Genomic DNA, 72,089 nt, shown 5'->3' with positions numbered 1-72,089 from the left:
ATTTGTAAATAGACAGTTATACCCCATGTTGCATAATTGACTAACAGATAGCAAATTATAACCAAGAGACTCTACTAAAAACACATTAGAGATAGAGTGCTCATTAGAAATTGCAATTTTACCTAACCCTTTTACCTTGCCTTGATTCCCATCACCGAATACAATTGAATCTTGGGAATCCTTACTCTTGACGTAGGAGGTGAACATCTTCTTCTCCACCGTCATATGGTTTGTGCATCCGCTGTCAATAATCCAGCTTGAACCCCCGGATGCATAAACCTGCAAGGCAAATTTAGGCTTGGGTTTTAGGTACCCAACTCATGTTGGGTCCTACAAGGTTAGTGCAAATATCCTTAGGGACCCAAATGCAAGTTTTGTCACCCTTGCATTTTGCCCCTAACTTCCTAGCAACAATTTTCTTATCCTTTCTACGAATAGCAAAGGAAGCATTTAAGGCACAATAAATTGTAGAAGGTTCGTTTACTACTTTCCTAGGAGCATGATTAATATTCTTTCTAGGCATAGCATTTTTCTTAGACATATTTCCATTATGCATAAAGGAAGAACTAGAAGCAAACATGGCATGAGAGTTAAAATCATCATATGCATTATAACTCCTATAAGCATTTCTAGTTTGTCTCCTATCATGATATATAAAAGCATGATTCCTTTTAGTACTACTTGCCATAGGGGCCTTCCCTTTCTCCTTGGCGCTAATGGGAGCCTTATGGCTTGTTAAGTTCTTGGCTTCCCTCTTGAAGCCAAGCCCATCCTTAATTGAGGGGTGTCTACCAATCGTGTAGGCATCCCTAGCAAATTTTAGTTTCTCAAAATCACTTTTGCTAGTCTTAAGTTGGGCATTAAGACTAGCTAATTCATCATTCAATTTTGAAATGGAAACTAAGTGTTCACTACAAGCATTAATATCCACATCCTTACACCTAGTGCAAATTTCAACATGTTCAACACAAGAGTTGGATTTTTGTGCTTCTACTAGGTTAGCATTTAAGTCATCATTAATGCTCTTTAATTTAGAAATTGAATCATGGCATGTAGACAATTCATAAGCAAGCATTTCATTCCTCTTAATTTCTAATGCAAGGGATTTTTGAGCCTCTACAAACTTATCATGTTCTTCATACAACAAATCCTCTTGCTTTTCTAAAAGTATATTCTTTTCATTCAAGGCATCAATTAATTCATTAATTTTGTCTATCTTAGATCTATCTAAGCCCTTGAATAAACATGAATAATCTACTTCATCCTCATCACTAGATTCGTCCTCACTTGAAGAAGCATAGGTAGAGTTGCGAGTACATACCTTCTTCTCCCTTGCCATAAGGCATGTGTGACGCTCGTTTGGGAAGAGGGTTGATTTGTTGAAGGCGGTGGCGGCGAGTCCTTCATTGTCGGAGTCGGAAGAGGAGCAATCCGAGTCCCACTCCTTGCCTAGATGCGCCTCGCCCTTTGCCTTCTTGTAATGCTTCTTCTTTTCCCTCTTGTTTCCCTTTTCCTGGTCACTATCATTATCGGGACAGTTAGCAATAAAATGACCAAGCTTACCGCATTTGAAGCATGATCGCTTTCCCTTGGTCTTAGTCTTGCTCGGCTGTCCATTGCGACTTTTTAGCACCGTCTTGAATCTTTTGATGATGAGGGCCATCTCTTCATCATTAAGACCGGCCGCCTCAATTTGCGCCACCTTGCTGGGTAGCGCCTCCTTGCTCCTTGTGGCTTTGAGAGCAAGAGGTTGCGGCTCGTTGATCGGTCCATTCAAGGCGTCGTCCACATACCTTGCCTCCTTGATCATCATTCGCCCGCTGACGAATTTTCCTAGGACTTCTTGAAAGGGAAATGTGCCCTTGGGCCATTTCTAAGTATTTTGGTGATTGTGTGCCAACACAAGGGCTTAAATGTGTATTTATGCTTCTGGAGGAACAAAGTGCAAATCAAGATAAAAGGTATGTTTCTAAGACTTAGTACATTGGTTTTGTGTACTAATATACTTGTCTAAGTGTGGGAAACAGAAAGAAGAAGAAAAGAAAAGCGGTGCAAATAGCTTGGCTGTGTACAGCCAAGACCTAGCTCGGTCTGGAGCACCGGACTGTCCGGTGCGCACCGGACAGTGTCCGGTGCGCCAGACTCACTCGGCGCGAACTGCCCGCTCTCGGGAATTTGCCGACGGCGTACGGCTTTAATTCACCGGACTGTCCGGTGTGCACCGGACTGTCCGGTGAGCCAACGGTCGGCTGTGCCAACGGTCGGCCGCGCAATCCGCGCGAGACACGTGGCCGAGCCAACGGTCAGAAGGGGGGCACCGGACTGTCCGGTGTGCACCGGACTGTCCGGTGCACCCGACGACAGAAGGCAAGGATGGCCTTCTAGATTTGTTCTCAACGGCTCCTAGCTGCCTTGGGGCTATAAAAGGGACCCCTAGGCGCATGGAGGAGAAAACCAAGCATTCCTACAACTCTTCTAAGCACCAAGACATCGATCTCACGCATTCGTTTCATTGTGATAGCATATAGAGCTCTTGTGGAGTTGTGAACTCTTTGTGTTGCGTTGCGAGCTCTTGTTGCGACTTGTGTGCGTGTTGTTGCTCTGATTTTCGAGTCTTGTGTGCGTTGCTCATTCCCACCTTACTCCGTGCTTCTTTGTGAAACTCAATTGTAAGGGCGAGAGACTCCAAGTTGTGGAGATTCCTCGCAAACGGGAAAAGATCAAAGGAAAGGAAAACACCGTGGTATTCAAGTTGATCATTGGATCACTTGAGAGGAGTTGAGTGCAACTCTCGTCCGTTGGGACGCCACAACGTGGAGTAGGCAAGTTTTGTACTTGGCCGAACCACGGGATAACCACCGTGTCATCTCTGTGATTGTTTTCTTGTGGTTATCGTGTTTTGGCTCCTCTCTAGCCACTTGGAAATTATTGTGCTAACACTTAATTAGTTTTTGTGGCTTAAGTTTTGAAGTTTTACAGGATCACTTATTCACCCCCCCTCTAGGTGCTCTCAATTGGTATCAGAGCCGTTCTCTTCAAGAAAGGGACTAACCGCCCGAAGAGATGGATCCTAAAGGGAAGGGAATTGTGATCAACGACAAGGAGAAGGAGTCCTTTGTCAACGAGCCAAGGGATGACAAGTCCAACGACTCGGGCTCAGGCCACAAGCGAAAAGATGGGAAGAAGAAGAAGACAAGACGCATCAAGGAGATCGTCTACTACGACAGCGACGAGTCCTCTTCTTCCCAAAAGGACAACGACGACTACGACAAACAAAAGACGGTTAACTCAAACTTCTCTTTTGATTATTCGCGCATTCCACATAGCTCAAATACTCATTTGCTCCCCATTCCACTTGGCAAGCCTCCTCACTTTGATGGAGAGGACTACGGATTTTGGAGTCACAAAATGCGTACTCACCTATTTTCTCTCCATCCAAGCATTTGGGAGATTGTGGAAAGTGGAATGAAATTTGATAGCTCGGATAGCCCTTCATTTATTAATGAACAGATCCATAAAAATGCACAAGCTACTACTGTGTTGCTAGCCTCTTTGTGCAGGGACGAGTATCACAAGGTAAGCGGCTTGGACAATGCCAAGCAGATTTGGGACACCCTCAAGATCTCTCATGAGGGGAATGATGTCACCTTACTCACCAAGATGGAGTTGGTGGAGGGCGAGCTCGGACGATTTGCGATGATAAGGGGCGAGGAGCCGACACAAACATACAACCGGCTCAAGATCCTTATCAACAAAATAAGGAGCTACGGAAGCACGCGATGGACGGATCACGACGTCGTCCGCCTAATGCTAAGGTCATTTACCGTTCTTGATCCTCACTTGGTGAACAATATTCGTGAAAATCCTAGGTACATCAAGATGTCGCCCGAAGAAATTCTTGGGAAATTTGTGAGTGGGCGAATGATGATCAAGGAGGCGAGGTACGTGGATGACGCGTTGAATGGCCCAATCCATGAGCCTCAACCCATTGCTCTCAAGGCAACAAGGAGCAAGGAGGCGCTACCCAGCAAGGTGGCGCAATTTGAGGCGGCCGGTCTCAATGATGAAGAGATGGCCCTCATCATCAAAAGATTCAAGACGGTGCTCAAGAGTCGAAATGGACAGCCAAGCAAGACTAAGACCAAGGGAAAGCGATCATGCTTCAAATGCGGTAAGCTTGGTCATTTTATTGCTAACTGTCCAGATAATGAAAGTGACCAGGAAAAAGGGAACAAGAGGGAAAAGAAGAAGCACTACAAGAAGGCAAAGGGCGAGGCGCATCTAGGCAAGGAATGGGACTCGGATTGCTCCTCTTCCGACTCCGACAATGAAGGACTCGCCGCCACCGCCTTCAACAAATCAACCCTCTTCCCCAACGAGCGTCACACATGCCTTATGGCAAGGGAGAAGAAGGTATGTACTCGGAACTCTACCTATGCTTCTTCAAGTGAGGACGAATCTAGTGATGAAGATGAAGTAGATTACTCATGTTTGTTTAAGGGTCTAGATAGAACCAAGGTAGACAAAATTAATGAATTGATTGATGCTCTAAATGAGAAGAACATGCTTTTAGAGAAACAAGAGGATTTATTGTATGAAGAACATGATAAATTTATAGAAGCTCAAAAATCCTATGCTTTAGAAGTTAAAAGAAATGAAATGCTTTCTTTTGAACTATCTACTTGTCATGAAACCATCTCTACTTTAAAAGGTGTCAACAATGATTTAAATGCTAAATTAGAAGTAGCAAATAAATCCAATTCTTGTGTAGAACATGTCGCAATTTGTTCTAGGTGTAAAGATTTTGATATTAATGCTTGTAGTGAACACTTAGTTTCTATTTCAAAATTAAATGATGAATTAGCTAGTCTTAATGCACAACTTAAGACTAGCAAGAGTGATTTTGATAAACTGAAATTTGCTAGGGATGCCTACACTGTTGGTAGACACCCCTCCATTAAGGATGGACTTGGCTTCAAAAGGGAAGCCAAGAACTTAACAAGCCATAAGGCTCCCATTCCCGCAAAGGAGAAAGGGAAGGCCCCTATGGCTACTAGCACTAAAAAGAACCATGCTTTTTTATATCATGATAGAAGACAATCTAGAAATGCTTATAGGGGTTATAATGCTTATGATGATTTTGATTCTCATCACATGATTGCTTCTAGCTCTTCTTATATGCATGGTAGAAATATGTCTAGGAGAAATGCTATTCATCATGTGCCTAGAAAGAATGTTAGTCATGCTCCTAGGAAAGTAGTAAATGAATTTTCTACAGTATATCATGCTTTGAATGCTTCCTTTGCAATTTGTAGAAAGGATAGAAAAGTAATTGCTAGGAAGTTAGGGGCTAAATGCAAGGGAGATAAAACTTGCATTTGGGTCCCTAAGGATATATGTGCTAACCTTGTAGGACCCAACATGAGTTGGGTACCTAAAACCCAAGCCTAAATTTGCCTTGCAGGTTTATGCATCCGGGGGTTCAAGCTGGATTATCGACAGCGGATGCACAAACCATATGACGGGGGAGAAGAAAATGTTCACCTCCTACGTCAAGAATAAAGATTCCCAAGATTCAATCATATTCGGTGATGGGAATCAAGGCAAGGTAAAAGGGTTAGGTAAGATTGCAATTTCCAATGAGCATTCTATTTCCAATGTGTTTTTAGTAGAGTCTCTTGGTTACAATTTACTATCTGTTAGTCAATTGTGCAACATGGGGTATAACTGTCTATTTACTAATGTAGATGTGTCTATCTTTAGAAGAAGTGATGGTTCACTAGCTTTTAAGGGTGTATTAGACGGCAAGCTTTACTTAGTTGATTTTGCAAAAGAAGAGGCCGGTCTAGATGCATGCTTAATAGCTAAGACTTGCATGGGCTGGCTGTGGCATCGCCGCTTGGCACATGTGGGGATGAAGAATCTTCACAAACTTCTAAAGGGAGAACACGTGATAGGATTGACTAATGTAAAATTCGAAAAAGATAGACCTTGTGCAGCTTGTTAGGCAGGTAAACAAGTGGGAGGAGCACATCACAGCAAGAATGTGATGACCACATCAAGACCCCTGGAGCTGCTGCATATGGACCTCTTCGGACCCGTCGCCTATCTGAGTATAGGAGGGAGTAAGTATGGTCTAGTTATTGTAGATGATTTTTCCCGCTTCACTTGGGTGTTCTTTTTGCAGGATAAGTCTGAAACCCAAGGGACCCTCAAGCGCTTCCTCAGGAGAGCTCAAAATGAGTTTGAGCTCAAGGTGAAGAAGATAAGGAGCGACAACGGGTCCGAATTCAAGAACCTTCAAGTGGAAGAGTTTCTTGAAGAGGAAGGGATCAAGCACGAGTTCTCCGCTCCCTACACACCACAGCAAAATGGTGTGGTAGAGAGGAAGAACAGGACGCTCATCGACATGGCGAGGACGATGCTAGGAGAGTTCAAGACCCCCGAGTGCTTTTGGACAGAAGCCGTGAACACGGCTTGCCACGCCATCAACAGGGTCTACCTCCACCGACTCCTCAAGAAGACGTCGTATGAACTACTAACCGATAACAAACCCAATGTATCTTACTTTCGTGTATTTGGGAGCAAGTGCTACATTCTAGTGAAGAAAGGTAGAAATTCTAAGTTTGCTCCCAAAGCAGTAGAAGGGTTTTTATTAGGTTATGACTCAAATACAAAGGCGTATAGAGTCTTCAACAAATCATCGGGTTTGATTGAAGTCTCTAGCGACGTTGTATTTGATGAGACTAATGGCTCTTCAAGAGAGCAAGTTGTTGATCTTGATGATGTAGATGAAGAAGATGTTCCAACGGCCGCTATGCGTACCATGGCAATTGGTGATGTGCGACCACAGGAACACTTAGAGCAAGATCAGCCTTCTTCCTCAACCATGGTGCATCCCCCAACCCATGATGACGAACAGGTACCTCAAGTGGAGGCGTGTGATCAAGGGGGAGCACAAGATGATCATGTGATGGAGGAAGAAGCGCAACCGGCACCTCCAACCCAAGTTCGAGCGATGATTCAAAGGGATCATCCCGTCGACCAAATTCTGGGTGACATTAGCAAGGGAGTAACTACTCGATCTCGATTAGTTAATTTTTGTGAGCATTACTCCTTTGTCTCTTCTATTGAGCCTTTCAGGGTAGAAGAAGCCTTGCTAGATCCGGACTGGGTGTTGGCCATGCAAGAGGAGTTAAACAACTTCAAGCGCAATGAAGTTTGGACACTGGTGCCTCGTCCCAAGCAAAATGTTGTGGGAACCAAGTGGGTATTCCGCAACAAACAGGACGAGCACGGGGTGGTGACAAGGAACAAGGCTCGACTTGTGGCAAAAGGTTATGCCCAAGTCGCAGGTTTGGACTTTGAGGAGACTTTTGCTCCTGTGGCTAGGCTAGAGTCAATTCGTATCTTGCTAGCATATGCCGCTCACCATTCTTTCAGGTTGTTCCAAATGGATGTGAAGAGCGCGTTCCTCAACGGGCCAATAAAGGAGGAGGTGTACGTGGAGCAACCCCCTGGCTTCGAGGATGAACGGTACCCCGACCACGTGTGTAAGCTCTCTAAGGCGCTCTATGGACTTAAGCAAGCCCCAAGAGCATGGTATGAATGCCTTAGAGATTTCTTAATTGCTAATGCCTTCAAGGTCGGGAAAGCCGATCCAACTCTTTTTACAAAGACATGCGATGGTGATTTATTCGTATGCCAAATTTATGTCGATGACATAATATTTGGTTCTACTAATAAAAAATCTTGTGAAGAGTTTAGCAGGGTGATGACGCAGAAATTCGAGATGTCGATGATGGGCGAGTTGAACTACTTCCTTGGGTTCCAAGTGAAGCAACTCAAGGACGGCACCTTCATCTCCCAAACGAAGTACACGCAGGACCTGCTAAAGCGGTTTGGGATGAAGGACGCCAAGCCCGCAAAGACGCCGATGGGAACCGACGGACACACCGACCTCAACAAAGGAGGTAAGTCCGTTGATCAAAAAGCATACCGGTCAATGATAGGGTCATTACTTTACTTATGTGCTAGTAGACCGGATATTATGCTTAGCGTATGCATGTGTGCTAGATTTCAATCCGATCCTAAGGAGTGTCACTTAGTGGCGGTGAAGCGAATCCTTAGATATTTAGTTGCTACGCCTTGCCTCGGGCTCTGGTATCCAAAGGGGTCTACCTTTGACTTGATTGGATATTCAGACTCCGATTATGCTGGATGTAAGGTCGATAGGAAGAGTACATCGGGGACGTGCCAATTCTTAGGAAGGTCCTTGGTGTCATGGAAATCTAAGAAACAAACCTCCGTTGCCCTATCCACCGCTGAGGCCGAGTATGTTGCCGCAGGACAGTGTTGCGCGCAACTACTTTGGATGAGGCAAACCCTCAGGGACTTTGGCTACAATCTGAGCAAAGTCCCACTCCTATGTGATAATGAGAGTGCTATCCGCATGGCGGAAAATCCTGTTGAACACAGCCGCACAAAGCACATAGACATCCGGCATCACTTTTTGAGAGACCACCAGCAAAAGGGGGATATCGAGGTGTTTCATGTTAGCACCGAGAACCAGCTAGCCGATATCTTTACCAAGCCTCTAGATGAGAAGACCTTTTGCAGGCTGCGTAGTGAGCTAAATGTCTTAGATTCGCGGAACTTGAATTGAATTGTAGCATACATGTGTTTATGCCTTTGATCATGTTCATTCTGTATTTTGTTGCTTATTGTGGTGCTCAAGTTGTACAAACACTCCCTGGACCTCACAAGTCCATTGCAAGGTGATGCACATGTTTAGGGGGAGATGTGTTACAACTTGACCCTTTGAGACTAACCATATGCTTGAGTTTGCTTGATTTAGTCTCGAAGGAGAATTGAAAGGGAAAAGGTGGACTTGGACCATGAAAGACTTCCACTGCACTCCGATGAGAGGGTAACTCATTTCAAGTCCATCTCATGAACTCTTATTGCTATTTGATCTTAATTGAAGATTTTGGTGAGGCAATGGGGTTAAAGGGGCCACGATTTATCCCGTTTTGGTGCTTGATGCCAAAGGGGGAGAAAATAAAGGCCAAAGTGAAAAATGGATCAGCTACCACTTGAGAGATTTTGAAAATAGTAGGATAGAGCTTTTGAATTGTCAAAACTCTTTTATTGCATCTCTTGTCAATAGTTGGCTTCTTGTGGGGAGAAGTAGTGATTATAGGAATTTTTGAAATCTTTGATCAATCTCTTTTGGAATGACTCTCTTTATGCTTCAACATGTGTGTTTGACTTAGAGATAGAGATTTGAGTTTGATTTACAAAAACAAACCAAGTGGTGGCAAAGGATGATCCATATATGCCAAATTCGATTCAAAATAAAACTCATTTTGAAGTGATATTGCACTTGTTCTTGTTGCTTTATGTTGTGTTGGCATAAATCACCAAAAAGGGGGAGATTGAAAGGGAAATGTGCCCTTGGGCCATTTCTAAGTATTTTGGTGATTGTGTGCCAACACAAGGGCTTAAATGTGTATTTATGCTTCTGGAGGAACAAAGTGCAAATCAAGATAAAAGGTATGTTTCTAAGACTTAGTACATTGGTTTTGTGTACTAATATACTTGTCTAAGTGTGGGAAACAGAAAGAAGAAGAAAAGAAAAGCGGTGCAAATAGCTTGGCTGTGTACAGCCAAGACCTAGCTCGGTCTGGAGCACCGGACTGTCCGGTGCGCACCGGACAGTGTCCGGTGCGCCAGACTCACTCGGCGCGAACTGCCCGCTCTCGGGAATTTGCCGACGGCGTACGGCTTTAATTCACCGGACTGTCCGGTGTGCACCGGACTGTCCGGTGAGCCAACGGTCGGCTGTGCCAACGGTCGGCCGCGCAATCCGCGCGAGACACGTGGCCGAGCCAACGGTCAGAAGGGGGGCACCGGACTGTCCGGTGTGCACCGGACTGTCTGGTGCGCCAACGGCTCCCAGATCTGCAACAGTCAGCAACGGTCGGCTGCGCTGTTTATGGAAACAAATCGGGCACCGGACAGTGTCCGGTGTGCACCGGACTGTCCGGTGCACCCGACGACAGAAGGCAAGGATGGCCTTCTAGATTTGTTCTCAACGGCTCCTAGCTGCCTTGGGGCTATAAAAGGGACCCCTAGGCGCATGGAGGAGAAAACCAAGCATTCCTACAACTCTTCTAAGCACCAAGACATCGATCTCACGCATTCGTTTCATTGTGATAGCATATAGAGCTCTTGTGGAGTTGTGAACTCTTTGTGTTGCGTTGCGAGCTCTTGTTGCGACTTGTGTGCGTGTTGTTGCTCTGATTTTTGAGTCTTGTGTGCGTTGCTCATTCCCACCTTACTCCGTGCTTCTTTGTGAAACTCAATTGTAAGGGCGAGAGACTCCAAGTTGTGGAGATTCCTCGCAAACGGGAAAAGATCAAAGGAAAGGAAAACACCGTGGTATTCAAGTTGATCATTGGATCACTTGAGAGGAGTTGAGTGCAACTCTCGTCCGTTGGGACGCCACAACGTGGAGTAGGCAAGTTTTGTACTTGGCCGAACCACGGGATAACCACCGTGTCATCTCTGTGATTGTTTTCTTGTGGTTATCGTGTTTTGGCTCCTCTCTAGCCACTTGGAAATTATTGTGCTAACACTTAATTAGTTTTTGTGGCTTAAGTTTTGAAGTTTTACAGGATCACCTATTCACCCCCCCCCTCTAGGTGCTCTCACTTCTTCGGGCGACATTTTGGTGTACCTAGGATTCTCACGAATATTATTCACCAAATGAGGATCAAGAACGGTAAAGGACCTGAGCATTAGTCGGACGACGTCGTGGTCCGTCCATCGCGTGCTCCCGTAGCTCCTTATTTTGTTGATAAGGGTCTTGAGCCGGTTGTATGTCTGAGTTGGCTCCTCGCCCCTTATCATCGCGAACCGTCCAAGCTCGCCTTCCACCAACTCCATTTTGGTGAGCAAGGTAACGTCATTCCCCTCATGAGAAATCTTGAGGGTGTCCCAGATCTGCTTGGCGTTATCCAAGCCGCTCACTTTGTTATATTCATCCCTGCACAATGAAGCTAGAAGAACAGTGGTAGCTTGTGCATTCTTATGGATTTGCTCATTAATGAATGAAGGGCTATCCGAGCTATCAAATTTCATTCCACTTTCAACAGTCTCCCAAATGCTTGGATGGAGAGAAAATAGGTGAGTACGCATTTTGTGACTCCAAAATCCGTAGTCCTCTCCATCAAAGTGAGGAGGCTTGCCAAGTGGAATGGGGAGCAAATGAGTATTTGAGCTATGTGGAATACGCGAATAATCAAAAGAAAAGTTTGAGTTAACCGTCTTTTGTTTGTCATGGTCGTCGTCCTTTTGGGAAGAAGAGGATTCGTCGCTGTCGTAGTAGACGATCTCCTTGATGCGCCTTGTCTTCTTCTTCTTCCCATCTTTGCGCCTGTGGCCCGAGCCCGAGTCGTTTGACTTGTCATCCCTTGGCTCGTTGACGAAGGACTCCTTCTCCTTGTCGTTGATCACAATTTCTTTCCCCTTAGGATCCATCTCTTTGGGCGGTTAGTCCCTTTCTTGAAGAGAACGGCTCTGATACCAATTGAGAGCACCTAGAGGGGGGGGGGGTGAATAGGTGATCCTGTAAAACTTCAAAACTTAAGCCACAAAAAACTTGTTAAGAGTTAGCACAATTATGGCCAAGTGGCTAGAGAGGAGTCAAAACACAATAACCACAAGAAATCAATCACAGAGATGACACGGTGGTTATCCCGTGGTTCGGCCAAGTACAAAACTTGCCTACTCCACGTTGTGGCGTCCCAACGGACGAGAGTTGCACTCAACTCCTCTCAAGTGATCCAATGATCAACTTGAATACCACGGTGTTCTTCTTTTCTTTTCTCAATCCCGTTTGCGAGGAATCTCCACACTTTGGAGCCTCTCGCCCTTACAAAAGATGTTCACAGAGAATCACGGAGCAAGGGAGGGCTTAGCAACTCACACACAACACAAAGATCACAGCGAATACGCACACACAAGACCCAGACTTGAGCTCAAGAGACTAGCACACTAGAATGGAGCTCAAATCACTAGAATGTCGAACAAGTGCGCAAGATTGATGTGTGAGTGATCAAGAGTGCTCAAGGAATGCTTGGGTCTTCCCTCCATGCGCCTAGGGGTCCCTTTTATAGCCCCAAGGCAGCTAGGAGCCGTTGAGAGCAAATCTGGAAGGCCATCCTTGCCTTCTGTCGTCGGGCGCACCGGACAGTCCGGTGCACACCGGACACTGTCCGGTGCCCGATTTCTTTCCATAATAGTCACAGCCGACCGTTGCCAACCGTTGCAGATCTGGCGCACCGGACAGTCCGGTGCACACCGGACAGTCCGGTGCCTCCTTCCGACCGTTGACCAGACCACGTGTCGCGCGCAGATTCCGCGGCCGACCGTTGGCTCGGCCGACCGTTGGCTCACCGGACAGTCCGGTGCACACCGGACAGTCCGGTGAATTTTAGCCGTACGCCGTCGGCAAAATTCCCGAGAGCGGCGTCTTCGGGTCGAGGCAGCCTGGCGCACCGGACACTGTCCGGTGCACCACCGGACAGTCCGGTGCCCCAGACCGAAACAGCCTGTTGGCTGTACACAGCCAACATTCTCCTTTTCTTCTTCTCTCTGTTTCTAACACTTAGACAAATATATTAGTACACAAAACCAATGTACTAAGTCTTAGAAACATACCTTTACTTGTGATTTGCAACTTGTCCATCCATGGGCATAGATTCACATTTAGGCACTTTGTGTTGGCACTCAATCACCAAAATACTTAGAAATGGCCCAAGGGCACATTTCCCTTTCAGACGCGCTTCCCGGGAATGATCCCATGGAAGGGCGCAGCGCCTGCTCGGACAGAGGACAGATCAACACGCAGGAGCCTGAGGATCTCAGCGTAGATGATGTTGAGGCTGCTGCCTCCGTCCATAAGGACCTTGGTGAGCCTGACGTCGCCGATGACGGGGTCAACGACGAGCGGGTATTTTCCCGGGCTCGGCACGTGGTCGGGGTGGTCGGCTTGGTCGAAGGTGATGGGCTTGTCGGACCAGTCCAGGTAGACTGGCGCCGCCACCTTCACCGAGCAGACCTCCCGGCGCTCTTGCTTGCGGTGCCGAGCCGAGGCATTCGCCGCTTGCCCACCGTAGATCATGAAGTAGTCGCGGACCTCGAGGAACTCTCCTGCTCGGTGATCTTCCTTCTTGTCGTCGTCGCGGGCTCTGCCACCCTCCACGGGTGGCCCAGCCCTGTGGAAGTGGCGCCGAAGCATGACGCACTCCTCAAGGGTGTGCTTGACGGGCCCCTGGTGATAAGGGCACGGCTCCTTGAGCATCTTGTCGAAGAGGTTGGCACCTCCGGGGGGTTTCCGAGGGTTCTTGTACTCGGCGGCGGCGACAAGGTCCGCGTCGGCGGCGTCGCGTTTCGCTTGCGACTTCTTCTTGCCTTTCTTCTTGGCGCCGCACTGAGTTGACGCCTCGGGAGCATCTTCCGATGGGCGGCCCTGGGGCTGCTTGTCCTTTCGGAAGATAGCCTCAACCGCCTCCTGGTCGGAGGCGAACTTGGTGGCGATGTCCATCAGCTCGCTCGCCCTGGTGGGGGTCTTGCGACCCAACTTGCTCACCAGGTCGCGGCAGGTGGTGCCAGCGAGGAACGCGCCGATGACATCCGAGTCGGTGATGTTGGGCAGCTCGGTGTGCTACTTCGAGAATCGTCGGGTGTAGTCCCGGAGAGACTCTCCCTGCTGCTGCCGGCAGCTTCGGAGGTCCCAGGAATTCCTGGGGCGCACGTACGTGCCCTGGAAATTGCCGGCGAAAGCTTGGACTAGGTCGCCCCAGTTGGAGATCTGCCCCGGAGGCAGGTGCTCCAACCAGGCGCGAGCGGTGTCGGAGAGGAACAGGGGGAGGTTGCGGATGATGAGGTTGTCGTCATCCGTTCCACCCAGTTGGCAGGCCAGACGGTAGTCCGCGAGCCACAGTTCCGGTCTCGTCTCCCCCGAGTACTTTGTGATAGTAGTCGGGGGTCGGAACCGGGTCGGGAACGGTGCCCGTCGGATGGCTCGGCTGAAGGCCTGCGGACCGGGCGGTTCGGGCGAGGGACTCCGATCCTCCCCGCTGTCGTAGCGTCCCCCACGCCTGGGGTGGTAGCCTCGGCGCACCCTCTCATCGAGGTGGGCCCGACGGTCGCGGTGATGGTGCTCGTTGCCGAGGCGGCCCGGAGCCGCAGGCGCGGTGTTGCGCGTGCGCCCGGTGTAGACCGAGGCTTCCCGCATGAATCGGGAAGTCGCGGCATGAGGTTCCGAGGGGTACCCCTGCCTTCGGGAGGTAGAGCTCTCGGCCCGTCGGACCGTAGCGCCTTCCAGGAGATTCTTGAGCTCCCCCTGGATTCGCCGACCCTTGGTGGTTGATGGCTCCGGCATCGCGCAGAGAAGCATCGCTGCTGCAGCCAGGTTCTGGCCGACCCCACTTGATGCGGGTGGCGGCCTGACCCTGACGTCGTCTGCGACGCGGTGCTGGAAACCCTGGGGCAGATGACGTATTTCTCCGGCCGGGGGTTGGCCCGCCCATGCCTGCCCGACGTCCCGGCGGATCGGCTCAAGCGCTCCTGTTCCCTCATCGAGCCTGGCCTGCACCCCGCGGATTTGCTCGAGCTATGGGTCGTGGCCCCCCGCCTGAGCGGGGACCACAGCTAGCTCCCGTGGGATGTCAACGCGGGGCACCGGCCTAGGGAGATCACCGTCCTCCGGCATGCCGAGATGATTGCCTTCGGAGGGACCCCCTAGATCGACGTGGAAACATTCGCGGCTTGGGCCGCAATCCTCGTCGCCGAGGCTGCGGCTACCGTCGGAACAGTCGGAGAGGCAGTAGTCACATGCGGTCATGAAGTCCCGCATGGCACTGGGGTTGCCAAGTCCAGAGAAATCCCAACAGATGCTGGGGTCGTCGTCTTCCTCGGACCCAGAAGGCCCGTAGGTCGAGACGCCCGTCAGCCGGTCCCAAGGCGATCGCATGCGAAACCCCAGAGGGTTTGGACTCGCCTCTACGAGAGCGCCCGCCAAAGCGAGGTCGCTAGGTGGGTTGAGGCTGAATCCAAATGACGTGGGATGGGAATCGGTCGGTACCTCTTGGTCGACGAGCGGCGATAAAGTCACGTCGGAGACTGACTGCACCGTCGTCTCAGGTACGAGGGCGACGTCCAGCAAGCTTTTCGCAAGCACGCTGGCGTCGTCCGCTTGCTTGGGATTGGCGTGTCGCGGGGAGACGGCGCTCGTCTTCGTCTCAAGCGCGAAGTCGATACCCGGTGCGCCCCCTGTTGGGGTGCCGGCGCCGTCGACTTGCTCGACAGCCGACGAGGCGCTGCCTCCTGCTTGGCCTTGGCTGCCCTGCCTTCCCCTCCGTCGGCGGGGAAGAGGGCGGGATGAGCTCGAAGGTTGTTCTTCCACCACGCGGGGAAGACGTCGTCGATTCCGCCGGCGGCGGGCGGGCTGTCGGCCGCCATTGTCGTCATCGCGCGGCGGTGGAAGGAGTATCATGTCGTAGCTGTCGTCGAAGGACATGAACTCAAGACTCCCGAAACGGAGCACCGTCCCGGGTTGGAGAGGTTGCTGGAGACTGCCCATCTGGAGCTTGACGGGAAGCTGTTCGTCAATAGGCAGCAGGCCCCTACCTGGCGCGCCAACTGTCGGCGTTTCGAGACCGGGGGGTCCCTGGGCCGACGAGTGAGTGTCGCCGCGTGCCCCAGCCCAGATGGGTCGAGCGCGAGGGCGAGCGCGAAGGGGGGAGAGCGAGGCGGCCGGAGACCGGCGTGAGAGAGGTGGGAATCCCGCGGCCTTCGTGTTCGTCCCGCGCCCAGGTCGGGTGCGCTTGCAGTAGGGGGTTACAAGCGTCCACGCGGGAGAGGGAAGCGAGCGGCTCCAAGCGAGCGTCTGTCTCGTCCTCGTCCCCGCGCGGCCAACCCTCTCTAAGAGGGCCCTGGTCCTTCCTTTTATAGGCGTAAGGAGAGGATCCAGGTGTACAATGGGGGGTGTAGCAGAGTGCTATGTGTCTAGCGGAGGAGAGCTAGCGCCCTAAGTACATGCCGTCGTGGTAGCCGGAGAGATTTTGGCACCCAGCTGGTGTGATGCCGTGGCCGTCGGAGGAGCGATGGAGCCTGGCGGAGGGACAGCTGTCGGAGCGGTTGGGTCCTTGCTGACGTCCTCTTGCTTCCGTCTGGGGGCTGAGAGCCGCCGTCGTCACAGAGTACGCGGGGCGCCATCATTGCCTATCTGGCGGAGCTAGCCAGATGGGACGCCGGTCTTGTTTCCTGCGGCCCGAGTCAGCTCGGGGTAGGGTGATGATGGCGCCTCCTGTTGACGTGGCCGGCCTGCGCCCTAGGTTTGGGCGATGTGGAGGCTCCTCCGAAGCCGAGGTCGAGTCTGTCTTCCGTGGCCGAGGCCGAGTCCGAGCCCCTGGGTCGGGCGAGGCGGAGGTCGTCGGCTGAGGCCAGGGCGGAGTCCGAGCCCTAGGGTCGGGCGAAGCGGAGTTCGTCGTCTTCCGGGACTTAGCCCGAGTCCGAGCCCTAGGTCGGGCGGAGCGGAGTTCGCCGTCTTCCGGGACTTAGCCCGAGTCCGAGCCCTGGGTCGAGCGGAGCGGAGTTCGCTGTCTTCCGGGACTTAGCTCGAGTCCGAGCCCTAGGTCGGGCGGAGCGGAGTTTGCCGTCTTCCGGGACTTAGCCCGAGTCCGAGCCCTGGGTCGGGCGGAGCGGAGTTCGCCGTCTTCCGGGACTTAGCCCGAGTCCGAGCCCTGGGTCGGGCGGAGCAGAGCTTCCTATGGTGCCTTCGGCAGGGCCTGACTGCCTGTCAGCCTCACTCTGTCAAGTGGCACCGCAGTCGGTGTGGCGCAGGCGGCGCTGTCCTTCTATCAGACCGGTCAGTGGAGCGGCGAAGTGACGGCGGTCACTTCGGCTCTGCCGGGGGGCGCGCGTCAGGATAAAGGTGTCAGGCCACCTTTGCATTAAATGCTCCTGCGATTTGGTCGGTCGGTGCGGCGATTTAGTCAGGGTTGCTTCTTAGCGAAGGCAGGGCCTCGGGCGAGCTGGAAATATGTTCGCCGTTGGAGGGGGGCCTCGGGCGAGACGGAAATCCTCCGGGGTCGGCTGCCCTTGTCCGAGGCTAGGCTCGGGCGAGGCGTGATCGAGTCGCTCGAATGGACTGATCCCTGACTTAATCGCACCCATCAGGCCTTAACAGCTTTATGCTGATGGGGGTTACCAGCTGAGAATTAGGAGTTTTGAGGGTACCCCTAATTATGGTCCCCGACAAACGTAGTGGCATTGTTCAGTCTCTTCTTAAGTATAATCCTGATGGTTCTCTAGTTCGATGGGAATACTCTAATGCTGTTGCTAGAACTGAATTATGTCGTTTGATAGCTAGAGAGGATTTGCCTTTATGGTTTGGTGAATCTGATGCTTTTCAAGAGTACATTACTAAAGCACATAATCCTAAATTTGTGAAGTCATCTAGGCAAACAACAGCTAGGGATCTAATTAAGCTTTACAATGAACGTGTGCTTAAGCTTATTGAGTCATTTAAATCTGTTTCATCAGTTGCTCTAACTTCTGATATTTGGAATGGTAAAGCTAAAGAGGACTACATTTCTGTTGTTGCTCACTTTGTGAATTCGAATTGGGAGCTAGAAAAAAGGTTGATTGGTCTTAGGCTCATAGATGTGAAACATTCTGGAAATAATATAGCAAAACGTGTTAACATGGTTGCTGATGAGTATGGTTTATGTGATAAAATATTTCAAATATTGGAGAGATATACCCATTCTATATGCTTTTGCTTTCATACTAGATCCTAGAGCTAAGATGAGAGGTTTTCATAAAGCACTACAGCGCCTATCAGCTTTTACTGGTACAGATTATTCTAGACTTCCTCAGGATGTGAGGAAAGGGTTAACTAAACTTTATCAGATTTATGACACAAAGTTTGGTGATGTGCGCTTACGTGTACATGAACCATCATCCACAACTGAGCGTAAGAACAAATCTGCCTGGGATGACATATATGGTGATGATGATATTGGTAGTGGTAGGAGATCTGGTTCTGGTAGTAATGTAGCATCTAATTCTTCCTGGCCTACTACTACTCAGTCTGAGCTGTCTGCATACCTTGATAGTGATACTGTCAATCAATTTGATGACAGTTTCAGCATTCTGGGTTGGTGGCATGGGCATAAACTTACTTACCATGTTCTATCTATACTAGCTAAGGATGTCATGACAGTTCCTGCTTCTACTATATCTTCAGAATCTACTTTTAGTTTGGTTGGCAGGGTGATCAAGGAACGTCGTCGATGGCTCACATCGGACATGGTGGAGGTTCTATCATGCATCAAAGACTGGGAGTTAGCAGATTTACACATGCAACACAATCTTGAGAAGGACGACACACTAGAAATAGAATCTGTCCTTGAAAGCTTAAACAATGATGGAGGACAACAAGGAAGTCAGTCAAGGGCTCAAGAGTGAATTATTGTAACTTGTAATCTTATCCTTTGTCTCTATCTCTTGTGAGTTGTGACTTGTATTGAACTATGAACATTATAAATTTGAGCTGGCTGCACTCTTTTTTCCTTCCTAGGGTTTTCTCACGAGGTGTGAGTTTTTACCTAGGAAGGTTTTTTAATGAGACAGCATTGCACGAACAGCTCAATAATATATTTCTTGTGTCGTCTTTTGTGTTTATTGTAAATTCTGTTATATAATTATATATGTGATTTTCTGTGATTTTCGGGCCAGGCCCGCCCTGTACCACTGGGCTGACCAGTACAATGGTACGGGCCGTGCCTGGGCCGAGGGTCCGGCACGCCGGGTAAGCCCGGCACGACCCGAAGTTTGCCCGTGCCGTGCCAGGCACGCCTCAATCGGGCCGTACCTAGTGTTGGTACCCTTTTGGTCACCAAACACAATAATGAATCGCTTGGCGGTACTTGGCACCTTGGGTTCGGCTCCGCAAGATGAACAGTAGTGGCGGCCTGCGATAGGTCGCCGGATCGCCTGGTCGTGCCCTCTGCGACGGCGCGGACGGTCCACGGCCTTGGGCCGGACGGTCCGTGACCTGGGCGCAGGAGCGGTGTCTTCCCTGCGTCACACCGGACGGTCCGCAGCTCTGGGCCGGACGGTCCGCGACCTGGCGACAGGGTCGTCTTCCTCCTCCTTGCTGGAATCTAGATCTCTTCCCCTGGGGGGAAAAGATCTTAAGGTGCTCCGGGTCGACAGGTCACCCGGGGCGTCCCCAGACGACGTGGAGTCGCCTAGGAATTAAGAGATCAAATCGAGGAAGAGGTCTTGGATGGAAAACTAGATCTTGCCCCCCCCCCCCCGGGAGGGGTGAGATCCTAGGGTCGTCTTGGGATCGGCAGGCCACCCAAGACGGATCTAGACGACGTAGAGTCGACTAGGGGTGGAGGTGGATATGCGGAAGACTACAACTAGAACTATGCTACATCTACTCCTAGGGCAGGAAAAGTAAGTAAGGTAATTGGTTCGATTGGAATGTGTTCGGGGGTTCTCAATCGGCCGTACCCCTTTATATTTATAGGGGAGGAGGTCTGGACCTTTTCCTAAGAGATAGCCAACAAACTCCCACGTGATTAGATGGATAACCACGCACGAGATAAGGATAAACATCCGAGTTAATCTAATCTCGGGACACGCGGACCGTCCGGGCCCATGGGCCGGACCGTCCGCTCATTTTGGTGTCCAACATATGCCCCCTTGCCTTTTGGTGGAGCTTGGCGAACCAAAAACATCAGCGAAAACTTCGGAAACAATTGACCTCATGAGGTTTTGTTCCCGAAGTAAGGACTCAGCTCGATGCAAGTCATCGGCTCTTGCGATCAGATAATATAAATACTTGATAGGACTTTAATGCACAGAGGCCGTTTCGGACGCATCTTCTTCGGCCATGTCTACCTGATCAACCTGTCAATAGGCAAAAACTTGTGGTGCCCCCCAACCCAAATAAGCAAACGGATTGGGCCAGTAATACGAATTTATCGCCGTACCACCCCACACATGAGCAGGACAACACATCGGCGATGGATAGAACGGGACGCACCATGCTATCCCTGGAGGAGGATGACAAGGCGATCTTGGTTGTGCTACCCTTTGGGTCTGTTTAGTCGGCTTTTGCTTTCGCACAGGTCGCTCTTTTGACTTCGTTTGTTTTATTGGCCGGTTGTGTGGAACGACCTTCTTCATATATTTGGCAAGCAACTGACCAAAAGTAGGGCCGACTCTACTGAGTCGTCCAGACGTCTTAGTAGTGTTTTGTTTCCTAACACTTGTGTTGGAACGTTGTGGTCCGATGGTCTGAGGTTGCTGCTTCTGACCATCTGCGGACCGTCCGGCCATCATAGCCGGACTGTCCGCGCCTGTCTCGGACTGTTCGGCCTTAGTACCTGGATCGTTCAACGTACGCAGAACAGGTGACCGTGATCGGGTGTCCGATCGTGCTTGCCCCCCGGTGCCTCCGGTCTTTCTTTTGTCCGGAGCCTTCAGAGTAACCATTCTGTGTGACATATTTGGTGTGCGAGGATCACCAATGACGATATTTTTATTTTTACTTTTATCGGCCGCACAAGGCCGAATTATGGCCTTTTTGCTCGTTGGCTCTAATGTGGTGATAGGAACAGGTGGCCTGTCAGTTTTCACCTCTTTTTGAAACATCAACCGGCCTTCGTTTATAGCCGATTGTATTTGCCGACGGAAGACGGCACAATCATTGGTGTTATGGAGAAAGGAGTCATGCCATTTGCAATAAACACGCCCTTTTAAATTTTCAACCGGAGGAATTACATGTGACAATTTAATATTACCATGTTTAAGCAACTCATCAAATATTTTATCACATTTAGTAATATTAAATGTGAACTTAACCTTTTCCTTTTGTGTCGAGTGCGGGTGAGAGCGAACAGAAGGTTTGGCCTTAGTGGGCCAAACAAGCTCAGGGACGTGTGACTTTTTTTGTTCTTGGGGCTTGGGTGGCCGGTTATATTTATGCCGGCCTTCCGCACTAGGTGGATCACAGGTGACTTCTGGTGCTCTGGACGGTCCGACCTGCGCAGTCGGACGGTCTGTGGATGGATCGGACGGTCCGGTACTATCCTCGGACTGTCCGGTCACGTCAGGAAACACATGTGACCCTTGTGGTGGGCTCTGTGTAACTCCGGACTGTCCGGCGTAGGGTGCCGGACGGTCTGACGGAGGGCCGGACGGTCCGCTATTGTGTGCGGACGGTCCGGCCGCGCTCAGAGTTGACTCACCATTTAGCGAAGATGGTGGTAACGGTCGTCCTGGATATGAGTCCATCGGCATACCAGAGTATGGCTGGGAAAACCCATTTGTTGCCGATGTGTTTGGCGCAATTGTTTTGGCGCCTAATTTATGTGATAAAAAACTAGGCATGTGAGTTTTTTCTAATGCATGCGCCATCCTTTCTATATCCTTTGTGATACTTTTAATCCGATTATCAAAAGAAATTTTAATAGATGGAATATCATCGACTGACCTGACATCACCTATTGTGGGGAGCTGTTGCAGCATAGATGACATGTAATCGGCGTCTATTTCCCTTTCTTGGACGGTCTTCTGGTGGCAATCCACCCTGAAGTGCGAGAGGAACCATTTATCCGCCACCTTGAGCACCTGATCTTTTTGTCGTTGGACCTCCTCATCTATTTTCTTCATGTCATCTTTTAATCTTTTATGCTCAGCGGCCGATAAATTAGTCAGCCTTGTGCTGCTGTTTGGAGAAGCCCCGTTGAGATCTTTAGAATCGGCCATATAAGCCTGATTTTGTAGATCTTCAACCTCGTTCCCCAGCGGAGTCGCCAAAAGTATGTTGGTACCCTTTTGGTCACCAAACACAATAATGAACCGCTTGGCGGTACTTGGCACCTTGGGTTCGGCTCCGCAAGATGAACAGTAGTGGCAGCCTGCGATAGGTCGCCGGATCGCCTGGTCGTGCCCTCTGCGACGGCGCGGACGGTCCGCGGCCTTAGGCCGGACGGTCCGTGACCTGGGCGCAGGAGCGGTGTCTTCCCTGCGTCACACCGGACGGTCCGCAGCTCTGGGCCGGACGGTCCGCGACCTGGCGACAGGGTCGTCTTCCTCCTCCTTGCTGGAATCTAGATCTCTTCCCCTGGGGGGAAAGATCTTAAGGTGCTCCGGGTCGACAGGTCACCCGGGGCGTCCCCAGACGACGTGGAGTCGCCTAGGAATTAAGAGATCAAATCGAGGAAGAGGTCTTGGATGGAAAACTAGATCTTGCCCCCCCCGGAGGGGTGAGATCCTAGGGTCGTCTTGGGATCGGCAGGCCACCCAAGACGGATCTAGACGACGTAGAGTCGACTAGGGGTGGAGGTGGATATGCGGAAGACTACAACTAGAACTATGCTACATCTACTTCTAGGGCAGGAAAAGTAAGTAAGGTAATTGGTTCGATTGGAATGTGTTCGGGGGTTCTCAATCGGCCGTACCCCTTTATATTTATAGGGGAGGAGGTCTGGACCTTTTCCTAAGAGATAGCCAACAAACTCCCACGTGATTAGATGGATAACCACGCACGAGATAAGGATAAACATCCGAGTTAATCTAATCTCGGGACACGCGGACCGTCCGGGCCCATGGGCCGGACCGTCCGCTCATTTTGGTGTCCAACACCTAGTACGTGCCCGGGTCGGGCCGGGCGGCACGTTTGGACATGTATACTTGCACTTCACTTTCGGAAGACAGACGAAACGAAACTAGAGAGTGGCTGAAAATAATTCACAGTTTGCGCCGGATTCGCACGCAAAGAGGACTTGTCCACTCCAAAGAGAGAAGACACCTCAATAGCAGCCAAGAGCGCTGCTGCACAGCGGTGTGATCTCTCGTTTTCGGTCGCCTGCATGAGCATCAGACAACCAGCGCGGATCAGTTGTGATTTGGTCTAGGATCGGGACTGACCGGTCAATTGGGGTGCCACCGATCGGTCTCTCGGATGATTTCGTCGGTGTCGTTTCACGCGACGTTTTTTTTTGTTGGATGGCTCGATCAATACCAATCTCAACCGGTGGATACCGACCATCATCAAATTCGAAAATTTTATGGAGGTGTTTGTGCACATTCAATACATGCCTTAACCGTGTGCTCGGCTGAGGAGTGAAAAAAAATGGAGTGACTGTATTAGGCCTTATTCGATTATTCTCACTATACATAGACTAGATGAGATTGAAAAAAAAAATTATAAGAATTTTGACTTGCTTGAGATTTAAACACACCAAATACCACTCATTCCACATGAATTGAGATCTAACCGAACAAGCCCTTACTATTTTTTAGATGGTTAATTTTCAACAAAAGAGGAGCAGATTGATTCCTAGAATCTTTATATGAAAACCTATCATAAATAGTTGCAATACTCCCGCTCCAAAATAACATCAGATGCGAGCGCTCTCCTCTCTTTTCCTACCATCTACACTCATATGGTTCTCCAACTAAACAAAGAACGGAACGACTCCACTTTATTTATAGAGTGACTCTTTTAATAAACGTAGAATAAAATAACTCTATTTTTTAAAACGGGAATGGAGCCAACCCATTCTAATTACTCTAACCAAACAAACCTTTAAATCTTAATTTGGACAACTACCCACAACTTTCTAATTCATATATCGTGTGGTGAGTCTATTTTTTTTAAAAAAAGACCGAAACTCAGAAGGTGCTCGCATCTCATATGGGAAGATGACAAGTTGTGACGAACCCATGCGTCACTGAGCATTTCATCATCGCTTTGTCTGAAAAATTTGGGGTGAGAGAGGCTCGAACTCTCGACCTCAGGATCGCTCAGCAGCTATGAGACCTACGCGCTAGCCAACTGCGCCACCACCCCGTTGTGATAGTAATCCAAATGAAAACGTATAACAACACAATGTTGGCACAATGGTGAACGCACAAGCATTACAAACTCAATTATATTAAGGTGAATAAGATATGTTTATTTCCTTCCATAATTATATAATTCAGTTTATGAATTATATAAGCATCTAATGATCTACTTAAATATTATTATAATTTAGGTATCTAGATTATATAATCCATTTAATAATCTAACTTGTTTGTCTCTTGATTTATTTAAGCTGATTAGATAATATAGAGGGTAAATAAATAGGTGCTAAAGTATAGTACAAAGATTTGTGGACCATCAATTCTAAAAGGGGACTTACAAGTTGCCTCGAGGTTGAAAAAAGCTATCTATCCTAGACACCGACACCTTATTATATCTTTTAAGTTACACAAACATTCAATTTTAATGACGCTAACAAAATTATAAAATAAAAATCAGTATTTTTTGTATATTAATGTATATTATCATATTGATTCTGTAGCAACGTACTGGTATATGTCTACTTAAGATTGGAGATGGTAAGCTGTGCCGATACATCTCATGCATTTGGTATGATGATCTCTTTAGGAGTTTGGTCGTTTTAATTTCAATCCATGTGAGTTGGATGATCTAAGTGGGTTTAAATTCCTATCAAGTCAAAATTCCTCTTAATTCATGTCAATCCATCTTGATCCATATGAACCGAACAAGAGGTCCCAACTGTTCAGTAGCTAGTACGAACTAGTATTACCGGGCTGGAAAAACTTTGAAGCTTTCATGGTCTGGGTTGCTCAGTTATCCGAGTCCAGCGGGTCGCGGACGCTGCCGACTGCACAACTCGTTGAGTACTGGGTACGCATCCGGCACCGCCCAAAGCCTTGGCACGAACACTTCCCTGCCAGAGACGTTCCACGTGGCGCCTATAGATGGCCAACAGGCCGACCCGACATGGGCCCGGGCAAGCACAACCCAACAGCAAACGGGCCGGCACGGGTCTATGTGCTTAACGGGTCGTGCCTGGAGAGCCCACGTGCTTGGCCGTTGGCCCAGGCACGGCCCTCTGGGCCACGTGCCGGGCCGGCCCGCTTGGCATGGTAAAAAAATGGGCCGTGCTAGCACCAAGGGCCGCCAAAGTTAAAAAACAGCAAAAAACAATAGATACAGTATCTCCACATTCTCCTAATTCTCAATCTTTTAAGCAACTCAGCATCTCCACATTCTCATGCAATAAGCGTCGTCGTCGCTTCTCAATTATTCTCTCTGAAACAAGACTCTGAAGAGACAGTAGATACAGGAATAGACATAATATCCCTTGCCATTATGGACAAAACTGGATATGTTAGCTTGTGGTCACGCCACCAGAGAAGTATATCAAAATCAACCTCATAAGAAGTGACATTTTCACTGTCTAAGTAGGCTGAGAGCTCACAAAAATAGCAGAGGAAGATGAAGCAGAAGGGGTAGAGATAGGGGGAGGACCAACAACACTTGAACTGGAATCTCCAAATATTCTTCCCCAAGCTTGTTTTTTTACCTGTATGAATTGAAGGCTAAGCAGCCCTTTGAGCCATAACTGCACCAAACTTAGTCTCATATTTAGTAAACATTTTATACAATTCATTTTTGACATCAGCATAATATGTATTGTACTCACACCCAGTGCAGTCACCAAGTAAATGCAACACATTAAAAACCCTCTCATCTTAGCTCTAGGGTCCAGAATAAATGCATATGAATATAGCAACGGTATGTCACTCCAGTACTTAAGGAATTTAAGTTGGATTGGAAACACAATAGTTCTAAGATTCATATCTCTTTCACATGCTTTCAAATGAGATGCAATTTACAGGATATGGTGAAGAACTAGTGGACTAGTTGGATAATAAACATCAGACAGAACAACAGTAGAGCCATAGTACGGTTCTAGAAACTCTAAAATCTTCTCAACAACATACCAATGATTAGGAGGCAACAATTGTGACTCATAATGTGAATTGATGAAGACAAAAAAAAACAGTTTTGTATGGGACCAAGTGTTTAAGCATCAAATAAGTAGAATTCCATCTAACATCCATATCTAAGCCAAATTTTCTGGGTCTAACACCCCTTGCTTTGCGGTACTCTTCTTGCGAGTGGGCCGGCCTAGCGTCGTTGGCTGGTAACGCATTGGCGTCTTGGGCTGGTAACGGAGTACTGACATTACCTCTCCATTAACAAGCTGGTTGCCCCCAAACAGCTGCTTGAGAAAAATGTTGCTGCATAGTGTTCATGCACATCTTCCCACGTAGTCCATGAGGCTGGCATGTGAGACCAACGAACGAGCACTTGCTGACGCCCACGAGGATCAGATGGCAGGGAACGTAGCTGCAAAAATCTGTTGAGGAACAGACGCTCCACTAGAGGTGATGGCAGATCAGAAGTAGCTTCTTCAGAGGGTAGAATCGCTTTCTTCAGCCGTGCAACATGAAACACAGGGTGCATGGTGGTTGAGTCAGGTAAAAGGAGACGATAAGCAACATTACCAACTTTACCAATGATCTTGATTCTTGAAGGGCCCAAAAAATTTGAATGCCAACTTCTGATTAGCACACATAGGGCTGAAGCTTCAAGAACATCCAATCAATGAGTTGGAACTAACTGCCTCTCAGAATGACCCGAGCACATCAGCCAACTTGAACAAAGCACGCCATAGCGGACTAGTAAAAACACGGTCTCGGTCCGAGACAAGATGAATTGGCATACCATGCAGCTTGTATACGTTGTTGTGGAAAAGAACCGCCACTGAGTAAGCTGTAAAAGGATGCTTCAGGCTGAGGAAATGTGCATACTTAGTAAATGCATCCACCACTACCAAAACACAATCGAACCCTCCTGACAGAGGTAAACCGGTCACAAAATCCGCCACGATGAGATCGAGAGCATCCGCAGCTTTGTTTTCACATCCTTTTCTATACATAATCTTGTAATGCAGTCCCAATAGCCCAGTGAAAACTTTTTGCTGCCACACCGTATGCAGTCGTTGCTCATTCAACTAAGCCAGGCTCTGATGATCTGTGACGATGTGAAACTCGGCATGCTGAAGATAATGCTTCCACAGTGATCCACTACAGCCAAAATAGCTAAGTATTCTTTCTCGTAGGTCGATAGTCCTTGAGAGCGGGGTCCTAAGGGTCTGTTTGGTTGGGCTGTGGCTGTGAAAAAAGTTGTTGTGGGCTGTGAGCTGTGGAAAAAGCTGCTATAGGTTGTGAGCTGTTAAAAAGTTAAAAACCGTTTGGTGGAAACAACTAAAAGTCATTAAAAATTCTTCTATATATGTTTTCACAGTTCCATCCGAAAAGCCACTAAAAGCAGGTCCAGGGGTGCTTTCAGATTTGCACTACGAGAAAGCCGGCTTTTAGAAAAAGCTGCTTTCTGGATCCAGCCCTTTGGTTAGCTTTTGGCTTTTAGGGGGGCAAAAGCCAAAGCCAAAAGTCAAACCAAACACACCCTAAAGCCTTGCTCAGGTAAGCGAGTGGGTGTCCATTCTGTAAGAGAATTGCCCAAATAAGCTAGATGTCTCTGGGCAAAGGAGCACTTGGATATTTTCAATCGCAACTTGTCATGTTTCAGTAACTGAAACACCAGCCTGAGGTGGTGACAATGGTCTTCATACGTCCTGCTATATACAAATATGTCATAAAAAAGACCAAGGCACACTTTCTAAGAACTGGCGCCAAGGTGGTGTTCATGGCCAGCTGAAACGTGGCCGGTGCTCCTGATAGACCAAACACATCACTTTGAACTCGTAGTGACCCGAGAGAGTCTGAAAAGCCGTCTTTCGAGAGGCATCTTCCTTGCGGCGCATCTGATGGTTGCCTGCCGTGAGATCCAAGCTAGAAAACTAGCTAGCTTCTGTCAATTCAACGAGTAACTCATCAATAACAGGAACCGAGTATTTGGTTTTGGTTGTGATGGCATTCAGGTGTCTGAAGTCTACACAAAAACGGCATGACTTGTGTCAGTACTGATGATATGGAAGATGGTTGTTACTACTCCACCATTGCCACAGGATGCTTGAAAAACTGAGAATAGAATTGCTACGTTGTTCCTCCTTCCCTACTTCTTCCCTTCTTCCTTCTGAATCCTCTGTTCTTCCTCCTCTAGATCCTCTTCCCAATACCAGTAGCTAACAATTGGTATCAGAGCCGTTCGATCCTCGGCTTCAATTTTCCAACGCCATGACTCTCGACGTCAAGCTCATCCTCGACGAGTTCAACAGGAGGTTCGACGAGTGGGAGACTCGCTGGGACCGACGCTTCTCGTCTGCCGCGTACATCGACCAACCGCCCACCCCGCCCAGTGTCAACCACCCCTCCGATGCAGCTTCCCGCACGCCGCCCACCCGGGCTGCGGCCGTTGGGGCCGTCGTCATCGCCGACAACTGGGGCGGATGCTTCGATGACGGCGAGCGGTACTGCGCAGCGCCATCCGTCATCGCCGACGACTGGGGAGGATTATTTGATGGCGAGGTCGCGAATGTCAACACCGAGTTCGCCGACCACTGGTACGGCCCAACCTCCACCGACCCCGACGCACCGCACGATGCGGACGCCAACAGCTTCTTCATCAACACCGGCGAAGGGCCCGTAGAGCCAGTTTTTGGCGATACGGCCATAGGCGCGCTCGGTGACGTGGGCGCTGTCCCAGATCTAGTGGCGGAGGAGGAGGTACCTGTCGACACGCCCACCAAGTGTTTGATGAGAGTCCTCAATCGCGGCGACTACTACGGCCCAGACGCTTCCTCCGCCGTCGACGCGGCGGTGGTGCTGCTCGCCGAAGCGGGCTGCACACTCCTCATCCCGCCGCACCACCCCTCGGTCCCCGCCCCGTGCCTCCTCGAGGGCCTCGCCGCCTTCGCGGCCTCCTTGCCTGCGCGTCTCCACCAGATGCTTCTCTCGACGGCCCTGCACATGCCGCGCCTCGCTCGTGCACTCCTCTCCTTTCCCGCGCTCCACTGCTCACTCGAGCACTCACAGAGAAGGTACGAGGTCACCACTGCTCACTCGAGCACTCACAGAGAAGCCTTAGTTGAACAACATCATGTTCAACTATGCTTCTGTACTTGGCCTGTATTCAGTAGTGCTTGGATTGATGTACAACAAAAATCTCCATGGCCACCACCTACACTAGGCTTTATGCACAGTGATGTTGTTCAATTAAGGCCAACACCATGGCCTCCCTTCAGACTGCATGGTGGGGTTGATTGGATTACTTCTTATGGTGGATATATGCATGTCAATGGTGACAACATTCTACATCAAGAATTGGGGGTGGTTAATCAATGCTCCTATAATTGGGCTGTTGGGAAAATTTCTGGAGTTACTGGATTCTACAAACAGCATAACGAAGGTGTGGTGTGGTTTCTCAATTGGAATTATGGCAAACTTGAGTATTTTGGTGCAGGATTACCTTGTGGGGCTGCATCACTGCACACTTCTTGGCTCATGCAGCAGAAACCATTCACATCCCTTCAGCAAATTGAGGAGGGCATTCTGGTTGGAGCATCAATTAACAATGAGGGAAGAAAAATAGAGATAAAGGTACACTGTGGTCTTCTAGGGGCAGATGGCGCAAGAAGTACAGTGCATGAATTGGCAGGTATATCTTTGGAAGGTGAAAGAGACTTGCTGAAACTGGTCAGTGTGCATTTTCGTAGCAGAGATTTAGGCAGGAATTTGTCCAGTCAGAGGCCTGGGATGCTGTTCTTCATTTTTAATCCAGACACAATTGGTGTACTAATTGCACATGACCTGAAGAATGGGGAATTTGTATTGCAGGTTCTCGTTTATCCTCCTCAACAGATGTTTGAAGAATTCAGTGCTAAGGTTTGCGAGCAAATTATTGTCAATTTTTTGTCATCGTGGCCTTCTTTCAGTTGCAGCTGCTATCAGATGGAAATTAGTCTTCATGCAGTGCTTTGGACTTGTCAAATGTTGGTTACTCCCATTTCAAGAATCTCCCATGAGCTCATCACAAATCATTGGAACAATGCACTGGTGCCATACTACTTGGGCTCTGTTATATATGGTGCATGTCAGTTATCATTGAACAAAGATGGAGGTGCAGGAAAGAATTTGTATATTATTACGACAGTTTTATTCCAGCTAGAAGTGCTTCTACATATAACAGTTTTTTGTGAGGTTTCCGCGGTCAGCAATAAGTTCATCACCTTCCCTTGGAATCCTGGTGTTTCAAAGGTTCTACATCGGCTTGGGGGCAAGCCGAAGCTTAAGAAGGTGATCTGGCTAATCGTTGCTCCTGATTGCTACTTCATTCAACACAATGAGAGGGTGCACATAATATTCTATGGCTTCGATCTACTGAGTTTGCAACACTTCCATGGACATTTCATTGAAGCTGATATGTTTGCTCCTTGGGATGGTCAGGAATTAACCCAGTTTCGATTTTCTGAACTACCAATATATTGGCAGCAGTCACATGGTGAATTTTTCTCAGCTACCATAATTAGAAAATTTCGGTTCATATTACAGCTGATTTTATTGGCAATTACAGGCATGAACAGTCTATTATTTTTCAGAAAGCTCAAGTATTCATCATCAGTTGAGATATTTTGTGGTGCACAATTTTCATTTCCTAATATTTTGTTGTCCAAATCTTGGTCACAAAAGTTAGCCACCAACACAGAAAGGCAGTTACTACCAGAAATGCTAGAAGTGGTCAATGGCTATAATTGTCATGAACTTCATCTGATTCTTACCTTTATTGGAGTGACACATATGATCGGTTGTGGTAAATATTTGATATGGATCATTGGCTTGCTAACTCCATGGGATCCCGGCAAAGTGGTCTTTGACCTCAAGTTTCTGATGCTTTGGCTTGAGGGCAAGCCAAATCTTAAGAAGGGGGGAATGTCAGTACTGATGATATGGAAGATGGTTGTTACTACTCCACCATTGCCACAGGATGCTGCACAAGGCCAAGCTTCTTGGCGTGAACCTGGCACCAGACTGCGTCGCGTTAACTGTCACCTTAGTGGTCCTGAGGGAGTGTGAGTTTTGGCTGTGTTGGGCCGCTAGTGATGGGCCATGAATTGTAATCGTGGCTGGTATAACTTGAGGACCAGACAGAGTATGAGGGGGAGGGAAAAACTGAGAATAGAATTGCTACGTTGTTCCTCCTTCCCTACTTCTTCCCTTCTTCCTTCTGAATCCTCTGTTCTTCCTCCTCTAGATCCTCTTCCCAATACCAGTAGCTAACAACTTGTCCTTCTTTTTGACCAACAAAACAATGGAATAAAAAGGACCAGAACTTGGCTGTATGATGCCTTATATGTGAGCATCTCCTGCACTTGGCACTCAATTTCATCTTTGATCGCCGAGGGGTATCTGTAGGCGCATACAGACACCGGTGTAGCACCCGGAATGAGAGGAAGATCATGATCCAAAGCCAAGGTAAGTGGTAGCCCACTAGGTTTGGCAAAGGCATCATCAAAAGCCATCAACAATTATTGAATCTCAGTTAGTAAACCAGTAGGGGGAAACACAGGCTCCACGACTGATGCGGAGAAGACTGCAACGTCGGATCCAACTAGCATTTCAGGAACCAATCCCTGCAAACAAATCATATCACCACCATACGGAATAAATAACCATTTCTGTTGCTAGTGCACTTGCATTGAACTGAACCTTTCAAGCCAACCCATTCCCAATATCATGTCAAGATAATTTAGTAATGATTTCAACTTACAACTACTGTAAGGATTAGTACTGAAGACTTCGTACCAGTTGGAGACACCAACAAATACTAAAGTTCCTGCTTTATAAATCTTCTCTCTCCTCGAGTTGACGCCAAGAATAGAGAATATTTATAAGGCTGTGTCCAGCAAGGATCCCTAAGTGGTTCTGCCCGCTAAATTTAGCGGAAGATGACCTCCTCTCTCCATCCAACAAGGAGCGTTAAATCTTCCGGTAAATTTAGAGGACGTCCTTGCACACTCTAAAGGTAGCGGGTCTCTGGCATCCGCTAAACATCCTTGCCACGCCATGGTGGTCCCATTGACGCTCGCTCGTCTTCCTCCCGAAGCCACGCGAGATGAAGCACGGCCATAAAGCACGCGCGGACCTACAGCACGTCGCGCGCGAGGAGGAACAGGACATGAGGACACCACATATAGGGCAGAGAACGTCGGCGTCGCATGGTGGCCACGAGCCCTCAGCTCACCGTCGGCGACCTGGGACAACTGTTGGAGCCTATGTGCCTATCGGACGACTCATGCAGCTTTTCGATGAAATGCTCAAGCAGACGTTCTAAACACTAATGTCGTTTTTAATCCTAAAATGATGGTTCCAATTTAATAAAACAATAAATTATGTTAATTAAATTGGTACATTAGAGAGGATGAGGTATAGAGGACCAAATTTAGGGGATATTGTTGGAAATGTAAAAGATATAGAGGTCGGAATCATTTAGAGAGTGTTGTAAAGTACAGAGAATATTCCTTTAAAAGGTGAAATTTAGAGGACGTTGCTGGAGACAGCCTAACACCATAAGCTTCAAGAAGAGGAGGTGCTTCACAATTTTCCAAGAATTTGTTGAAGATTTTACACATTTAATTGTGACAAAAGGTTAGAAAGTTTATCCTCTTATATGGTATGGTTGAAATAGCAAAAGTACCTCTAGCATAATGGTTAAGGTTTTCGAGTAGCACCTCCTGGTCTTGGTTTTGATCCCCTCAGAAGCGAATTTTTGGCTTAGTTAAAAAAAATATCCTCGCTGTGCTTTGTCCACTCCCAGGCCGTTGGCCGTTGTAGAGTGGGCGGTGACGGCCCGCTAGTGATGGGGCTAGGGTGTTCGGGGATTTTCTCGGCAGGGGCCATGTTTTGGTTTCTTCTTAATATAATACCGGGAGGACGGTCTTTCCCTTCTCGACCGAGTTTTTAGTATGGTTGGAATAGTTACTTTGTTTATATTTATTGAAATATGTGGTTGATTGTTAATTTAGGGAAAAATAGTGAGTTCATCCTCCATATATGTTATAATATTTATAAATGTAATAGAATTCAGGAAAAATCATAAAGGAGCTTTATTCATGATGCCATAAGCTTCAAAGAGGGAACATGGTGCCTAACGTTTTCCTATAATTTGTTGAAGATTTCACTTATTTAAGTGTGAGAAAAAGGTTAGAAATTTCATTGTAGTTGAAATAGTTACTTTGTTTATATTTCTTTTTTTATGTTCGGTTGTTTAGGGGAAAAATTAGTGAATTCATCCTCTCATATGTGTAGTAATATATATGAAGGTAATATAATTTAGTTAAAACTATAATGTCAGTGAAAAAGATAATGAAAGTGTATTTTAAAATAATGTTTATAAAAGATCGCATCAACACTATTTTTATTTTACACAAATAATGTAGATAGACCATCAATAGATATAAAATATGGATTGATGCTCCAAATAATATATTGAAGGCATTCATTATTTTCTCAAGACGACCGAGAGACACAAGAAAATATCAAGCAAATAGATTTTATGTGTTGTCCATGTAAAGACTATAAGATCATCTTCAACAGCTTATCTATACTCATACCCATATTCAAATTACACTCTATAGACAATGCAAAACTGTGTTTTTAGTAACCATATAGGTGTAGTGTACAGTACTTCACCCATATAGTCACCAAACACCTTTTGCACTATAGATTATTGTTTGTAGAGTGTAGTTTGAATATGGGTATGGGTAGGGATGAAAACGGTCGGTAAACACTAAAACCATTATCGTTTTCATATTTTTTTATCGGAAACAAAATCGAAAACGGTGACTCCAGAAACGGAAACGATATCGGTATTTCGGAAACATCGGAAACGAAAGTTTGGTGCGGAAAATACACCGATAACGCTCGTAATCTAAAATACGATCGGTAAACATATCAAACTTCATAATACAACAAAGTTGACAAAAGATCACAAAGACCACAAGTTCACAATTCATGATATAACAAGTTCACAAGGATCACAAATTTATAATATAAAAAGTTTACAAAGATCACAAGTTCACAATATAACAAGTTCACAAAATAAGAAGTTCATAAAGGTCACAAGTTCACAGACTCAAAGTTCACAATATCCACTCGATCTAGCTCACATGGCATGCTTACTTATGAAATATTTTTTTCCTCACATAAAGAGTTTTTCACAACCTCACAGGAAAACCCTAAAACCTAGTGTGTGGAAAAGACCAAATCGTTAATCTCAACTGACTCCTAACACCATCTATCCCAAAAAAATCTTAAGGCGTCCAAAAATTACAAAAATAAGTAATCCTTATTTAGAGACGTACAGGCGATGCGAAAAATCACATGCTAGAAAATTCCGAAAAATTCCGAGACACAATTCCAAAAAATTCTGAGACACAATTCCGGAAAATTCTGAGACACAAATCCGGTAATTACCGACAAAAACCGGTAACCGAAGGAAACGGTCGATAAAACACCACGCCGATTCCGATAGAAAATTCCGAAAACCGATTCCGTTTTCGAAAAATACCGTTACCGACGAATCCGATCGAAAAATTTCGAAATCAGTTTCCGGAATACCGAAAATTCCGAAACCGTTTTCATCCCTAGGTATGGGTATGGGTAAGCTGCTGGAGATGGTCTAAGAACAAGAGAGGATACTATTCAACAACAACAATTCACCTCCTCTTGCTAGGGGGAGGGGATGTTGATGCCTAACTATATTTATTGGACCAAGCATAGAGAAACAAGGGGTTCTAGAGGATGAAGAAGACGAGGAAGATGACACAATTCTGAACTATGCTTAGTATAGTTCCTTTATAGATTTGTAATGGGTGAGGTTGAAGATTGTAAATTAAACAATGCTCTAGCACAAATATTGCATGACAATGATAAAGACTGTGATAACGAAAAGGTTAGGAAAACTAGAGCATATGTTAGAGGGCCATAAAATTTTGTTGTACCCAGATTGTAAACAGGGCCACAAAAAGTTGTGTAGCACATTAGCATTATTGCAGTGGAAGATAACAAATGGTATCACTGGGTTTCAATAAGATAACAGAACTCAAAGAAGTTCCTTCCAAAAGTGAACAAATTACCAACATCAACATATGAAGCCAAAGAGGTTGTTTGCCCTATTGATTTGGAAGTGCAAAACATACATGCATGTCCTAATGACTGTATCCTATATCGTGGTGAGGAGAATGAGAAATTTGAAGTTTTCCGGTGTGCAAGACATGATGATATAAGATAAGGCACGATGACCCGGGTGATGTTGAGGGTGACCCCCTAGGAAAAGCATACCTTCTAAGGTCATGTGGTACTTCTATATTATACTATGTTTGAAATATTTGTTTCATAACAAAGAGCACACCAAAATGATGTCGTGGAACAAAGAGGAGCATAAGGTGGATGTTATGTTGAGACACCTTGTTAATGGTTCACAATAGCAGAAAGTTGACAGGACGTTCCCTGATTTTGCAGAGAATGCGAGGAATGTAAGGTTCGGTTTAAACATTAATGGCATGAACCCTTTCGGTGAGTAGGGTAGTGGTCATAACACTTGGCGTGTGACTATGTATGTACAACCTACCTTATTGGATATGTTGAACGCAAAAGTTATTATGATGCCAACACTTATTCTAGGTGTAAAGCAACCTGCAACGGCATCAATATGTACTTTATTTTTCCTTTGTCCATATTCATTAGGTTCTACTAGTTCATTAGGAGTTTATTCATTAGGATTGGCTAGCTCTAGGTCTCAAGGAGTTGTTGGACACATATATTAGCAATAGAACCTTTATTTTTCCTTTGACCATACTATAAGGGAGGAATAAATTGATAGCTTGTCCTAGGTAAGTCTAGTGTAGAATGATGATGCACACTTAAGAAAACTAGTGCTAGGTAACTTCATGAGATCCTATGAGTTGTTTGAGATAAAACCCAACTTGAAAAACTATTGAAACAAATGAGTGACATCTAGTTTCTCAAACTCACTATTGTAGTTGCACTGAACATATCTGGTGTAAAGAGTTGGTGTGCATCAGACATGTCCGACGCCTCCTTAAAAGATGAGTGGAGGGCCAATGACTAGTTATTAATTGCCTTAGGGTTATTTATATCCCTCCACTTTCATCCATCTGAGCTTACTTTCTCATTTTAACATATGAAGAGATCCTTAGAGTGTGAGGAAGAGTCTTTGCCTAGTGAGAGATTTAAGAGTTGATAATTGTGTGATTAGTTGCCTTATTAGTGTATTGAGAGAAGGTTATGTGCATCCACCATTCTCATTAGCTTTGGATAGGTCAAGTCAGAGTTTTTGCATGTTACTCTTGGTGTTCGACATCACCTAGATGGATTTGTGGCAACTAAGAGTTTGGTGATCACCTAGAGCTTGTCGGAGGCCCAACTCGAAGTGTCAAGGTTGTGGGCAGTTCACCATGATGGAGTGGGAAAGAACTGACCTATTGAGAACACTTCATCCTTCAACAGATCAAGAGAGAGCAACACCCTTGTGTGGATCCTAGAACGAGGACTAGTGAATAGTGTCAACTCTTCGATACCTCAGAAAAACATCTAGACATTTCTTACTTTACTTTGAACATTTACTTTTAAGCAATTATATTGAAGTATTTATATTGCTCGAATTGTCATGATAGTATAGAATTGGAACTAAGATGCAAAACGGTTGATCGTTACTTAAGCATGAGAAGTGAAGTGGAGTCATTAATTTTTTTGAACGTAATGGCAGGAGCTCTGCCTCTCAATTGAGAAGAATGGAATTGACCCAGTTTTAAGGAAAACTGGGCCCAAAACCTACACAGAGCGCACAGTAGAAAACCCGGCGAACGCCCTAACAAACAACCTAGACAACGATAGTCCCCACACACAAACACATCTAGAGTCATCGTTACCAAGCTCAAACACAAGAGACGAGCAGCTCCGACTTCCCAAGACGAGCTGCACACTGCCAAAGCAACTCGACGACGCTTACATCCAGACACCGACGCAAGGAATAAGACCGCGGCGCGCCATCGTTGCCAAGCCTCAGCACACCCACATGAGGCAGCTCCGATTCTTCACTACGAGCAAAAAGATCCACAACGCCGAACTCCGGGAGCGAGCAGACACCTAAAGCGACAAAGGCCCGGACACCATCGAGCCAAGCGGAGTGACGAAGAGCCTCCACAACACGGACGAACACACAAACTGGAGGTCTTCTGGGCCGCGCCTTCAAGAAGGAGAAACGATCTCGAAAAGCCGTCGCCGCCCACCTGGTACAAACCAAGCAAAGTTTCCTCCGAAGACCTAGCAGAGCAGTGTAGATCGCCAGCACCAAGGAGAAAGTTGAAGGGTCAGCCACGCCGATGTCACCCCGCCAAGCCGTCGCGTGTTGTCACCTTCTGTCGTCCACCGACGCACCAACCCACCAGCCCCAACCCTCAGAGCCCCAATGCTGGTCGAGCACCAGCGAGAGACCCCAAGAAGGCCGAGGCGAGGGTTCCCGCATGGGGCGAGAGGTCCAAAGACGGCACCCTCAATAGGGTAAGGGTGGTGCCCGCGGGCGTCACCGCTGTCCGCCCGCAAGCGAGCATGGCTTTCGCCGGAGGACCTCCCACCACACGCCCCAACGCACGGAGCTAGCCGACCCTGCCCACACCACAGGGCGAAACGAGAGGCGGAGAGATGAATCTAGCCGGAGAGGCTCAAGATCCGGCCCCCAGCCCCACGACCATGACCCACCACCTGCAGAAGGCACCGCTGGCAGCCGCAGATCCACAAACGACCAACGCCCCCGATCCAGGCACCGCGCTACAAGCACAAGCGAGCCACGCCGCCACCGCAGCGGGCCGGCCGCGTGCGTGGGCGCCAACGTCGCTGGCCAGCCACGGCCATGGCCACGCGAGCTCGCGGGCACCACCGCCGCGGGCTAGCCGCGCGAGCCACCATGGTCGCGGCCGCAAGGCCACCCGCCCATGCCAGCAGGGAGGAGCGGCGGACGGCAACCAGCCCCTAGATCCGGCCAGTTAGCCCGCCGATCCGGCCTTCCCAGCGGAGGATCAGGTCGCCGGCCACCTCCAGGAAGAGGGAGGAGTGGAGTGGGTGGAGGAAGGGAGGGAAATGAGTGAGAGAGCAGTCCCGCTGCCGCCCTCCTCGCTGCTCGTCGAACTTCCGGCGAGCTGCTCCGGTTACGGCGGGGGTGAAGACCGGCGGCGGTGGGTGCGGTTGGGTGCGGTCGATGGGGAGCCGCCCGTGTCGCCCAGAGGAGGACGACGCGGGGGCAAGCAGTTTGCAAATAATTTTAGAGAAGCTTAATTCAACCTCCTCTTATGGATCTTGATCCTTTCAATATGGGAAACCACCAAGGACAGATAAATCCTTATATTAGATACCACCGTAGATAAAAAAAAAACTTAAATTGCTTATACTACATTCCTAAAGGGACAACAAATCTAACCATAAAACTATATGTATAACTATATACATCTTTCAATAATGGTTTGACGTCTTCCCTAATGTGTGGTGTATGAACAAAATATTTTTTTAATGAAAGAGTATATTTATATACTGTGTTTCAAACATATCAATGTACACCAATATCATCAATGTTGCCATCTTGCCTCCATGCTTCTACTTCAGTCCCAGTGGAAGCTGACACGGAAGGGAATATGCCAGCAGCATTAACTTTTCTGAAAGCCAAGTAGATTAAAGCTGCAATATATGCCGCCATGAAAGGGAAGACAAGGGTGCTAATTATAACATTGACTATCCTTGGGAGTTCACTGTGCACAAGCCAACTTATGAAGCTATTGCAGAAGAAATAAATATTGATCCCCATAATTACAATGGAGAGAATCCACGCGACTTGGACAATCTAGAAGTGAAGACAGAAATTGGTGTAAGTATAACAAATCAAATAACAAAAGTTATGCCACATTAACAAATGCAAACAAAGGTAAAGATATTTGATAATAAAGTTTAAGTTTTTTCTAAGCACAATTCCACTTGTAGGAAATGATCTAGAAACAGTCAATGCATAAACACATTTTATCATGTTTTCCTCTAAATTCAATGTAAAACTATCCATTTGTTAGTTCTCCTGATCTTTCTAGTGAAACAATACTAGCGATGATCATGAATGTCATGGAGAAATCACATAATAATCAATTCAATTAGATAGCTTAAATATATCGGTGTTGTTGTATGCTAATATCATCAACGACATCTCCATTATTAGTTTATCATGAATGTCATAGAGAAATGGTATAGTAATCCATTGAGTTGGATAGCTTACACAAGCTGAGTTCTTGTATGGTACCTTCACCGCGCAACTGCTGCTGAATTTTAGGAGGGGAACTAGGGAAAATGGCAATACAAAAGCTAAGATGATCTGCAAGATGAACAATAGCTATTAGCATTCTACGCCGCTACTGATACTGATTATTCATCTATGACGAGAAGAGGGTTAAGTTACCGCAGACACGTTGATGAGTTGTCGAACGTGAGGGGCACCAGCAACACTGCAAATTATCAAACTAGGTATGACGGTGAAACAGGGAGCAATGATAAAAACGATGCATTTCCTCATCCCGGAGAAACCCTGCATCAAATCAAGATGGCAGAAGTTTTCACTCCATAGAATTTGGGAGCAAAAATAAACTGGTATTTTTCAATTGTCATTCAAAAAAAATTTGCAGGGGCTTTCCCTAAGATCTACAGCCTCTAGAATCCATGAATAGAGGGACTTTATTTTTTTTTCTAATTTTCTCCTGGTATATACATAATATAAGAATTAATATAATATAAGGTAAATGTAAATGTATCTTGATGTGCACAATGCAAGGAACTGACACCCCCTGTATCCATCCATTATTATAAATTACCTGCATAATGTATTGTCCTGAATAGCTAGTAGTCATTGTGTTACTCTGACCAGAAGCTAATAATGCTAAGCCGTATATTTTTGAAGTTGATCTGCCAAACATATTCTGCACATAAAAAATTGATAATGTGTCAAAAGAAGATAAAAATAATAAAGATCCGCATGGGATTTTTTTTCCGCCTTCCTCAGTGTTCTATATTATCAAAAAGTTTAGTTTAATTTGTTATTTTATATGCTACGGATTTTTTCACAGCGCACTTATATGTTCCAGCGGACCTGAATCATGCATGGCCACCACTGAAAAGAACATGAAGTGAAGGTAAATCTACTTGGGTGATAAAAGGAGTATAGACCATTGAGAGGAATATATAGACAAAAGGGAAAATATATAAAAGCCGAGAACCTTTTTCATTTGGTTTTTGGCAGGGGTTAATTGGTGGCAATGAAAAGATATAGTAGTTTTTATAATTGCAATATGCCGGGTTACTCTTATTAATACATAATACAGATCAACACTAAATAATTAACATTACTCTCCGTGCCTAAAGTCTACAACAAATCCTGCACAATGCTAGGGTAATTAAGTACTACCCCGTTCACAAATATATGACACCGTTGACTTTTTTCGAAAACTTTGACCACTCGTATTATTCAAAATATTTATTCAAAAATGTAAAATTTTAATGTAAGCACAAACTAGCTTAAATGATAAAACAAATCACAACAAAATAAATGATAACTTATTATTTTTTAAATAAGACGAGTGGTCAAAGTTTTTTTAAAAAGGCACCCGTGTCATATATTTATTAACGGAGAGAGTACTAACTTAGTAGTTTCACGAAAAAAGTACTAACCTTCAATAATACTGACGCTGAGTTCAGTGTAAGACCACTACATGCATTGTTGTTGTCAACCAGCTGAGTATTATTGGCACATATAGTCCCTGTAGTTGACACAATTGCTACATTTACAAGTAGCACAAGAAGCATAGCAAATGCGTTCTCAATCAAGAAGAACGTTGAAGTGTCCTGGGTAAACAAGGGACAATTTGAACTGTAATTGAAATTTCAAAATATAAATATTCTGTAGAAGAAACTCAAACTAGCGCTATTTAACTGTACAACAATATATCCTTGTCATTTGTACTATACAATTCTTTGTGAGGCATCGTGCGCAATGACGTAAACTTTAATGCACCATGTAGTACTTCCATTATTGTATATTGCTAATTATTGCATGATTTTCGTTTTATTATTCTTAGTGCATAAAACATCAACCTCAAAATTGTGTATGGATTTGTTGACATACTGCGTGACCTTCTTAGATTCCAAATTTAACTTGAGTTGCAATGTGCTAATCATTGAAAGTGATTTTTTATGATAATGATCACTTACCTTAAATCCTTTTGGAGAAGGTGATATTTTTCTTGATACCACCAGTGATGAATGCAGGAAGAGATTATGCCTAATGATAAAAAGTAGTGAGAGATGCATATTTGATATCCCCTCATCCCAAAATACATCAGTACAACAATATTAAGATAGGTTAGCACTAAAGGTAATTTATCTAGGTGCCTTAGCTATTGTAGTGATAGTATATTGTTTCTAGCACTAAGAAATAAGAAAGGTTTAATCTTCCCCATTTCGTGTATGCATATGAGCTACTCGGTATGAGAGACAGTGATCGTCAGATTAGACACATGCAAAAGGGTTGGAATGAATATTGATAGCCAAATTAGTCATCCATAACCTACAATGACAAGATTGTGGGACAAATTTTAAATCTTATTGTGACATATTTTTGGAAAAGATGGATTATTTCACATCAAGATCCTAATTGAAAATTACATATACTTACGGCACAACGAGGACGCTAAATAGTGCAATTGCATCTGACACAGCATAAACCCCTCGCAATCTCGGGATAAATAGACCTTGAATTACCTCACCCATAGGAGGATTGACAGTACTCAGTTCAACAAAGAAGGAAATGGCGATAAGGAGCATAAAAATAACTCCTATGAGCTCTATTTTCCTAACCTTCAAGAAAAACAAAGAATGGTTCACATGTCAGTTATATGCTAACCAAAGTTGAAGCACTATATATCTTATTGTCTAGGCATCAATTTTTCTGTGCTACATAATTCTTTTGAGATTTGTACCCTCATTATTTGGCCTCCATAACAGAAAGTATTACTTCTCCTTTCTACAAGTGAAATGGAATGAATTGTATATAGACACACACACACATATTTTCTCCTAAAAGTATCTTATGTAGTTTTTTTAGATAAATGAAATTGCATATGACATTTATCAAACTTAGGTGGTGACAAACTATATTAATAACATGTATATTTTATGATGACATGAGAATCTTACCCCATAGATCTGTAAAGCTAGAAGCAGGAACGTGCTTGCTCCACATATCAGAACACCAACCAAAAAAGGGATGTTGAGCAATATGTTGTATGCCAAAGCTGTTCCTAAAACTATACAATCATAAAAAATGCTGGAATGAGTGCTCATTTTGATTTACATACAGAACTTGCATTTCTTTTATTAACGCCATTTTTTAGTATAAAAATCCGTTTGAACCGCTGCAAATGATTTTGCTAGTACTCATGAATTCACATGAGTACTTGCAAAAGCAACATGGTAGCATCCATATGTTGATGAATCAACATAGTAATATTGATGATTTGACCATGTGTGGATTAGGTGAGGTAGCATCCATAATGTTTATGTGGCAAGCTTTCATGTGCCATTGTCAGTGTACAATAGCTATGATAACATTGTGTTGAGTTCAACCCTATTTACTACATGGATCCAACTCCTTTAAACAGTGTTTGACGACATGCTTACATCATGCTTTATTGTCAGACAATATATAGAGTAAAAGGTGGTGCGCTTTAGTTGTTACATAACATTACTTAATATTCAAAATGACAAGCTAAAGCTTGTTATCTTGGCTAGTCATTAGTGGTGTGTCATAGATGATAGCAAAATGCCCATCATTATTGCTTTTTATTGCTTCTCACTATTGATTTGCTTTCATGTAGTGACATAAAAATATGGATATATTTTCCTTGTCAACAACATGATATTTGTCATCAATTTATCTTAAAAGAGTTAACCATGTGTTTTGGAGCCCTCATTCCATGGTTAATATGGAATTATAGCATATCTATAGTTGATTCCCTTTTTATGTTAATAGGCATGAATTACTGTTACAACTCCAAACCACAATATAGATTTACATTGGGAATCAATATTGTGTCTTTAAGAGTTTACTACACCTAATTGTAGTAACAAATATTGCTACTCTTAAATGTTTTTGGTACATTCATTATAGCCAAACTAAGGAGAAATAACAAACAAGAACAAAATCAATACCTCCTGGTATAGTGGCAGCAATCACGCCAACCTCAATGAGCAACCAAAGGCCATATTTCACTAACTTTGGATATTCATACATACACATCTGAGCAAGATTCCTTCCTGTTGTAATTACATTGAAATTAAGATGGTATTTGCAACGGTAAAAATAAAAAAACTTGTGAATTTTAAAATTCATATTGTTTTTATCGAAGTAGAAATGTTCAAATTTCTCTGACCAATAAAAGATGGTAAAAAATAACAAATACATTTCATTATTCATTTTAGTGGCACAGGGAGTTTCATTGTCTACAGCCATGCATGGAACCTAGGGGCTATATATATCCAAGATTGAAAGTATATAATAATTCCAAATGCACCTAAGAAGGTTTCAGATACACTGTGTACAACCATGAACCTACGAGATGCATTTTATTATGCACCAACGCATAAATAAAATTTTGAGTAAAAGAACTATTTCCAATAACAAAACTTAATACCAAATATAGGCTTTATGAACATTTTATTCTGGCTTTGGGGTCGGGTATAGTGATCCAACAAGTAGAATGTTTAATTATAATTCAAACTAATTTAGGTTGAATAATGGGTGTGGCTAAATTTGGAATATGCAAGCTATCACTGAAACTAGGAACAAATTCAATTTCGTTGCCATATCGTAATAGTGGATACTTGTCATGCAATTTACTACACTTGAATTGCTAATTCTGGAATATGTCTAACGATACACTCAACCAACTTGATAGAATAAACATTGCTAGTGGAATTACCTGTGATGATGCCCAGTTTTGCTGCCAAAGATTGTATAACCAATACGAAAAAGAATCCAAAGAATAGAACCCATAGTAACTGAAAAAAATGTTTAGTTAATATTCTTATAGAAGGAAATTATGTAGGAATGAAAAGTCATAAGATCTTCCCATTAGTGAAATAAAAAATCACAAATTAAAGTATAGTTGGGAGCTCTACCTCAAATTTGTGACTTGATCCAGCCTGCAAATCAGTTTGCACTGTTCCAAATATACAACCAAATCAAACACAAATATTAATAAAAACAAAGGAATATGTCTTCAATTTCCTTTAGATATACTAGCTAAGGGCTTGTTTGAATGCACTAAAGATAATAGTTAGTTGGCTAAAAAATTGCTGGTGGAATTAGCTGGCTAGCAAATAGCTATCTAACTATTAGCCAATTTGCTAAAAGTAGCTAATAGTTGAACTATTAGATAAAGTGTTTGGATGTCTTCAACTATTTTTAGCAGCTAACTATTAGCTCTAGTGCATTAAAACATGACCTAAGTTAGAGTGTTCTTTGCGATGGCTATTATGATTGAAGTGAGGGGGATGGGACACACACACTTTTTGGGAAGGTAGCTGGCTGCATGGGCAATGTATCATAGATAATTTACACTCCATGGTCGCCAAAAGAAATATCAAGAAAATAAAGGTGGCAGAGGTTCTCAATGAACACCTATGGATTTTAGATGCGTGAGGAGCTTCATCTATTAGAGATCTTGAGAGTACCTTAATTAGTCTTTTCATCTCATCATGGATTTCTTGTTGCAATATGATGTAGATGTACACATATGCGCTTATAATCCTCTGCTAAATGGCGGATCATCTGGCAGCTAGGATATAGCCCCATGACGCAACATGTGCGCTATGTGGATAGACTTTACAGTCGGGGTTGCACCTGTTCATGGAATGTCTTTTCTCCAAGCTTGTCTGGAGAGAGGTAGCTCACGGGGCAGTAATCCAAGGGCTTAGGCCAAGCGTCTAGGGCCACCATGACTCGGTCCTTTAGTGGTGGTCATTCTTAGCAATGATTCCATCTTGTAGTAGGAATGGTTTGCGGTCCCTTCTAATCCTTGTTAATTGGTCCCTATGGAGGGAAAGGGGTGCGAGGAGACCTCCACCTAAATGTTGGCAGGGACTAGACATTTAGCTGCCTCCGCCTAGATGTTGGCAGGGACTAGCCATTTAGCTAGTCTGTTGGTACATCCTCACTGATTACCATAGGCTGTTGTGTTGCCTTGCAATTGTGTTGTTGTTTTCATGTGTACATTGTACTTTAGCCCTTGGGGTGTTTTTTCTTTTTAATACAACAGTCAGATCTCATTATTAAGTTGCATGCACCAACCAGTACAACCCAAAAGCATAAGCTGATAGGAAGAGGTGGGCAATCCACTTATATTATATTCTAACACTCCTCGTCACGTTGAGCCTCTCTTTGGTCTTAGACATGGAATAGGAGTGAGCAACAATTATTTTATTTAATTGCGCTAACCAGGATTCGAACTCGAGACCTCTCGCTCTGATACCATATTAAATTGCATGCACCAAACAGTACAACCAAAAGCTTAAGCTAATAGTAAGAGATGGACAATCCACTTATATTATATTCCAACACTCATGTCGGTTCATTTAACAAAAAAATCCTCTGGTTTATATTTAGCAAATTTAGTTTAGTCCATTGCAATGAATCTGTAAAAGTTAGGCTCCTAGAAAGTTCTGTGGCTTGTAGCTCATGACAGATGTTGGATGGATGATCGGTTTATGTGTCATGGTCTGTTGTCCCTTCCTAAGTGGTGCCTCATGTGTGACCAGGAATAGGAGACAATTAACCATCGATCAATATCATGCTCCTTTGCAAAAAAATACTAGTACTCCATCCTTTGTCATGTAGGTTAAAATAATTTGCACCACGAATAGTTGATAAGGAGTTTGATCAATGGTCGGATAGATCAGGGCACATAATTCCATAACATCAAAAGAAGGGATTTAGTTCCATGTCATGCTAGGGGATTTAATTATCGAGACACATCAAAATGCTTTGTATATTCGATGAAGCAACTCATAACACATCAAGAGCTCTGAGCATCACTAGTGACAAATGACATCTTTGGGAGATAGCAGGTGCATGGATCCTCTCTTATTTGACTGGTCCGACTCATGAAGAGTAATAGGTTCATGTCTAAGGATGTCTATTACCCTAACATGTATGTAAAGTGGCATGTGTAGTGTGTGGGTATTGCTGGTATTTTTTGTTTTGTTTGTTTGTGGTTGTATTGGCCCTCTTTTTATTTTATATAATGATGTGTAGTTGTCCTGTGTATTCAAGAAAAAAACTATACTAGCTAACAATATTATAGACACAAGACCTTAACTTAGCTTTTATAGAAGGAAATGAAGTGTAACATGAGCACAACATATTAAAAATTGGACCAGTACACATTTACTAGTTTAGCTAATGCTCATAACCATAACACCTCCAAAATGATGGACAAAAACATCATCACAACCTAGCTAACATGGAGCATAATAAATAGATATGTTGATGAGGTCTGATGAAAGGAAGTACAAGAGAGAGAAATAGAGAGTATATAATAGGTATTATTTACCATTGCTGGGGTCGATGTAGGCCAAGGAAACCAGGAAACCAGGTCCAGCATGTGTTAGAAATCTCTTCCATATTGGTATCTGCTAAAAACATAGTGGTAAGGAAAACATATAACATATATTTACTTAAATAAAATGACTTCGTAGCATTATGCATTATGTTGAAACTAAGCTGCTAAGATATAACTGATCCAAACTTGTAACTTGACAAGGGTCGCATGTCACAAACAACACTGATGTTATTTAGGCAATGTCACAACTTGGATGGTATATTTCGGCAAAAAGAGTGGCATTGCCTTAATTGAATGATGAGGCAATACTTATAGGGTTATTCAAATATATAAAACAATGCTTTAGGGTTCTTAAATAAAAATTCCATCATCCAACATATACCATACCATAATATATAATTATAATAAATAAACTAACTTTTTTACTACATATACTATTACACCTAGAATTAAACCATAGAATGTAGTGAACAGTCTAAGACTTAAACCTAGGTAGAAATGCATCATTGCAATGATCAAACTCAAATTGACCATGCTTAGGAGAATATCTACACCGTATATAAGCCCTTTAACCCAATGAAGTTAATCAACTGTTGGATGAATTGAGCGACTACATCAAGACAACACACATTTGATGTGTTGAAAGGTGAATGTGAAAATTCAACATCTCTAGATGCATCATCTTGATACCTTCCTCTTTAAATACAAACTTTTTTAGGGAATGTGATTGTATTGGTCATTATAAACATTAAATATCACTCCTACAATCAAGATCTCTAAGTGTACCATACTTTTGAAAAATATTTTGATGTTCTTGCTTTTGTTGACACAAACAATGAAAATGAGTTGCTTTTTCAACAATGGGGCAATATGCCATAACAACCAATTTGTAACACCCTATAATAGCCAGTTTTGACACATAGCGGTGAATTGTAATGGTATTGACCACAACATTATTTTTCAACCATCAGTGATATAGGTTATCACCAACGATTGGTAACACACAATTGTTGGTGGTGATGGTTTCTAGAAATCTAATATATAGGCCAACATAGTAAAATATCACTCCCAAGAAGCCCCATTAGTCATAAGTCAAAAACGTTTTTGCACGTGAAAGTCTCCTAGAGGGGGTGAATAGTCGAAACCTAAAATTTATCACTTAATACAAAAACTCAAGCCTCGGTTAGGCATTAAAACAAGAAGAAACTTAATCGAAGTAAGGGAGAGAAGTTCTTCTTGCTAGTGTTTCTCTATATGAATGTAGAATTTACTTGGAAGCAACGCAATGATTTTAGAATCAATCACAAGTAAGAGAACTTAGAGAGGGAGAGGGAAGAACAAATCGCAAATGAAACAACACAAGAGAGATAATGGTTTGTTTCCCGAGGTTCGGTTTCGAAGAACCTGCGTCCATGTTAAGGAGTCCATTTAGAACATGTCTCTTTCAACCCTTTCCCTCTCTCAAGCGATCACCCAGATTGAGCTCGAGTATCTTTCTCAAATCCAAAAGACCAAAGCCTTCGCAAGGATCTCCACACAAACTCGGAGTCTCTCGCTAGCTTTTACAAGAATGAGAATAAGAGTGAGAGAGAAACAAACTCAAGAGCACAAGAATCATTGCAACAAACTCAAAACAAATCACTCTACAAGGCACTAAGATTTCTCTGGCTCAATTCTATTGAATGTGGTACTTGGGAGAAGTTGGATGGCTTGGAGTTATTGCAATGTGTATGGATGTTTGGTGTACTCTTGTGTGTCTTGAATGCTCCTTGGGTGGTTTTTATAGCCCCAAACCACCCCACATAGATGTTGGAGTTGAGTGGGAAATTCCGCACAAACTGCGGGCACATGAGACCCTTTACAGTGTAGGTCCGGTGCACATTGAACCCCTGTCAGACTGGCGTTGTAGGTGACCGTTCTGATGGGGAACAGTCCTATCAGGGCACACCAGACCGGGTTCGTGCACCACCGGACCCCCGCCACATCATCCGACTGTTGGAGTTGGAAGCTAGCAATTGGAGCTCGACGTCACGGTGCACACAGACCCATTGTCCGGTGAACTCGGCAACAAAAGGTTGCTTGCAGTATCCTCTGCACAAATGGTCTGTTGCAAAAGGACCCATGGTTCATTACGCTAGGCTGAAGTCATAAGTTACATAGCCCTTGCGAAACGGTCTGGTGCTCTCAGTACAACTTTTTAGCAAACTTTGGTATATCTTCTTCAAGTTGATTTGGTTGTGCTTGAGGGTGTTCCCATGACTTAGACAAACATTTCTAGTGACTAGCCAACTAGTCTAAGTCACGAAACTCGGTCGATTTGAAATCTCTAACTCCTATTTCGATTTTGGCTCAACTTAATTATATCCAAAAGTGTGAAACTTCAAACCTGAGTTTTACATCTGCTTTGGTTGGTTTAAATACATGCTAAGGGGTGTTTATAACTTATCCAAGGTGTTGAAGTACTGAAAGTTCATCTTCTCCAAAGTTTACCCTTTTTGGCTGGAATTGAACTGTTTTGGACTTAGAACCTTATATGTTACTCTTATGAACTTGTGAATCATAATCTTAGCAAACTAATGAAATTTGGATACCCAAGTGACACAACATGCCAGGTTTGAGGACCCAAGTTCACCAATTTATGCGTAAATGATATACATATAGTTTTGCTTTGCTGAAATGTGATAACTCATTTGAGCTCGTGAGCTGGCTCTTTAACAAACCGAGCTAGGATGTTAGCTCCGCTCATGAAAAATGAAACAAGTTGATCTGAGCCGAGTCATCCACGAGTCGGGCGAGCTAACGAACCACTAGTATTTCATCCAACCCTATGTAAAACTATCCCTATAGTGATGTGGGGCACCATATGGCACACTATTACCCTTTGAATAAGCATTATACATAAAATTTATCCAGTCAACCCTGATTTTTCCTATGGTTTGCCAACATCTTGTTGCTCTCATTTGGTCCATTGCCATCCTGGTTGCACCTCCCACAATTATGTTAGCAGCTTGCCAAAACCTTAGTCACTCACCATTGACTAGGCATCCATGTGGCATTCCTCATCACCATAGATAAAGCTAGATGTATTAAATGAAGAGTTACCGATGTATATGACCCCTCTTACCTAAGTAAAAAGGCATATCCTGTAGCATGGTTATACAAATAGGACTTTTAAATTTGTGCCCCTAGTTCAACACCTCATTTCTTTTATTAATTGAATTGTTCTTGGAGATTTAAATTCCTTTAAATCGCTTATTGACTGTAACAAGCCTGGTGGCAATGAAAGTAGGGGTTGATCCAGGACTGGGGTAGCGGTCCTGCATCCCCAATCCAGCAGCCTAAGTAGAACTTAATATCCTACAATAATTTTAGCATAGTCATGGAAAGAAGGCTCATAGTTATAAGATGCATGTGCATAATAGCATGCTATAGGTTAATCAGGCCATCCCCCATGTGTTGGCACGCAACAACCCAAACATGTTTGTAATTTGTGCACCCTCTCCGTGACAACACCGTTCATTCGCATCGCAGCCATCTCCAGACTCTCTAATCCATAATTCAGCCCCCACTTTGACCTATTTCTTGATGCACCACTAATGCAAGTGACATGATGCTATTCAATGATTTAATTCAGTATTTGGTTTTAGTATATGTTTCTTTTTAGAGGAGAAAATATATTTGGAGCAATGTGCTACATGATCATCTACTAAAGAACTTCACTTGGTTTTACTTCATTTTGTGAAACCTAACTTATCATTACACCTCTATCCTACCTTTATTGAGGCACATTTCTGATCTTATTCCTAAGGGTTTCTTAGGCTCCCTTGAATTGGCTCAAATTGAATCAGTTTCAAAAAATGTCTCATTTGGTTGCTCCTAAAATTGAATAGACCATATCACTCTGTTCCCAGTCTCTAAAATGATGACCTGCACATGTTTCAAAACCCTCTACACAACCTACGCAACACTACAACTATTGAGTTACATTTCCTTTTCTCCCATCAGACCTCCTCCATCCAAGAAGCTACACGACGCATGCTGAATGAGACCTGAGTGGAGACTCAAATGCGGTGGATGCATGACTTGTTCAACGATTACATCACCAAGTTATGTATTGGCTGACAAGCTTAGCCTTGTTGACATGCTGCCCTAGGGACTAAAATCTAGTCTGCAAAGTTGTGTCCTAACCGAAGAAAGGAAGGTGACACTGTTCCTGTTACTCAGGCCTTCCAACACATTCTTGACTATCTACTTCTGCAGCTAAGGGGTGTTCAACATCTGTGCATGAAGTAGATGTGGCATTGCATAATCTGCAGCTCCTAGAGGACCCTAATGTGGGCTTCATTGGCCCTCTAACTACCTCACCGAGGCAATATGACACTTCACATGTTCATAAGGAGCTCTGGAATGCACTTCCCGCACTTCCATCAACATCCTCGGAGATGCTCAACACGCAAGTTGGAAAAGACGACATGTCTTCTATAGGCCTGCTAGCGAATGACCTAGAGGCTATGGTCACTTCCTCCCTAGATGGTGACCCTATCCTAGAAGCACTCTTCATCAAGTCCACAGCAGTGATCATCCTCGCCCTTTCCACCAACATAGTAATGGCGGCGATGGCGGAGACTCTGTCTTAGGCGAATGAAATCCAACAAGAGGCAGATGTGGCTGGCCCACCACAACACACATTATCTTCTCCTCTAACACGTAGACGTCATTGTCGCATCTATGATATACCAAAGTGCCAGGCTATCCAATCATTGTATGATGTCGGCCATTCAACATGCACAACGCAACCTCCGTCACAAACTAGGCCTTCTTAATGATGAAGTAATCCCAATTGAAGCTGCCTTGTAGGAATTCCTGAAGATGTTTCAAGGGCTGCTCCCACCTGAAATGATCGCAGCTCTAATGGTCCTTTTGCACCTTGAAGATGAAGTGGTACAGGAAGTTGATGTGGTCCTATTGGAGATTGCTAGAGAAGGTATTATTGGCCTGCAAGATGGCATTGGTCGACTACTACCTGAAGCACAGCATGTGGCACTTGGCCAACAAGCATCAAATTGATCGGCACCAACAAGATCAATGCTTTTATTATTGTCTTGTTGAGTACAGCAGGGGGTAGCAACGAATGACATTATGGAGTTCGTGGACTCAAAGCGGAGGCAATTCCTATGGACTAAAATGGAGAGAATCACGGCGAGGATGCAAACATGAACTGGACCCGTTCAACAATATCGAAAGCCTGGGAGGTTTGAGCATCCTGCACCCGCAATCTTTTGCACATGCATTGCTCTTGAGGTGGTTATGGGGTTTAGTCCCAATCTCAATATCAACTCGCCTTGCATAACAATTGATAGGTTGTTGTTCGTAGCCGTGACTACCTTGACAGTGGGGGATGACATACACGCTTCATTTTGGGATAGTGTGTGGATGCTGGGAACAAGGGTAAGAGACCTTGCTCCGAATATCTTCCATGTTTCCAAGAAAAAAATAGATCATTGAAGAGGGCCTTGTCTAATAACCTCAACCTGCAACATTGAGATTTCGCACCCATGCATTTCGTGGAGTACTGTCAGCTCTGGGTGAGAGTGAACCGGATATAACCACGGTCGGAAGTGCCTAACAATATATCTTGGAAACATTCTAGAAGCAATTAGTACTCGATGTGTTGTTTTTTGGTCCATGCATACCGACTTGGAGTGGATCATTTGGGAAAACCAGGCTCCGCCAAAGTGTACGTTTTTCAGCTGGCTAGCAAATCCAAGACATGATTTGGACGGCTGACAACTTGGCGAGGAGGGTGATGGTTAACACCGACCGGTGTGCGCACTCTGCCACACACGTTTCAAAGAAACTGGGCTGCACCTCTTCTCCGGTTGTCGTTTTGTCAGGCACATTTTGGACAGAGGTGTGCATGGTATATGCTGCTAGGTCGCCCCCCTCCCTTCTTTGTATGGCAACGTAGCTGGTATTTTATTTTCAATGAATAGATCAGACTACAAGATTTTATGCTGGAATGTGCGTGGGTTGAATGGTGCTGCAAGACGTGCCAGCGTGCGTAATCTTATTTCTTCCTCCGGGGCATCTGTGGTGTGTTTGCAAGAAACAAAAATCTCACAATGGAATGACTTCCTTCTAAAGGAAACTCTTGGTCAAGCTCTTGCCTCCCAGACAGTGTGCCTTCCGGCCAACGGGACTGCTGGGGGCGTTCTGATTGCAGCCTCTGACCAGCACTTCTCACTTAATCACTTGTACACTACAGAACACACTATTACTGCAAATATTTTCTCCTTAGCAGATAATACAAATGGGTCCATCACGGGCGTGTACGGCCCCTAATCCGACGAGGATAAAGTGAATTTTCTTGCAGAATTTGCTTCCATCAAGCTGCTGACCAACCCCGCGTGGATTGCCTTAGGGGATTTTAATTTGATTTGCTCAGCAAGTGATAAGAATATGGGGAGGATAAATCATAGGATGATCCAACGGTTTAATCACACTCTGGATGATCTACAGTTAATTGAACTTTCGCTCAATGGGAAACGTTTCACTGGGAGCAATGGCCATGACACCCCCACTATGTCCAAGATCGACCACTGCTTTGCCACTCTTGAATGGTTGGATATGTTCCCACGTTCCGACCTGCAAGCGATCGCCTCTCTCATCTCAGACCATTCACCACTATTCCTTCAAGGGGACGCCAATTTTGATTTCTATCAGGGTTTCAGGTTTGAGGCTTTTTGGACAACAATGCCGGGGTTCCTTGATCTGGTGGAGCACAACTGGAATCAGTCGGTTCACACTAGTGATGCTATTTTGAGAATGCATGTTAAGATGCGATGTCTTGCAGTAGCCATCAAAATTTGGAAGTCCCAACATTGTGGTAATCTGCAACTGCGACTGGCCATTGTTCAAGTTGCCTTATTGTGTTTAGAGAAGGCACAAGAATTCAGACAGCTTATTCCGCTAGAGTTGGAGCTTCTTCGTTTCTTGAAAAATAAATCGTTGGGCCTGGCCGCCATGCAAAAGTCTAGGCCAAAGCAGCACTCTTGCTTAAAATGGATGCGTTTGGGGGACGCTAACACTAGGTTTTTTCATCTTCATGCGAATATTAGGCGGAAAAAGAATTTCATCGGGGAGCTGCATTCTAGCGTCGGTATCGCTTTGACCCATACAGATAAGGAGGTGGTGGCTTTTCAGTATTTTAAAAATCTGTTAGGATCTCACTCAGCTAGGGAGCAGGCGTTGGACTGGTCTTTTCTTGGTTATGAGGCTTCAGACTTGAGTGACTTAGAAACCCCCTTTTATGAGGATGAAATAAACAAAGTTTTTCGGGCAATACCTTCCTAGAAAGCTCCAGGTCCTGATGGCTACATTGGATTGTTCTATAAAAAATGCTGGAGTATTGTTAAGACAGATTTGGTCAATGCTCTCATTGGATTCTATAATCACCGCACTTCTAAGCTCCATCTTGCGAATGAAGAAAACATTGTTCTCCTTCCAAAAAAAGAGGGGGCACACTGCCTAGCTGGTTTTAGGCCGATTAGTTTGATCAATAGCTTAGCGAAGGTTCTAACAAAGCTACTAGTAGAAAGATTAGCACCTAGGCTTGAGTAGATGGTGTCCAGATCGCAGAATGCCTTCATCAAAGGGAGGAGTATACATGACAACTTTCTATATGTACAGAGAGTCATCCAAAAATTGCACAAGAATAAATGCGAAGTACTTTTCATCAAGCTTGATATTTCCAAGGCGTTCGATTCTGTCAGCTGGGCTTACTTGGTAGAAGTCCTTGCGATTCTTGGCTTTCGTGCCAAATGGAGAAATTGGATTGCTGCTCTCCTCGCTTCATCATCTTCTCGTGTGCTTATGAATGGAAAGCCGGGTAGGAGAATTACCCATTTGAGGGGACTCCGGCAAGGTGACCCCTTGTCCCCTATGCTCTTTATCCTCGCCATCGATCCTTTTCAAAGAATTATTGAGCGGGCGATCCAGTCAAGAATCCTTTCGCAAATCGTTCCGCGACCGGCAACCCTTAATTGCTCTTTGTACGCTGACGATGCAGGTATTTTTGTCAAACCAATTGAGGCCGAGCTCGGCGTCCTCCAAAGTATCCTGCAAACTTTCAGTCGTTGCTCGGGGCTTAAGTTTAATCTTAATAAGATGGAAATTTTTCCCATCCGTTGTCATGCAGATGTGGTCGAATCTTTGCCCATGTGGTTCCCGGGGAAGCTGGCATCATTCCCGAGTAGATATCTTGGGCTCCCCCTGCATTTGAGAAACCTCCGGAAAATTGATGTGCAGCCACTGTTAGACAAGGTGCGGGCCAGACTTTCGGGATGGAAAGAGAAACTATTATCTAAGGCTGGACGATTGACTTTGGTTAAAACTGTGCTATTAGCTCAGTTGATTTACCACTTGACTGTGTTCCTAGAACAGAGGTGGATTTTCAAGCAAATTGACAAAATTCGTCGTAGTTTCTTGTGGAAGGGAGAGGAACCAGAAAATATTTCTGGGGGACACTGCCTTGTCAGGTGGCCGTTAGTGAAGCGCCCTTTGAACCTAGGTGGTTTGGGAATCGTCAATCTGGTGCGTTTTGCAAGAGCTTTACGACTTCGTTGGCTTTGGTTTGAATGGAAAAATCAAGAAAGAGCTTAGGTCGGTTTGGACATTCCCTGTAGCAAGGTTGATCGGGGTCTCTTTCATGCGTCTACAGTGGTGACAGTGGGCAATGGGGTTAAAGCCTTTTTTTGGCATTCGTGTTGGATCGATTGCACGTCGGCACGATTGATAGCTCCCACGCTCTTTGCCAAGTCCTCACAGAAGAATATTTCAATTCTAAAAGCCACAACAAATAACAGATAGATCTCCCACATTTCTCCAGTTGTTGGGGCCAAGGAAATTAGAGAGTTCGTGGCTCTCTGGGAAGCTCTGTGCGAGGTGCAATTAAATCAAGGGATTGAGGACGCCATTTACTAGCGCTGGACCAATGATGGTGCCTACTCAACCAGGAGTGCTTATTTGGCCCAGTTCATTTGAGGGTATGCCAAGTGCAATCTACTACCAATTTGGAAGGCGAAAGTGGAGCCAAAATGTCGTTTCTTCGCGTGGACTCTACTGCATAATAAGATCTTAACAGCTGAAAATCTCCAGAAAAGAGGTTGGAGTAATGATCCGATCTGCAGACTTTGCAAACAAGAACCAGAAGCTATAACCCACTTGTTCCAAAACTGTATCTTCACTAGGGCGGTGTGGGCGCAACTTTCTCATTGGCTTGACCTCGCATTGCTGCCAGGGATGGCACAATATTCGTCAATATACACTTGGTGGAATAAGTGCAAAGCCAAAGTCGATAACTGCTCAAGGAGAGAGTTTGATGGTTTGATCATCCTTTTCTGGTGGGAGATTTGGGAAGAGCAGAACCGCAGACCTTCCAAAGCCTAGAGAAGTCGGAGTGTGTGACTGCAGGGTTAATCAAGGATGTTTTTAGGCAGCAACGAGTTGCTAATTCTTTTGACTTTGGTTGCTAGGGTCTCTGCTTAGCGTTCTTTATCCTTTTTTCTTTCTAGAGTACTTGGGTGACTTTTTCGGGGGCTGTTTGGCTAGTTAAGTGTTTTTAAGTGTGTTCTCTTTTTCCTCTTAATAAAGTTTGGACGTGGCAATTCTCTTGCCGCGTCTTTCAAAAAAAAGATATATCTCCTAATGCTTGGGGTCAACATGATCAGTCGTCCTCCAATGGTGGTCGGTGAGAGTAGAGATGGCAATGGGTAAATACCCACCGGGTATTACTACCCCATACCCATATCCACGACACAAAAATAACCCCTATCGGGTCACCCATATACACTGGTGGGTATAAATTTACCCCCATACCCATACCCATGTGGGTATGGGTCACCCATCGGGTCACCCGTACCCACAAAAATTAAACATCTATCAAAATATTATATTATACAAATGTCAAGTATATCTATCTAAATATTATTACAAAATTTCTAGTATGATTTAACCATCCATTCAACACACCAAAGATAATTGGATAAAGTAGTAACACTAGGATAGTACTACATAGCACATTACATGTTCTATTACATGGTCATTAAATTGTCGTTAAGCCTTCTATGACATTATGGCCTAAAAGGTTGTTAAATAGTAAAAAAGATGGATGACTAAAGTCCAAGTTCATGCTTGGCTAAGTTTATATTGGGTATTCTATTCCCACGGGTTAACGGGTATGGATGAAGGCGGAACGTTCTAATACCCGTTTACCAATTGGGTGAAGATTTTTGCCCAATAACATACCCACGGGTGAAATATTTAGCCCACATTCATACCCTAATGGAGTAAATACCCATCGGATATCGGGTCGCGGGTACCCATTGCCATCTCTAGGTGAGAGCTATAGAGCCTCAATGGAAAATAATAGAAGATGAGCCTGATCATGCATGTTGGTGATTTGGGAGGTTTTGTGTGAGAGGAATATGAGGATTCTCGACCATAAAGAGTTATCGGGGCATGCAGCAGGTTATTATGTGAGGATCTATGAGGGGCAGAGGCTCCTTAATAAATACTCCCTCCGTTTCGTTTTAGTTGTCGCTGGATAGTGTAAAATTGAACTATCCAGCGACAACTAAAAAGAAACGGAGGGAGTATATAACTAGTTCTCTGTCTTTTCTCCCTAGCTAGGCCGACGAGTGCTCTCGATTCGTTCCATTTTATTTTCTAAATTTTAGTTTCCATATTTATCAATTTAGTGACTAAATTAAAAAATAGATAGTCTAAAAATTAGTCCCTAGAGACCAAACATCTCTTTAATTAATGCTTATTATTAGTACTTGTACATAACAAGGACAGTTCGTTTTTTTAACCCTCCGTTCTCTTCCTTCTCCCTCCCAATGCCATTCCCCCACAACACAACCATGACCTAGGTCCACGCGGCCACCAACCAGCTCTGCCGCCACAAAGCTTCACGTGCGCAGGTTGGAACCAGATCGAAAACTGCTCCGTGCCGTCGTCGACACTGTCCGCTAGCAATGCCGTGCCGCGTCGTCTGCCCGCCACACGGCAGTATTTTAGTGAGTAGGGATCTCTAGCTGATCTGTGGCTAGCACGAGCCGACCCTAACCTAGGAAGTTGGTAATAATCTTTTTTATGACGTATAGTTGCTGCAAGCCTGCAAGTCGTGCCTCTCTGGATCTCTAGCTAGCTAGTTTGTGTTCCTTACTCCATCTGAAATTTATTTCCTTCGGAAACCGTATCTCATAGGTCACTCCGTCCAAAGGCCACCATCGTCAGCGTCAGGCGTTAATACGTTAACAGCAACCTATTTAGACGGGCATCTCGCTCTTAAAACCTAGCTGGGAGAGGAAAAAGGCCCGCCCTTATAAGAACATCACACCCCTCCTTTTGGCTAGACGAGATGGTACTAACACAGCGCGTATATACCGGTCCCTCACATCCCACCTCTAAGAGACCCAGAGCTTTTCTAGCCAGCAGCGGCAATTTGGACTCGGATACTAACTGTAACACACCACTCGGCCAGTCCGTCCAAAGCCCACCATCACTAGCATCTGACGTTCATGCGCTCGCGTCAGCCTATTTAGATGAATACCGCGCTCTCAAAATCTAAGCTGAAAGAGGAGGGAGACCCGCCCTTATAAGGACACCATGACCCCTTACTAAGCTAGAACGTGTATACCGGTCTCTCACACTATCCTTTTTTATGCAATTATTACCGGTGATCTGCAGTTACTAGTGATGGATGGATGCATGGAAGCTAAAGACCATAGGAACAAAGGTATTAACAGTCTTCTTTTCGAGGTATGAGTTTATGACCGCACAGCAGGGAAAAAAGTGGAGAAGCGGGCGACGAACTAACCTGCTGGATACCGCATTCGTCATCCGCGTCGCCTCCTCCCTGCTGGACCGACGCCGACGCCGACGCCCCGCCACCGACGACGACGACCGTGGCGGCGGCCTCCGTCTGTAGCATCTCGATCTCGCCGCTAGCGCCGGCGGCGGCGGCGGCCACCCTCCGGCTGCCCGTCGCCGTCGTCGTCCCGCGCAGCTGGTCGCCGTCGTCGTCTCCTCTCTCATCCGTCGTCCAGCTTCTGCCGGCTTCCTCCTCCATAGGCTGCTGCGGCGGCGTTGCGACCTGCGAGTAGTTGTTGTTGTTGTTGTTTTGGTTGGGAGCTAGACTAGCTTGGGGTGTCGTGTGCGCTCCAAAATAAATAAACGCAGGTCAACCTCTCCATCCGCGCCCTGTTGCGTCGGTAATATACTACGTATATACCGTACGTATAGGGTGTCAGTTGAGAGGCAAGTTCACGTACGTAGGTAGAACGAAACAAATACACCTTAGCTTTTTTTTCTTCTTCTTTTTTTAAGAAGCAGGCGAAAGGATCAGCCGTTCTTATCCTCTCGCCTGTCGCCTCCCGGTGCATGCCCCAATTGCCCATCTCAGTTCAAAAAACTGTTATGTAATCAAGCTTCTGGTTCAGTCAATTACTGTGCAATCAAACTACCAAAAAAAAATTCGTACGAGCTGGTTGTAGCCAGTAGCCACAGCTCGCTCGCTCGCTCGATCGATATCCACCCCTTCCGAACCACGCAAGCGTCCATCCAGCAGGGGGAGCAGCAATTCAAAAAGTCGTCGCTGTGCATGCACTGGCGGACTGGCCTGGCGTGTGGCGTACGATCGAGAGCCCCAACCTAGTTAAGGCCCCGTTTCAATCTCACGGGATAAACTTTAGCTACCTGCTAAACTTTAGCTATATGAATTGAAGTGCTAAAATTTAGCTTTAATTATCACCATTAGCTCTCCTGTTTAGATTATAAATGGCTAAAAGTAGCTAAAAAAAAGCTGCTAAAGTTTATCTCGCGACATTGAAACAGGGCCTAAGTTTAGTGGTGGTGGTCTAATCTAATCTAATGATGTGATGTGATGGCCGGGCGGGTGGCCACGCGGCTGGCTGTGTACGGGTGGCGCGTGAGTCGTCGCTCGATCGCTTATAAATTATTACTGTAACTGTGAGTAGTACGTACGGGCCTGTAGGACACCGCGACGACGACGACGGTACGGATGTTGATGTGGATTCAGAGATATATAGGTGCACGGTCACGGTCACGGTCAGTATTATATTATGTCTATCGCATTCCTGTCTCTACTTCGTCTCCACCTCGGCGCGTAGGGTTAATAACTATAAAATTTAAAGATCTGGTCGAATTAGAATCCGACTCTATTTTTATTCCATTTTTGAAACTAAAATTCATTTAGTGTTCTAACAAAGCGACGTTTGAGCTAAGACTTTGGTATATGAACAAGCGACGGCATGATGGTGGAGACCTTTGAGCTAAGCTGGATAGTAGACGACGTTTTCAACAGCGGGACATGTACACAATCCTGATTGGTTGCCGGCAGCATCTGCGCCTGGCTTACACGAGCCTGTACCGGTTGAGTCGCTCATATTTGGCATCTGGACTAATAAGTGTAAAAAAGTCTTGCCTGCAGCCACGTGTATAGGCTCCGACAGTGCTGTGCAGCCAACCAATCAAAGGCACAAGCCCAGTCAACGCATGCGGGGATCCTAGGCGCCAGGGGCTAGGTAACCAATCACGAGGAATATTCGCATCAATACCATGCATGCATGCACCGCAAGCAGATCGGGACACAGGAGTGTTATGAAGCCGATCGAGAGATATGCAACCCAGCTAGAGCATATGAAGAAGGCTCAAACTACGATCGAGTCCATTGGGATCCAACCCCATGAACGAACGAATACTCAAACTAGCTAGCTGAAGAACTTCAAGCCTTGCTAGCTACACTGGCCGAGTTGTATGATGACCACTTAAACCCAGCACACTAGTACAATTTGGCTCTATACAAGCGGTAGACTTTTTACATCACGGACGGTTCGGTTAGAAAACCGCCTAGGATGTCCCATGCTATTCGAACCGCCTGTGATGTATCAGTATCACAAGCGGTTTTTGTTTAGAACCGTCTGTGGTGCTCTATTATTTTCACAAACAGACCCTAATGAAAAACCGCTTTTATTATGATTTGATTACTATATTAATATTTTAATTTTTAACAGAAATATGAAAATACAATTTAAATGAACTAATATTTTAATTTTTAACAGAAATATGCAAATACAATTTAAATGAATTAATATTTAATTTTTAACAGAAATATGCAAATACAATTTAAATGAATTTTAATAGCACACATAGATAACTAGAGAGATTTTAAATTAATTGGCAACCACAATGCATAGTCGATCATACATGATAACAAATACAATTTGATTCATACAATTTTTCATGAACTACCATTTTTCTGCATGTATGGCTTTAAGTTCTTATCAATTTTCTTTTCCACACGCTTGATTCTCTCTGGACCGTTAAAGACGAACATCTCTTCATACTTATTGTATTCCTCATCTTCGTCTCCCACATTCTCAACTCCAACAATTTTTTGCTTTCCAGAAATAACTACATGCATCTTCTCATCTGCTGGATCGAGTACATAGAACACTTGTGCAACACATTCGGCGAGAACCCACGGGTCATCTTTATATTCTACTTTCTTTAAGTCTACCAGTGTGAGTCCGTAGTTATCCACTATCACCCCCACGGGATGTTGTACCCATTGGCACTTAAATAAGGGTATTTTCATGCTTGGGCCATAATCAAGTTCCCATATTTCCTCTATGAATCCAAAATATGTGGTCTTCTGTCCATGTAGGTCAAAAGCATCGATACGAACACCGCTATTTTGTGCAACACTTTTCATGTCTTTTGATTTAGTGTAGAATGTGTACCCATTGATGTCATATGCTTGCCATGATGTCACAAAACACGATGGCCCAGAAGCCAAATTCTTCATTGTTTTCTCTTCCAAAGAGTCTCCGAATGGGATGTTTTTGTCCATTAACCATTCGCTGAAACGATGTTTGTGATCCCTCATGATCCAGTCCTCTATGCGGTTCTGATTTTCTTTACGAAGCTCATCCAGGTGTTCCTCTATGTAAGGCTCGGCTATCGTGAGATGTTGTAGTACACTACCATGAGCACAATGTACTGGCTTGTAATCCTCAACGCGAAAAGTTTTCCTGCCCATTCTCCCTCTCCCACATAGTTTACCCTCATGTTTAGGTACAGGCACACCTATCATTGTTCCGTCACTGATGTAATCTATACAGCTCTCAATCACTTCTTCTGTAGTGTATCCCTCCATGATTGAACCCTCTGGGTGAGCGCGATTTCGCACATAACCTTTTAATACTCCTAGGTATCGCTCCAACTGAAACATATGATGTAAATATAGTGGCCCTAATATTTTTATCTGATCCACGAGATGTATGATTAGGTGTACTTGCATATCAAAAAATGATGGAGGAAAACACATTTCAAGCTTGCACATAGTACGTCTCGATGATGTATGCCTTTAGATAGTCCAAGTCTTCTAAAGCTATTACTTTTTGTGAAACCGCATTGAAAAAGTAACACAAGCGTGTGATGACAACTTTGACATGCTCTGTTTTGAGGGCTCTTACCGCAATTGGGAGGAACATCGTCATCATCACATGGCAGTCATGAGAGTTGTAGCCAAATAGAGACAAGTCCTTCATCTTGACTAGTTTGCTGATATTGGATGAGAAACCTGTGGGCACTTTGACCCCACGCAAACATTTGCAAATCTTTGTTCTCTCCTCAACTGACAAGTTGTAGCTAGCTGGGTGGAGGTAAGGCTTCCCTTTGCCACTATCCACTGGATGAAGTTCCGGTCTGATTTGAAGATCTACTAGATAATTGTGTGATTTAAGTCCGTCCTTTGTCTTACTCGGCATGCCCAGCAAGGTTCCAATGATACTGTCAAAAACATTCTTTGTTACATGCATCAAATCAATGATGTGGCAAATTTCCATATCCTTCCAGTATGGGAGGTACTTGAAAAAAATTGATTGCTTCTTGAAAGTTGTGTAAGTTGAAGGGTCAGTTCTCTTTCTCTTTTCTCCTTTGTTTTTTCCCTTTCCGAATACAACATGAATGTTCTTTACAATTTCAAAAACAAGTTTCCCACTATAAGGCTTTGGTGCACCTTCACTTTCCAGTTCATTGTTAAATTCCTCTTTCATCTTTCGGTACTTATGCTGCTTCATCAAGAACCGTCTGTGTCCCATGAACACCAACTTCTTGGATGATTTAAGGTACATGGAAGTAGTTCCATCGATGCACACTACACAACCATTCTTTCATTTAGTCTTTTGCCCTGATAGTGTGGCGCCACCGGGAGAATCATGGATGGTAACAAATATAATTGCTCTTAAGTTGAAATACTCATGGCAATACTCATCCCATATTCTAACTCCTTCATTCCAGAGCTTTGTCATATCTTCCATAAGAGGTTCTAGGAACACATCAATATCAACACCAGCTGGTTTCGGACCTTGAATAAGAATAGTCAACATAATGTACTTTCTTTTGTGACACAACCATGATGGAAGGTTGTACATCGTTAAAGTCACGGACCAGGTGTTATGTACACTTCTTTTTTCACTAAATGGATTCATTTCGTCTGTACCCAAAGCAAATCTTACATTTCTGGTTTCTTTGGCAAACTCAGGATACATAAGATCGAAATTTTTCCATTGTGATGCATCAGTAGGGTGTCGAATCTGTTTGTTATTCTGCATGCGATTTTCAGAAAGCCGTCAAACAGAATCAGAGAAAGAAAATGAAGGTAATGGCGACATACATTGGACGAGCCATGTATAATCATGTACAACATGGCAAGGACTTAATAATAGCTCCGCACCACTTTAAGTAAGTTCTTGACATGGTTTTGAACTACAAATTATGGCAATCATGATCTTAACATGTGTTTTCGTCTATGTCTATATAGTGACCACTATATTTGTATCATGATCTTTCCAAAGCATGGTAAAGTCGTGGTCTTCGACTCACTGAGAATGGAAAAGGCTACGTATAATGACTTCTTGAAGATTTTAGAGAAGTATGATTATTATTGCACACTTGTACTTATTACAACTTAACAAATGTATTCTTAATCTCACAATGCTATTCTTATATTCAGTGCATACCGTTTTTATTGGAAAGATCTTGGCGGCGAACATCCAGAGGACAAGCCTAATTTGTCAATATCATTATTTCCATATGGTGACAAACAACCTCTGGGTACTGTCCTGTGCGGTTATTATGTATGCGAAGGGTGTCGTGTCACCTTCCATTACATGGTCAATCGTGAGGATGTAAGTTTGCTATCATTGTCTATGTTGCAATTTTTATGTTATATTGTTGCTCATCACATTACTCTTAGCACTGCTTGCCTTTTTTGCTTTCATTGCAGGTTCCTAAATCCAAGATCAATGCTGAATGGTTAGAAAGAGATATGGTTTCTGTCGGCGTGGCTAAGGTTGTAAAAGACTTGCTTTACTTTATGCGCCGTGAATTTCTTCATCAACAAGGGCTATTCTACAATACAAATGGAAATTTATAACACTTCCCAAAACTAAGTTTGTACACGATATCACACAGTGTTTAGATCTTTAGTTAGGAACTTTAGATGTTCAGTTGTCTATGGAACTTTGAGATGTTGAGTTGTTATGCAACTTGATATGTGTATAAATCTGTGTATGATGGAACTTGATATGTGGATGAATCTGTGTATGGAACTTGTTATGCAACATATTTGTGTTTGAATCTGTTATTAATTTTGTATATGAATCTAGAATCTGAATATGAATCTGGAATCTGTATATTGAAATACAGTCGGACCTATATTTAAAACTGCATGTGATGTGTGGCCAACACGAGCGGCTAGGATTAGAAACCGCCTGTGATGTGTGTCTATCACAGGCGGTTCCTTTAAACTGGACCGCCTGCGATGTGTGTCTATCACAAGCGATTTTTGATTGACCGCCTGTGATGTTGTTTTACATCACAGGCGGTGCACCACAAGCGGTTCCTGGAACCACCTGTGTAGAGGCTAACCGGACCGCCTGTGATGTAAAACAATTACCTATCACGGGTGCACCACAAGGTTTACTGTAGTAGTGGCAGCAGACTGACTTGGAATTTAATTAACAATTACCTATCACGGTTGCAGAAGGTCACTCTTCCGGCCGGCATGGCTAACTACTCGCCCATGTGTCTTAGTACCATAGTAATTAAGAAAGTGGTTATTTGGTATATATTCCAACTAATTCCATTAACTCTTGGCGACAATTAACTCACGCCCGTTCACCAACAACATCAGCATCACTTGTGACCGCGCGCGGGAAAAGACACAACATGTCGACCTTGAGGAAGACGAGTTACGTCACAGTTACGTAACAAAGTAGTGTGTCTTGAAAGACGACATCCCTAGAGCCATGCCCGATAAGATGACTATTTTTTTCAATGGCCTCAAGAATCATGAATTGTCTCAGAAGCTTGTATGCAAGGCTCCAACTACATACCCATGCCTTTTGTGTTCTAAATTCCTGACAAGTACGCACAAGTACGCCATGATTGAGGAGGTCCTTCGACATATGTGCTTGTCTCAAAGGGTCAAGGAGAATAGAGAATAGAAACCTAAGCTACATAAAGGTAGGGGATAACAAGCATAAGATTGATCATCGATGTACATGTTGCACCCAAATTTAAGGATAAATCCATATGCATCTCATATGTATGTCAGGATCAATTTTCACACTTATGATGAGTTAGTGTATAGAAACCAGTGTCACAAAAACTATTATGTAAGTAAAATGGCTTTACAAAAAATAACTAAATAATAGAAACTAAACGACGACAACGATGACTATGATCTCGATAACGAGCCACATGCAGATTGACCAGAGCGACGATAGCCTAGAACACATCGAATTCATCATAATAGTCTTCCTCTCGCGGTACTTGTTCCTGTTTTGTGCAATAATTATAGCAAGGGTAAGCTCACTTATGGTACTTGTTCCTGTTTTGTGCAATAATTAATTTATGGAACTAAACTTAATATGTCTTATGCATTGCATCGCGGGTGTTATTATCAATTGTGATCTCTTATTTAATTGGGTTGGTATCTACTTATACTTAGTAACTGCTAATAAAATTTTGACCAACTTTAAAAGCAATGCTCAGCTTTAATCATCTCCTTTGGTAAACCTTACACTTCACATGAGCTCCACCTTTGGTGAGTTCATGCACATTATTCACCACAACTTGTTGAGCGATGAACGTATGTGAGCTCACCCTTGCTGTACTCACATCCCCCCAGGTCAAAGACAGGCACCACAGGATGAGACGCATGAAGGATGTTGTGATGAGTTCGTGAGTGGTCTAGGTCGTCGTCTCCTAGTCAACTATGGTTGTTGGATCGATGTTTTCGTATGATGTAATTATTTAATTATTTTATACAGAACTCCCTTATATATTAAAGATGTGACATTCATTTATGTACCATGAGTCATCATATGTGTGAGACTTGATCCTAGCACACATGTGATTCGCGCCTAGGTTTGGCCTCCTAAATTCGGGTGTGACAGAAGTTGTATCAGAGGAATGTAGGACGAAACCTAGATAGATCTGGATAACTCTTACCTACTTACCTTTGCAACTCTGATTCTTTCTAAACTTTTCTTAATCTCTTCTCATCTATTGTTGCTATACTCTGATTACTCTTACCTTCTCACTTCAAAAGACAAAAGTGGAGTTCACACTTTGAAATCCTGTACCTAAAGTGACCCTCAAGAATAGGAGACCTAATCTTAGAAACAAAAACAGAATAATTTTTGTAGATATCGGTACACTTGAATGCTTGTTCTTATGTTACTTGTTTGATTTGGTTCTTCGATTGAGTGTGATGAGTTGTGGAGTAATGTCCACAATTGCATCTGCATATACATCTAGGCATAAAAAATATGTTTATAAGATAACCAGCCAACCTAGATTATCCCCCATTAAATATAGCTAGTATCACATAACTATCTTATCTAAGAAGATTCTATCTTATCCTTGGAAATTCATCTTATAAGCATAGTTATCCTGACATAGACACAAAACAACAGATCAAAGCTCTGCCTAAGATCCTTCAGTTTATGAATAGCTACTAGGCTATCTACTCTGCCTACTAAAATAATCCCCTTGCAAAACTATCTTACCATATGTCTCTAACCTAGATGGTTAATACCAGGAGGGGAGGTGTTGATCTACCCGCACGAATTCATCGAAGAAGGGTTGTAGCTCATCCAGAACCAAAAATGATTCCTCCTCCAAATCCTCTGCATGTTGATGACATGACTGCTGCTCAAATGCGATTACTACAACAAATGGCCAACACGATGACAGAAATGCAAGCACAGATCCATCAAGAACGACAGGAAATGCGGCAAGAATACCACGAAATACGCCAAGAACGGCAGGAACGACATCAACTACCACCTCCACCACCATCAGCTCCGCCCAAGGATAAGCACCGGGAGTTTATGAGTCACAAGCCACCTACATTCTCTAACTCTTCTGACCCACTCCAACTTGTGGAGATTCCCTGCGAGGAGATAATCATTGATATAAGGAAGACCGTGGCACTCAAGTTGATCATAGGATCACTTGAGAGAGGTTGATAGCAACCCTTGCCCGTTGGGACACCACAACGTGGATGTAGGGAAGCATTTCAGGCTTGGCAGAACCACGAGATAAAATCGCTTATCTCTCTTGTGCATTTACTTTCTTTGTGATTTTATTCTTCCTTTCTCTCTAAGTTCTTGATCTCACTTGCAATATTGCTCAAAATAAAATTCACCATCTTGTGAGAGCAATCAAGTGAAAAACTTCTCTTTATCTTCTCATTTGTTCTTGATCTAGTTTTCACTTACTATTAATTTGGATCAAGCTCGTGTTTAAAGTTGTGTTATTTAGGCATCTCCTATTCACCCTCGTCTAGGAGCCTCTCATTAACTGTAACACCCTGAATTTGGGGGTATAAATTTTTTCTCTAACATCCATCAAATTCAGGTGTTACCTTTATCCTCCTCTTCCTTTTTTGCTCTTTTCTTCTTGTTTCAATGTAGTAGGAGTTATTTGGATGTCATGTATTAATAAAACCATATGGGTATGATGGTTGTTGCACCATACCAGAATCCATTTATTTTTCTGTTTGGCGTATTGTCGCGGTATGTATTCATTTAATTTGTAGCTCTTTCTGTGTATAAATATGATTAGAGAGAATAGAAACAAAAGAAAGAGAGAAAAAGAAAATAAATAAATAAATAAATAAAAGGGCAATCAACCCCCTCTCCTTTTTAGCCTGCTCGCGGCCCAATTTTGTCTCCCCAGCCCCGCGGCCTAGCTTCGCGTCCCCCTGCGCTCCTGGCCTGCCCCCTCGCTAGCCCATCTGGCTGCGTGGCTGGCCCACCCCGCGTGCCCCGTGTCTCCCTAGTCCCGCGCGCCCTTGCGCTCCACGACCCAGCTCGCACGCAGGGACGCTCTCCCCCGCCGCCATCCGCCCAGTTGCCACGCCCCTGCCCTAGCGGCCACGCCCGCACGCGCCACGCCGCTTGCGCACTCTAGCCGCGTCTCCCGCCGCCAGCCGCGCCCACATCGCGCACGTTGTGCGGATGCGCGCCTGCTTAGGGTCCTGCTCGTCCCGCTGCTCCTCTTCTCCATCCAACCGTCCATTCGAGCCTCGCACATCTCTTTCTCCTGTGCATTTCGGTCCCATCTTCCTCCTTGCCCTCGCACAGCCGGGCGCGCCATACCATGGCCGCGCCCGGCTTGCCTCGCTCCGGCCGCGTTCTGCATGTGCATCACGTCACCGTGCGCCCGCCACGACGCGACCCACGCGCTCGCCGTCGCCGCCGCGTCTCACCTCGCCTCACAGCCGCGCCTGGAAGCTATTGAGTAAGGAGCCGGCGCTGAGCTCGTCATGGCCGGACTCGACCTCGCCACCGTCACCACCGTTCGCCAGAGCAGCGTCTCGCTGCAGGATTCGTCGTCGCGCTATTGTCGTCGTTGCGCAGGAGGGTCTACGTTGCTCTCGTTGTCGTCGAGGTGAGCTTCGTCTTCCCCGGTATACTCTCTGTCTACCTCATGCGCAAGTCGCCGAACCCAGTCCCAAACCGCGTCGTCGTAGCTCCGCGCATGTTGTCGTGCTCGTGCCGCGGACGTACCCACATCCATGTGTGCACAGGGTGTCGTCGAGGTTTAGATGACATTCGTCTACCTGTAGACGACGTCCGTCTATCCCCCTGCGTGTCCATAACCCCGCCATCACACCCATCGTTTGTTCGTGCGTTATTCACGCGCGTCGAACGTGCTGCCTATCCGTGCCATCACGCACACTATCTCGCGCGCAGCGCTCTCATCGCCTCGTGCGTTGCGTGTCTCGTCGCGCTTCAGTAAACCACTCCACCTAGAATCGCTCGTGCTAATTAACTACGTACTAAAATGGCGATTATTCGAGTAACAACACAATCAGAGTTAAGTAATGATTTTATTGGTCCTTACAATAATTACTTGCTAATATGGCTAAGTCAAATAAAATATCATAATCAATATTCGCGTAGCGCGTTTAAGTCAACGCGTGTCGGTCGCGCGCATCGTGCGTGTCGTTCACACGTGTCGACGCGCGCTGTCGCGTGTGCCGTTCCGCACCTTGTTTAGTGAGTTGTGCGCCGTGTCGCACGACAATAAACTGTTTCGCCTAGAATCGCTCACGTTAGTTAATTTACGTAATTAAATGATGGCTAACCGAGTAGTAAACCAATCGGAACTATGTGTTAATTCTATCGATGCATGCGATAAATACCTCTAATTGTGGTTATGCCAACTTAAGTGTTGCATTTAATATGTGTAGTATAAATATGACACAGTTTAGTAGTATTTCGTGTGTCGCGCCGTTTTTGCGAGTCGTGCGCTATTTGCGCGTCGCCGTTGTTCGTTCGCACGTTCGTGTCGTGCGTCTGGTGCACGTGTTGTCGCGCGCGTTGTGCCCACGTGTGGCGCTCGTTGTCGTCATGTCGCATTTTTAGTTGAATAACTAATTATTGGTTTGTTCGAGGGTTAATAAAATAACAATTTAATTAGAACATGTCTAAAGTTTTAACTTGTGCTTTTATAAATAAAAATGTTAATTAACTTGATTACTACCAGCTTAAATACTTTTAATTAATTAATTGTTTGTCATTGTTCGTGCGCGACATCGTTTGCGCGTCATCGTGCTGTTCGCACGCGTAGTCGCGTTGACTCACGCGTGTCGCACGCTGTCGTGCACGTTGTTTCGCGTACCGCAGTGCTGTTTCGCGCGCGTCGTCGTGTGTCGTTCATGAGTGTCGCGCGTGCTGTTCGCACGCGTTATCGCGTGCCGTTCACACACGTTGTCACGCGCCTTTCCCGTGTGTCGCGCGTCTCATTGCCGGTTGCTCGCGCATGTCTCGCGTGTCGATCACGTGGGTCGCGCGGCGTCTGCTCGTGATGATAAATTGCTTCCGCTTATAATCACTTGTGTTAAATAACGTTAATTCGTGAGATCATATATTTTAAATATTTTATTTAATGTTGCTCGACTAATGTTTATTAGATTAATATTCTAACTAGATTAAATGTGTAGTGTTCCACTTGAGCTTTTATAATAAATATTAACATGGTAAATATTAACTTAACTACTTTATATATATTTAACATTTGTTTAGTATAAATGTGTCACATATTTAGTTTTCTCACCTGTCGCGCGTGCTGTTCCACACGTGGTGACGTTCTCGTTCGCGTTGGTCGCGCGCGCTGTTTCGTATGTCGTCAGCGTGCTATGTCGCGCGTGTCCACGCGTCGTTTGCACGCTGTCGTGTTGGGTTCATCGTCGTCACGTTGTCTGCGCGTACCGTGCGCGCGCTAGGTAGCGTGCGGTCGTGCTGTTTCACGCGTTACGTATTTCGCCTGAGTACCTCTCTGTAAGTACCTGTTCGTTGAGTGACCACCCGGGATAACAGTGCAGCCATAAGGGTGGAATGGGATGCCCTTAGCTGATTAATTAGATGAACCTGGGGTGTAGTTGGCTTTGCCAGAGGGTCGTCAATGGGGGACGGGGCGTAGTGCTCGCTCTGCCAGGGGGGTGCAGAGGTTCATTTGATTTGGTTTTGTTAGTCACCCACCTTGGAGAGGTGTACTGCGATTGTACGACTGGCGAAACCTAACGAGCAGCTATGCACCAGGGGAGTCTTTGTAAAGGCTACGTAGTGATACCCTGCCAGGCCACCTAGGTAGTGGTCAATGGGGATTAGCTCTCCCCGGGCAGAAAGGGAATCATGACTCGTGGGTAAAGTGTGCGACCTCTGCAGAGGGAATGAAACTGATATATCGGTCGTGCTCACGGTTAAGAGCGGCCTTGGGATCCTCTTTGATTAGATTTACAGATGATCTGAGATTCAATGGTTCTATTAATGGTTTTGGTTCGATGATGACAATGATTTTTCCTCGATGAGGAAATGATTCACGGGTTGGTTATATGATAAAACTTGGCTTCCACTAATAATAAATACCTGACCAACTAAAAGCAACTGCTTTGACCTTAACCCCACATAAGGCTAGTCCACCTCAGCCAAACGGGACATTTTCTGAGTACGTTGATGTGTACTCACCCTTGCTTTCACAAAACACCAGGTTGTCTTTGGTGCAATCTATGCTCGGGTAAAGAAGAAGGCGTCGAGGCGGATCTCCAGGAGTTCCAGGACTTCGACGAGTTCGAGGATTAGGCTAGCAACCTCCCTCAGTAAGCTGCCTGTGGTGGGTTTATTTACGTTGGCTACGTTTCGATTCTGTGTACTTTGATTCATATTATGTAAATGACTCTAGTCTTTAATATTATTATTTACTCTTTATTGTTATTCGAAGCATTGTGCTATGATGAGTCATTTATGTAATCGCTGTTTACGTGAAATTCTGATCCTAACACGTACATGGTTCGCATTCGGTTTACCTTCCAAAACCGGGTGTGACATAAGTGGTATCAAAGCCTTGCTGACTGTAGGACCGCTGACCTAGAGTAGAATTGGCAGTTTTAATGACTTATTGATTATTACTTCACCTCGTCGTTGATTCTGCTTCAAAATATTAGTCACCTCGACTAATTCTATGTTGTGCTCCTATATACCCTATTGCCAAAAGTATTTTATTCTAGTATGGTCTATACTTCTCTCAATCTATTAGATCTGATCTCACTCTTGTGCTTGCGACATCTTTGTAGATGCCCCCTGACCATAACCTTCTTGTCTTTTTGGGATTCTTTCCTCTTTCGTCATTAAATTACTACCATCTGGCGAACTCTAGTTCTTTGGTATTGACATGCTTGTATCCCTTTAATACTCTTGTTTCGAATACTTGCCTCTAATTTTCTACTGCCAACTTAGACATTTCAGTTTATATGTCCATGATCTTCCTGTCTTTTGAGAC

At 44.8% G+C, this 72,089-nt stretch overlaps 1 protein-coding gene, 1 non-coding gene and 1 pseudogene across 3 annotated transcripts; all 3 read right to left on the bottom strand.

Annotated features, from left to right (window-relative positions):
* Nucleotides 1-23,865: 23,865 nt before the first annotated feature.
* TRNAM-CAU (transfer RNA methionine (anticodon CAU)) lies at nucleotides 23,866-23,950 on the bottom strand. Its single transcript is given in 2 exon segments — nucleotides 23,866-23,901; nucleotides 23,913-23,950. It is a non-coding gene; the product is annotated as a tRNA-Met (tRNA).
* Nucleotides 23,951-36,774: 12,824 nt separating this feature from the next.
* LOC109944430 (uncharacterized) lies at nucleotides 36,775-37,732 on the bottom strand (annotated as a pseudogene).
* A 583-nt stretch (nucleotides 37,733-38,315) lies between these two features.
* LOC103648033 (metal transporter Nramp4) lies at nucleotides 38,316-59,142 on the bottom strand. 2 transcript variants are annotated; one of them, XM_008672540.4, is made up of 13 exons: nucleotides 58,525-59,142; nucleotides 46,635-46,713; nucleotides 44,203-44,243; nucleotides 44,004-44,082; nucleotides 43,234-43,338; nucleotides 42,220-42,329; nucleotides 41,699-41,880; nucleotides 41,236-41,305; nucleotides 40,696-40,869; nucleotides 39,843-39,947; nucleotides 39,434-39,559; nucleotides 39,254-39,349; nucleotides 38,316-38,833 (listed from the first exon to the last, which is right to left on the bottom strand). In XM_008672540.4, exons 1-13 carry the CDS (start codon nucleotides 58,774-58,776, stop codon nucleotides 38,543-38,545), a joined length of 1,710 nt encoding a protein of 569 aa, XP_008670762.1. In that variant the 5' UTR covers nucleotides 58,777-59,142; the 3' UTR covers nucleotides 38,316-38,542. The 2 variants fall into 2 exon arrangements, with proteins under 2 accessions (XP_008670762.1, XP_020404249.1); XM_020548660.3 differs by having other exon boundaries at nucleotides 39,278-39,349.
* Nucleotides 59,143-72,089: the final 12,947 nt, after the last annotated feature.

The sequence above is a fragment of the Zea mays genome, chromosome 2 (assembly GCF_902167145.1).
Source record: "Zea mays cultivar B73 chromosome 2, Zm-B73-REFERENCE-NAM-5.0, whole genome shotgun sequence".
Lineage (NCBI taxonomy): Eukaryota > Viridiplantae > Streptophyta > Magnoliopsida > Poales > Poaceae > Zea > Zea mays.
The sequence above is the reverse complement of the archived record's forward strand: the minus strand, read 5'-3'. Positions and strand labels throughout refer to the sequence as shown.

Bases quoted from the DNA above. Each gene is read 5' to 3' on its own strand.
- LOC103648033 (XM_008672540.4), bottom strand. From the start codon at position 58,776: ATGGAGGAGGAAGCCGGCAGAAGCTGGACGACGGATGAGAGAGGAGAC. The intron at 41,306-41,698 runs GTAAGTATATGT...TTTTATCATTAG, and splicing joins TTTAGCGTCCTCGTTGTGCC to GCATAATCTCTTCCTGCATT. The intron at 39,350-39,433 runs GTAACTTAACCC...TTCATCTTGCAG, and splicing joins AACTCATCAACGTGTCTGCG to ATCATCTTAGCTTTTGTATT.